The sequence below is a fragment of the Anopheles ziemanni genome, chromosome 3, assembly GCF_943734765.1.
Source record: "Anopheles ziemanni chromosome 3, idAnoZiCoDA_A2_x.2, whole genome shotgun sequence".
NCBI lineage: Eukaryota > Metazoa > Arthropoda > Insecta > Diptera > Culicidae > Anopheles > Anopheles ziemanni.
Window position 1 is genome coordinate 24,863,958 of NC_080706.1, and position 60,948 is coordinate 24,924,905.

Below are 60,948 nucleotides of genomic sequence, written 5' to 3' on the forward strand. Positions count from 1 at the left end.
AATAACTTCAAAAGGAGCCAATTAACAGATTGCCACTGGTTCGTTGGATGCAGCTCGCCGAATGATGTCAAGTGTTTCCCGGTCAGTGGACTCGTTACGTAAAAGATTCGAGAATGGAACCTGACGTGCCTTGTTTCATGCTGCCACAAGCTCATCCTTCTGGTGCTTGAATGATGCAATGCGAAATTCAATCCCTTAACCACTGATCTGTTCGCGAGACATGGCGGAACCAGGTTGTGTATGGGAGTCAGTTTCATCACGCGGTGTGACGATACAACGACTAGCTCGATAGAATCTTTACTTGTGTGGACCTTGAAAATGTCCATGTAAGTAGCTTTACTTTTGAGCGCGCCATTAGAAGATTTTTAAAACCCAAACGATCGCTCAAGGATGCCAACAAAGGCACTCCAAATACCATTTTTGGTTAAATTGTGTTTTGTATTTTTTATGGCCCACAAAAACCACTCATGTGTGATCGGATGAGACAGAAGCGGAAAAGATTCCACCAGCACCAGGTGCGTGTGGCCACCGGCGACTTTTGGTCGTGTGGCTTCACTTTTATTAACCTGCTTTCCGATCGATTCCGAGAGTGAATCGATCCGACGCTGAAATTCCCTTCCCACTTCAACCGCCCGGACTTTCCGTTCGTGAATCATCGCAAATCAATTAGAACCGAGAACAGACATCGAGCTACTCAGCTCACGGGACCTCCTCCTCCTCGGTGAATGTAGCTGACCTTGGCGGAAGTTTTGTTCTGTTCGGTGAAGGTGGCGAATGCATCGCGTAGAACTCACTGGAGCGCGTCTCGAGGAGGTCTTCCTTTTTCGTTTCGCTTTTGGTGGACTTGTGATGGAACGTTCGCTGTACGCTATGCCACGCTTTCGAAAGGCAGCAAAAAAAAAACACCTGACCGGGCCACCGAAAGTCGAGAAATACACCCTTGGGAGCCCCGTTGCTGGTGGCTCCAAACCTTACGAAGGGTTTGACCTTCACTCTCGCAAGCACTAATTTCCTCGCGGTAATTTTCCATGCTTGTCTCGGATGTCTGGTTTTGTTCCCCACCCCGGTGGCAAGGCAGAGCGAAGTTAATGCTTCCTAACCCTCTATTGAAAGTGAAAACCACGGGCAGCATTAAAACGGTTCCCATGATGAGCAATAAAAACTCGAGGAGCAATCGAAATGAACGAAATTCGGAAAACTTTAAATAAGGTACCCTAAAACGCTGCTATTAAAACTAAAAACATTGCCCTGCAAACCATTTGGGGGGGGGGGGGGGCACGAGAGTAATTTTCCCTTTTGAGAAAGGGGTAATAACAAAATAACATCGATGACCAACTAGGAAAACAAAACGAAAACGAATAAATGTTTGGCAAAAATAACATTTTTGAGGAAAACTTGAGAAAAAATACAAAGTAACAGAGAACATAAAACAAAATAATAATATGAAAATACACAATATTTTGAATGAAAGTAACCCTGCATTAATGTATCGCTTAAAAGGTGAATCAAACACTGAGATTAAAGACAGATAAACTGCGGAGTGGATGAGAAAAGAAGTGCTGTGGAAACGATTTATTATAGAGCCATTAGCCGCTATACGCACCCTAAGGGCATTCGATCCGTTCCGTCCGGGGGTCTCAATTTTAAGCTCAGCGGATGCGACGCGAGCTAAATATGTATTGGCACTCGCAATGGGCCAGCTTTCCTTTCCACCAGAGCACCGGGGGAATGCATCCAGCTGGACACGGTTGACACCGGGGATGAGGCCTCGTGCGGGCAGCAATTAATCCGCCCATCGCCACGGGCCGATCGCACACTCTCCACAGTCGATAGAAGGGATGGGAAGAAATGTCTTTCTCTTTTTCTCGCCGCTTTCCACGTGGTGGTGAGACAAATCCTGGTGGCGCCTGGCCACCATTGACCGCGGCATCACCTACAGCACTGTTTAGTCTTCATTAAAAGCAAATCATTGAATCGAATGATCCGCATCCCTGCGCCAACGACACCCGGCGGCGATCGTGTCACGCAACCCTTCGAGTGCGTAGCGTGACGTTCAATGTCCCTGCAGTGCGCTGGAGATCAACTCATCAACCCTTAATAGAGGCGGCACCTCGTCGTCGCTAATGGTGGTGAAGCTAGCTCGCTACTATAAACCCTCCCGGAGGGATTATCTGGCTTCCATTGCACCGACCGGGAGCAAGCGCGATCGATTAAATGTCGATTTGCGCAGTTCGAAAAACCACGATGCAATGCACGTGTCGTTGCGATGTATTTTTTTCGGTTTCATTTCCTCGTTTTATTAGTTGCTCGATCGTGGTTGCGCGCATCAGTTGACGCTTCCTTGACGGAGCCGACGCGTAGTGATCGCATGCAAGAAAAGGGATGTTTTCGACCCCGGGCATGGTACAATGTTTACATCGGCTTTCCGATTCATGTTGTGCAACATATCAATGCAGTAGCATAACATGTTAAAACCAGTTTTTGGGCTTCGTGAAAATTTGTTTCAGCATTACTTAGTCCAGATGTATAACAACATTGAATTAAATAATCTTTTAGGCAAACATTAATACGAGGAACATGAATCGTCGTCTGTTACAAAATAGCATACGCACAATGCACTTTTTGCGTCCTCCACTAACGATACCATGACGGCGAGCAATCCCGTGGAGAAGATCGGCTTTGTTTCACAACCACCGCTTGGACATTCCCTACGGGATTCGAATATTTCCACCCAAATGACACTCGACACTCTCTTCTTCCCGGCCCTTCCTACCCTGGCTCTCGGGCGAATAAATCGGTGACGAAGGTGATAGTGATAAATTCCGTCACATTTTCCGCCACCTCCCCCCCCCCCCCCCTTCGCCCGTTAATAGCATAACAACCATACATATATCCTCCGATTGGCGCGAGCCACATTCTCTCCCGAAGGCCCCCGACGTCGTGGCTTGGCGACGGATTTTAAAGCAAGCAACATCGAAGCGAGCTGGGGCCGGGAAAAATGCGTACACAACGCGCGATACGATGTGAAGCAATAAAGTGCTATAAATTATTATCCTCCCGCATGCTACATCTTCCGCTGCCCGTCCTTAATCCCCCCCCCCCCCCCCCCCCTCTCTGGTTATCGTCCCTTCCTTACGGCACTCTCTCGATGGTGAAGAGCTTTAACATAATTTTCTCAATCGTCCCAACGGGACGACGCTGGCGATTGAAGCACACCCGGTGACACACTTTCGGGCTTGCGATCCGCACTTTTCTACCCTTCGCTTCGCGCAGCCACCCGGCCCTGGGTAATCCCTGGCGTCCCTCCGTAGAGTATCTGCCTGTGCGTGCCTAGGAAATGCAGCCGCGCACATTCGCTTACGCGACCGACTGTGCCCACTCGCGAGACGCCGTGTGATCTTGGGCCAAAAAACATGATGAAACTAATAGCCGGCAACAATTACGGCATCGCGACAATTCGCCACACCGACACAGATACACGAAGAGACGAGCCAGCTCTCGTCCTATTAAGAGGAGAAAGAAAAATCAACAAACAAACAATCGAGTAACATGATCACCCAAACAAAAAGTCCTCCACCGGAGGAAGAGGCGGCCTCCGCAAACCACGAGTGTGGACGAGTTTCCCATCGCAAAACGCTAAAAATAGACAACAAAGCGTACGCTTACCTTGCTCTTGACTCAGAGCAGGGCGCATCTCAGGGCCGCTCGTTCAGAGGATCGATCGTGGCCAATTTTAGCGTGTCAATGGCATAATTCAATCAATTTTCTTCGCCTCATAATTTACCGGTGTAGCGAAACTCGCCGCTCTCGGGAGATCGCGCTCTAACTGTGTTTGTGAAATTATTTTCAATCAGTTACCTTCGATGGAGCTTTACGCGTTTCTATTACACAAAACAAAAAAGAATGAAGAAGCAATATCGCCATCAAACGATATAATAACGCCCAGACACATTTGGCCATCTGTCGGATAGGAGGGAAAAAAAACCCACAAACGTTTCTTCCTTATCTCCAACCATTCGTTGTAACAGTTTAAGATAATATCTTTGTTTATTTCTTCGAGCCCGAGTCCGAACGAGCGAGAAACAGGTCTCGCCGGGGATCGAGATTCCGGCAGATGATATTAAATAATCACCTGCCGCCATGCCGTAGAGCGCGTGTCGTTTCGAACACTGAATCATCTTGCCATACTTCACACTAACCGGTTGCATAGGCTTGCGTACAGCTTGTTCTACAGCGGGCGTTTGTCATCATTGGCTTTGGCTTAAAATGACAAATTGAATTCAAATAAGCTTCAAGGGGGCGAAGGTGCGGAAAGGGCAGGAAAGTGATGTGCCACTGGCCTCAAAACAGCCGAGCCAAACTGTCCTCAAATGGGAAGCATTTAAACACTCGCAAGCATTGGTAAAGCATTGATTTCTCTAAGGAACGCTAGAGAAATTACGAAAGATTTCATACGATGATAGGCGACGAACCTTGCGTTATCTTCAATGTTTTGCAATATACTAAATAGTTGTATCTTTCTTTTAATTGCAGGTAAGCATTTTTCTTCGGATTATTTCGTATAACGACATTAAAATGAAAATAAAACAAATTGGTGAGTATTAAAAACAGGCACCGTTCATCGGTAAACTCTTACTTATCTTCGTGCTGCTGTCCATCTGGGGAAGTAAAAGCATCCCTACATCTAAAACAACCCTCGGGCACCGAAAAACGAAAACCCCCGTGAACCAAACACCCCGAGGGCATTTGCGGTTAGGGAAAGTAAAAGTTCACCGAACATCGAAATCTTCCTGCGCACATGCCACCGTTCCACGCATTCTTGCTCGACTGCGGGAGACGCGAGGCAGACGCGTACACGGCAGGGAACGACCGAGATTAGGTAAATTAATTACCTGCCTTAATTAATTGGTGCGTTTACAATTTATGGCATGTCGTTTGAAGCTCCCGGACAGGCGCAGGAAGTGCGGTGCTCGTGCGATAGGCTCGTAAACATTTTCATCTGCAACCGTACGGGAACGGGACGAGTTGTCTTGTGCGTTGTCGTGCGGTAAACCGTTCGCCCCGATGGCGACGCACGATAGCGCAAAGAAGAGTAGATAATTTGTAATGGACTTTCCGGTTCTGCTTTATGATATAAGGTTCGACTTTTCTATCGGTCGTCGGTTTGCTTCCATTTTTTTATGAACAAACGATCACTTGATGCTATGATAGGGCCGATCTAGCATTGCTTTCTTATGTACTTTCATGCCTTTCGAATGTTAATATCAATAAAAAAATTCCCTACGGAAGGATAAGCTGCGATTTACATTCACACAGCCTGCATCTGTCAAGCAAGGAGGGGTAAGAAAAAAGTTCAGCGATCGGATGTACAGATAGATCGTAACAAAATGATGGAAAAAAGTGTGAAGCTCTTGATGCCTGGCCGGGAGTTTTTTTTCTCCATTGCCGCCAAAGGCGTCAAAACGACAATGACGCCGGGTTAAGCATTTGCGCCTTTCTTCGCACACCGCGAGGTGCCGACGAAGGAAAGCGCAAGACGAAACATCATTCATCACTTCCATTTCAAACGCGGCCCGCAATTCCGTATTCCGTTCGCTTGTGCCCAAAGGTTGGTTTTCATTTCTCTTCCATCGGTTTGATGACCGTGGGCTGCATCGGAAAACCGGATGCGGGGATATTGAACAACAAAAAGGGGGGAAGAGGGTAGGAAAAAAACTCCACTCCACCAGCGGAAACTCACACACCAGATCGCTGGAGGTCATCATCGTATCCACCCCTCCCGTTCCCGTCGTGATTGATGAATCTATGCGCAGTGCAAGATTGCTTCATTTCCCATCATCCCGAATGCATTTGCATCTGCAACATGGAGATCTTTTTTTCCTGCCCGTCTAACGTCGTAATAAAAGTTGCCGGTGAGCTGAAGAAAATAAACCACACCAAGCAACGAACCCCCATCCCAGATAAGCGTGCACACTGAAGTGAATGCAATTATCGCTGCGAAGGACGGCTTTCTGTCATGCTGGTGCATTGTCATCATGGCCATTGGATGGAAAGTTCGTTCAACCGATTGATCCCCTGCACCGTGGCGTACGCTAGAGCGCTACGGTACGACACAGACCCGCCTGTCAACGAACGAACGGGGATGCTACACCGATGCTGAGAGGTGTTTTCAATTGACGAACTCATCTCCTCTACAGCACCAAAACAGTTGAAGGTGATCGGAACACAATCCGACACGATCACTGGATAGACAGATTTAGTACCGTGTAAATCACAACTGATTCCGACGATGATTCGAAGGCCGCTTGAGAGCTTTAAGTAAAGTTCGTTTCCAGCTTTGTTCAGGTTAAATATAAAAAATCTTCAAATTTTGTTTGAAAAGTGGGTGTGGCAACTGCAGATAAAAAAATTCAGAAAGTATAAGATTTTCATTCCTAAAAATGTAATAAAACATTTAAAAAATATAACAAGTGTTCCAAAAATCCTTGTGATGTGTACTATTTAGCTATGAAGGTTTCCTTTCAAGATGTTTTCGTTGTTTTTGTTCCGTTTTAAACCGCCCGATTGGTAGCAACAAATGGGGCTTTAATTTCCTCACCCAAAGAACAGTTTAGTGGATGATTATTTTTTACAACGTTACACATTTTTGCAAGCCCCGTTGTAGGCAACTGTAAACAAAAAACTATGACACCGTCAAAAGCGCTTCATGAAGGCCCGTATGGGTTGCTCACGATTTGCACGGTACATGGTGAAAAATGTTTGCACATTTTACGCTCATCTAATTATAACCTACAGTAACACCGGCACTTGCAACGAGCATGAGCGACAGTGTATTGGGGTGCGGAGCCTGCCAAGTGGAGTGTTTCAATGAGGGATTGCGCGAAAACGGTCGGCGGGTAACGAAATGGTGTATTTCTGGTTTTTTTGGCGCATAATATTTCAAACCATTACAGCACACATTACCGAAAACATTCTTCGATTTGAAGCGCCGCCAACATCAATCGGCAAGTGGAATTTTTAGACAGTTTTGCACCCCAAAAGCGATTCCAAAATAGCGAACCGTTACATCACACGGAGTGTGTGCGTTCAAGATTCCAATACTTGCCCCGGAGTGTCCCCGGAGAGAAAGCCTACATGTAAGCCGGCGGTCTAACATAACGGGTTCGCGGTAATAGGTCAGAAATTACCTTCCATCGTTTACCGAGCGGTGCCGGGAGTGCTAACGAGAAAATGCCGAAAACATAAGACAATCCAGAAAACAACGAAAGACATACTCTTTTTAGCTTTCCGCGATGTCCCGCAGGTGGTGAGATGTCGGGTTCGTTTGAAGAAAAGAGCGTTACCAACAAAGAACTTCAACGCACCGCGCGCAAAGCGACGAACCCCACGTCGAACGTTCGACAAATTATCCATCTCCCGAAACGGGGCGCTACCGGTAGGGAGCGAGGGCTTGCAGCTGCAAAAACGGTTGATACAGAAAGTAGTTTAAAAAATTAATGACCAGTCAGTTATGCCAGCGTCATTCTTGTCGGTCAATTGGACGGATCGTCACAACCTCGCTTTGGAACGTTAGCGATGAGAAAGAAAATACTTTCCACGGGACTCCAAAACGTAAAGTTCACCACGTTTGACCACGTCTAGAAGAAGGCCTACCGCACCACACCGGAGTTACGCAAAATGCGTTCAATAAGTTGGATTCCAAATCGCTGGTCGCTGGTCATTGCAGCTTCAGCCATCGTCGGCTGCTCGAGCTAGGGAACGATTATGTTCCCTTACGCGTAACCATGAACCAATAACTTGTAACAGTCATTAGCGCCAGGCTAGTAAACAGCAAACTATGGGTCTTGAGAAAACAACAACTTTAATCAGGTTCGTGATTTATGGACCGTGGAAGGTACGTAAATGTTCGATTAACATGAGAGTGGTCAAAAGCGATCATGTGGGGACAATTGTGCTACGAAAGGATTTTTGAAAGGAGGAAATGAACCGATACCTACTTGAATTGAAGACTTTTGAATTTTGTTTTATTCGTTACAACGTTCTTTAACTTCAAAACATTAACATGTTTTGTTGAAAAATTTAAAAATGATTCGGGAAACCAATTAAACACGTTTTGCCATACTGTTTTTAAACGATGATTAATTTTTCAAACATAAATGAAAACTGAAAGCGATGAAAATCATGATTGCATGAAGCATTGCAAAAACGACATTGTGCCCTGTGTAGCACAACCATCCATAAACATCGGCTTCACTCACGTACATTAATTTAACCACATTCATCTTCATTATACACTCCTTCACTTGGGATTTGCAAATGAATTTATGGTTTAAAATACATAAAGCACATCATATTCCCATCAACACCAAGAGTTGGCTAACATGAGACCAACGAATGCAAAAGAATGCTTAACCGATCCGTTCCATAAATAATACGCTCTTCGTCTCTTTTTCTAACAAAAATTCCTTCGTCTTGTGACAAACGATCGATTGATCGATTTTATTGCTTCTGACCCAGAAAGAACGCGCAGGTTGACGTGCCTGACACGCACCCGAGCCGTTCGATCGTTGTCCGATCCAACGGATCCGGTTGTACGTCCTGTATATCTAACTGCACCAAACGTGGCTCGCTGAAGACACCGCAATTGCAATTGCCCATTCAGAACACGTGCCCCCATTCGGGGCGGACATTTGCATACGCAACAACACCGGACGGACGTTCACCGCCGTAAAACCAAACCAACATTCCATACGGTTGCGCTTTCGATTTTCATTCGGTGTAAAATAGAAATAATAAAAACTACAACGCACTTGAACGGCGAATCAGATCCCGAAAAAGGGTGATCCTAAAACCAACGCAAACGCGGGCCCATCGCTGCGAACAGTGAAAGTAATTATTCTGGTCTCATCGGAGAAAACGGTGGCGATGGGAAAGGCAGTTTGGGAGTGAAACCATTCAGCTGCGACAAAGGAAAAAGGCAATAACTAGGTGACGGTGCCGGTGACTTTCGCCCAATTTCCAGATGCACATGTCCGATCCGAGAGCAGCTTGTCGGAACGGAGCCGTTCTACTTACGAGTTCGTCAAAGGGTGTCTTCATTTGCCGGAAGCTTTTTAGAAGGGAGCCATTGGACGGTGGACAGTTTTTATTTGAGCTACCATTACCAACAGAAAGTTTGGTGGATTATTTTTTAAACCGTAAGAAAAGTAATAAAAACAAGCGGCAGGTATTGTCATGCATGTAGGGATGTATCTTTCATAACAATATCCAAGAGAAATAACGTTTGTTTTGTGGAGGAAACACTCCCGAGAAAGTAATAGACTTCATCCATCTAATATTTCAAATAAACGAACGAAGGACCTCACCTTTGCCATCCGCAACCGACCGATCATAAATAGTGGACCACCCCCCAAGGCGGGTGTTGGGCGTAGTAAGGTTATCAATAAATCAAGTTCATTACTTCGGCGCCCAGTCGTAACCCTGCCGGTTATAAATATTCATTGGGGTTGTTCCCATGCTTTACATCCTTGGTTGCCCGACCAAGACCGGGAGGAAAGTAAAATTGCACCAAACGTGTATGTCAAAGTCCCGAGTGTCCCGCCGTTTTCTGCGACCTCCACAGGGAAGGAAACGCCTCATCCTGCGCTGCACCTCGGTTGTCTCTCCCGTTGTGGACGCAAGCACTTAATTACGTCATATTTACGAGCGGGTCCAGCTGTCACGAGGATCTAATGGAATGATTTATCGCAATTACGGTATTAGGTTCGGCTGTAGTGGATATTACTTTTACCAGCTAAGGCTGGGGAAGGGCTTGGAGGGAACTGCAAACGGTTGAGGGAAGGTGGCAGAAAAGCTAAAAATAACTTCCACACTTGTAAGACAACATGGAGCTTTTTATGATTGTATCATTTGCATCGTTATTGCAATGGAAGTTGCTAGCTAAATAATAATTTGCCAATAGCGGAGCCTTTACCTTTCATCGAACGATTATTTTTCTCCAATTCTATCGAGATGCTTGAGTTATAAGGCACTTGTGAATAATTAAAATGAGAATCCAATCAATTATTTAATATTTTTTTAATATCTCCTCTGCTACCCTTGCTTTTTTCTACCACAGTTACCAAAAATTGGGGCATAAAACCACTGCGATAAGATTAGATTTTAATCTCCCCGCTTTTGCACTAATTAGACCAGCTACCCGTAAAACATTCCGCGTTTCCAAATCACTTGTTAATTTTATTCACCATCGCATCAAAGCGGACCGGGCGGAAGAGCTAACGAACCACACGTTTTTCCCACGCCCGCAAAATCGCGTGGCGCAAAGCGGGTTGCATCTATTATTTGCAAATTTGCAATACACCATTTAGGTTGTTTTTCTTTTCACCTTTCGCTCTTCCTCCGAGCGGCGCGGCGTTGTTGGCTTGCTTCTCGTCTTTTTCAAACAAAAACGCTAGCTGCCAAACGTTTCGATTAGCCTCGCCAGCACGTTCCCACCTTGCCCGGAGCGGATCCGATCACCAACATACCATCACGATGTGTTGGGAGGATGGACACTGGAGAAAAGAAGGCCCGGAAAACAAACAAACAACTCCGACGCCGCAGCAGCTCGGACTGGTGTGTCGATGGGTGGCGCACAACACATTCCAGCTGACCGGACCGTGCGCCAATGTTTAACATTAATTTCACCGTTCGATGCTTAATTGGTCAGCATTGCGCGCTCTCCGGCTCGCTTACACCACCGCGAGCGTCGTTTGCGCTCAAGAAAGTGGGAATCGAACGGCATAAGAGTTCCCAAAAGCGGTGATGGTGTATCAACACCGAGGCGCAGGGTAAGATGGTGAAAGAATCATCACCTGCCTCTATTCGCGATCGATCGGAGGTTTTCTTCCCACCAGATGATATGCTAATGGCTCCTTGCCACACCATTCAACACTCATTGACGGAGGAAAACGCTCAATGGGAGAAAACCAAAGCAAAGCTTTCGGCTCCGTTTCTGTGGCTCATTCTGTTTTCGTGTGAATCGTATTAGTCAATTTCACACCGCTTTTCGAGAGAAGCTCGTGCCAAGAGTTCTTCTGCTCCGGGGAGGAAAGAAAACAAGTCAAAGAAAGCAAATTTGTGCAATTCCTCACGTCAATCAATTGCCATCGATTTCCTTCAGAGCGCGTGAGAATGGATTTCAATCGATTTGAGAATCTCCAATTTACGCCTAACCGCAGCCAAAAAGAAAATGTAAATCATGTTTGTAATCCATTCAATTACCCTCCCGTTATCAAACAACGAACAACATAAGCTTTCGTTTAAAATTCGCCTACTATTCGCAGTTGCGTAAAGAAAACATCCAATTTTCTTCGCGGAAACATTCTTGCACCAAATTCCATATCGACCAAGCGATAGCAAGCGCGCAAGGGAAAACAGATTGTGCAAGGTGCTGCGCGTAATAGACAGAATGATCGGGTACATTTCCCGCATCACATCACCTCAACGCGCGGCCGCGGTGGTCAGTAGGAAATGTCAAAAAAATTAATTTCACACGTCGGGTATTGGAAAAGGTTGCATTTTTATTTTTCCGCTCCACCATCCCGTTGGTTGGCGCTTGTGCCCGCGTAAACGTTGATTACCGTGGTCGGAAATGTCGAGCTCGAGTGATTCAACACACCGGGCTTTGCTGCTCACGATGTTAGATCGAGGAAGGAATTCCATGGGCAAATGCAGCGACGGCGCAACGGGTGGGGAGGGAAAGAAAGTACACCTTTTCCATCAAGTTCGTTTGTACTTGTTTTGTGCTGCTTAAGGTAAATTGAAAAACGAAAAATCAATCAGATACTAACGGTGTGTATTTACATTTATTATACTTTTTGAACTTTAAATATAAAATTATAAACTTTGTCTACCTGTTAAAGGAACATCTTTTTCATATAACATCGAAATAAATGTAGTTTGTAAAATAGTATACAAAAACAAATATATTAAATTACATAAAAAGCTATTGCATTGCACATTCTAAACTAATCGTACTGAAGGTAAGAAAACATAAGCAGAAAGTATCTGTTATTTTCTCCACAACAAACCCCAACAGGATTGAGAACACGCTCAAACAAGAGGAAAATATCACGACTCGGAGAGTAAAGGCCATTTCAGAGTCTCACTTTGTTTAAACATCCATTCGAAAGACGAAATAGATTTCACACCGCGTCTAATTGAATCCGACTCATGATTGAACTGATTTGCGCTCGTTTCGGGTTCGCCGATCCATCCCCGGGGGCAGCGAATACCTTAGGATATCTGGAAGTAGCTCGGGACGGTCCCGTGTACAAAAGAAACACCAAAGCAAAATGACGTGACATTGAGCTAACCTTTTGGAGTTCACACCCTAGAGGCCGGCAGAGGGTGAACCCTTCATTTGCGGCGCCACCAAAACGCATTTACGCAGAACAGAAGTTCAACCGGTTTAAAGTGCGCCCCGGTTATGGTGTTGGTGACTCCCGGGGACTTTTCGCTTCCGGCGTCTCGATACAAGTCTCCTGCAGCCTGCTATTAGCATTCTCAGACACTGGACTGAACCTCCAACTTCTACACCAGTGGAGGAGGGAATGTAAAGCAAAGTGGCCCTCCCTTTACCCATGCCGTTAAACTTCGTCATCGCCGTCGTCGTTATCGCCATGCTCCGGTGCACGTTCGCTACCGACCCGAATGCGGGGTGCACTTGTTAGCGATGCATTTAATTGGCGATTATCGTGATCGAGTGCAAGGCGCGCGCAGAATTAGGAAGCCAACGCGTTGCAACTGCCGTTACCACAAACAACAACACTTAAGCGCAAGAGCCGTTTGTGGTATTGGTGCTTGGTGGTCCTGGTAGTGGTTTTGCGATTTGTCCACCGTTTCACCGTTACCCGACGGCGGCTTAAGCCAGCAACGAACGGATTAATCGATTAGCGCCTGGGGCCAATAATGGCGCTTGCGCTAACTAACACTCGGCTCGGTGATTTGTGGCTAAGTGCAGCTTGGTTTGGTTTTCGCACCACCCCCATAAGGAGGGGGAGGAAAATCCAGTACGGCAAGCGGTTCATTGTTTATGAAAAACGTCAATTCAATCGTCAACTTGATGCGATAACAACAAAAGTGATTAACTATTAATTTAAATTGCTGCCTTTGCCTTTAATGATTTACTTGCAGCATTTTATTAGACTTAAGGAAGAATAACACGATCATAAAAAAGAAAAAAACGAAGATAAAAGAAGCAAAACAAGAAGAAACCACAAGAAGATGTGTTCTACTTCCTAACACAAAATCATCCCACGGTCAAGGTTTTGTAAACATCAACACCCCCGCGCGTACGCACTTGAGAAAATGAATGTACCCACAAAACTTTCTCACCTCCATTTACCCTCACCTTGAGCACAATTTTCCTTCCCACTGACGTAAAAGAGCAATTTTCCAGTGGTCGCACTTGTGCTCTTTCACTTTTGGCCGGAAATTGCACACCTCCACCCCACGGTTCCCACCGCCGGGAGGGCAAGCGGAATCGAGGAAAGCGAAAATGTTTCCGTAAAGGTCAACGAGAACGTCATCAGATTTTAAAGGTTGTTGCGGAGTGTAATGTAGTCTATAGGCATTACGAGTGGAAGGGAGGTTAACGGAAGGGTATGAATATTGTTTCCTTAAAAACCAGAATGAGAAGAAAAATATAAACAAAACAATAGAAACGAGATCTCTTACAATTGGGTAAATCGATTTCAATACAGACCTTTACAGACGGATCGAAAAGAACAGGGAAATTTTTCGCATTCGCATCAAAGCAGCCCATGAATTGACGTCTATTTAATGAAACGCACATGCTCACGACATTCGACCACCAACGTTCATACCTCTCGTGCGAGTTAGAAATGGAAAGTGCTAATTTCTTTTAGGAAAAATCGCACACTCATCGCTGCTCGAGGGAGTGGCCTCGCACGTCTTGTGGTCGAGGAAGTCGCCAGGAACAGACACCCTGAACAGCACGACGACAAGTGTGACGCACGGTACACACGCTCCCCCGGGCCATTACCTCATCAGCATACGACTCAGCCACACACACACACACACACACACGTACACACACGCTACAGTACGCACTGGTCCTCTATCATTATCGGTGAGTCAGGCGCAGTCCCCCGCAGCCAAATTCCTCCTATGGTGTCCTTTTTGTCAACGAGCGACGTCAACCTGTTGCATCGGAGAGGGCGTACACTTTGGCCAAGAAGTAGAGGAGCGTGCAGAAGGCAAGACGCCTGGCCTGTTGGCGAATCTTAAAAGGCATGATTGGATTTATTGGTTTTAATCATAGGTTTGCCGGAAGAAGGTGGCACCGAACCGGACCGTGGACCGGTCGGTTTTCGGATCGTTCCCGTCGTCGCTGGGAGGACAGGTGAAAGTTGGCGTGGCTTAAGGAGGTGTGTGCTTGTGGGAGATAACCGCCGCTGCGAACCGCTCTACGGTTTTTGGTTTATGCTTAATTAAGATTTTCGATTTCGAATTACTCGGTTCCGAAGGACCGGTTATAGCGATTGGAACAAGTTGGTCCTAAACAGGTTGGCTTCGATGGCAATAGAGTGTATCATTCTTGATCTGACGTCTTGGACAAGATTGTCGGTTGTCTCCAAGGGTCGTCATGGGGATCTTTGCATTAAGAAGATAACAGAATAATTGTGTCACAAAGCAATAACAAATTCTCCGGAATCCGCGATTCCTGACAGGAAATGAGAAACTTGAGTTATTCCAGCTTATATACGACAAATATATAACACCCTTTGCTGCGCTAAAGATCATGTTCGAGGCGTGTGAGAACCTACGCTGAAGCTTAATTTAAAAACATTCGTTATCTCCACGGTATCTCCTACCAGATTCCAGCGCTGTTTGTTGAGTCTCCGCATTTCGGTATCTAGATAATGGCACTTGGTCGCAAGCGTACCCTGGCTGGACACAACAAGTACCAACACCAACCGTTCCGGAAGGCAAACGCTAGCTGGCTAATGGCGCACAATTACCCTTCAGAAAGCGCTGCCCAGTTCAACGCTTATCGCCAACGGGATCCCCGCGTACCGGAGTCGCAAACAGGCCAATATTTGTTTTATCAACTTTCCCAACAAGCGGTGGTATCTACGGTGCGGACTTATCATGTCCCGCGACGTCACGTCACGTCGGTCCACCTTGACTTTGGCCCGCCGGGGTCAGGTGCAAAGGCGCACGAGAAAGCTGGTACATTGGCGGGACCCTGTCGACCCTTTTGGAGGGGCCGTTTTTCTCTAACTTTCCCCAACCCAAAACCGAGCGGGGGCACATGCGGTGAAAAGCGACACGTTCGGGAGTTCGGGAAAACTAAACACCAACCGGGAATTAAAAGGTGCAGTGTGCCCCTAACGGTAGCCCTCCGACGAGCGACTCTACGGTGTGTGATTTACGATGTGTTTGAACGATTGTGTTTATATAGGCAACCGGGTCACAGTCCGGATGGATGGACAACACGCTGGACCCTGCACTTTACGCTGCAGCAACCATCGTCAGCGTGTTTCCTCCTAAGCTCCTACGAACCTAACCAGTGCCTAAACCTGTCCACTCGGGAGTACTCCAAGTTGAACGGGTGACATACGACTTCATCACTTCACCGTAATGATCGGCACAATGCTGTGTGTACGTGTTCGGAATGTTTCCTCCAAGTCGTCGCAGCGAAGGTCAGTGGCGATGGCTCCACCACGAGGATGAATGTAGGTCCAACAACTTCTCTTCCGAATGTGTCTGAAGTCGAAGTCGCCTATAGAAAGGTGTGCCACCGTCACGTGTTTGGTGCAACCAGGTGAACTCATTGATCCACCGGCTCAGAGAGAGAGAAGCAGTGAAGGTCCTTCACGTTCGCTCAAAGGACGCCGAGCTGGTTGCCGGGTGCGTCGTGCTGACGTACTGATGAGTGTAACAACCTCCACCTAAGACCTTGCCGTTCGAGTGCCGGAACGTTACTGTCACGTTAGTGACATGATTAATGTGACTACCGCTCATGCGATGTATTAGATTTTTCTTCCAAGATTCCGAAGGATCTCCCGCCACTCGTCGCTTTGATCGGTAAACGGCGATAGGACCCACAACCTAATGGTTTCCTTTTTCAGCCAAGGTATTCAGAACCCCGTCGGCAGTCGGGACCGACTTCGCCCTGTCGATCTGATTTCCGATGCAAAGTGTTCCGTTTTGAATACACTCGCTTTCCGAGACGGTGCAACAAAACGGGCCGATATGTAATCATCGGTTCGATAGCGCCCTTAAGCTACACAAGGGATAGCTTTGTATGCAAAATCACACACTTTAAACGCCTTTGACGGCTACCGAACCGATCATTACACGAGCAAGCGAACACAATGTGTGCTCAGCAGCAGCAACAGCAGCATGTTGTCGATTAGGTTACCGCAAACGGCACGACAATGTACCTAGCAGTGGGCTCCAGTAGCCTCCGACTCCAATTAGAGAGCGCCAGCCAATGTCCATTTACCGTGGTTGGCGTGTGTGTTTTTTTGTCGAAACGCGTCACATTATAAACGATCGAGATGCTAATGGGATTTGAAACGCCAACATGATTTTTGAGGTGGTGAAAAATTAGTTACGTTTTTGGCATGCTCATTAAATGCCGTTGTCAAAGTTGAACCGAGGTTAAATAGGTCAAGAGTATAGTCTGATTGTTTTAAATAAGATTTATAGATGTAGATAGAATAGTTATGTAGAATAAAATAATGGGTTGCTCTAAAACTTCTTTTTGCAGAATCTAGACCAGCAATAAAACAAGATGCAATTTTTGTTTTTTAATTGCATTGTTCATAGTATGTTGTTTCGCGTCTAAATCAATGTTATCGTTTATCATTTCATTCTTAGAAATGGACTGCGATTCTCAAATGTGATCCACAGTACAGCCAACACGAAACAAATCTACTATTGATCTAAGTTTAGATTTTAAGTCGTTTAAACGAAGAAAGGAAACTGACCTTTTCTTCTTGACGCTTAGTTTGATCTCTGAAACCCAACCAGAGAAAAAGAAAATGCTAAACAAAACCAGAGTACGGAGAAATATGTGTATGTTTTTATCGCAAAATTGTTTAAACAGATTTAAATGATAATGAAATAGCACAAACTTCAGGTCAAACGTATATCGAATCTGATTGCAATTGCATATGAGGCATATTTTATTATTTTGTTTAGTTTTTTTGCACAAAAATTGATACAGGCCACCTTATCTTACGAAACTGCACGTTGCCGAAAATCCCGTCCCTAAAAGGAACATCCCCTCGGCCAAACATAATCAATCGCATTCCTCCGATTACGAAGAGTTCCCGCGTGCGTTTTCTTATTTAATCTTCGGTCAATTTATTTAACTCATTTAGGAGGTTACATCACACCTGCCAAACTCACAAGCATACACACACACACACACTGAAATGAACAAGGAGAGCCATTCAGCCACCGGCCCCAGAAGGGCACTTGGGTACCGGACAAGTGGCCAATCTCGTGATGTTTTATTTTTTCCCGTCACTCTTTCCCTTCGCTTGACGACACGGGGTGACGAGGAAAAACAAGAGACGCGGTGATGTGACCGTTTCCGAATCCGTCGGACAATCGCTGACTCATCGCGTACAATGCGGTTATCGATAGGCCAAGTGGCGGAAAGAAAGGCACCTTTCGTTCGATCTCTCGCTCCCTTTTCTTCCTAACCTACTACTAAAAAGTGGCGAAAAAAAGTCCCCAATCTAACCCAATCTCCACCCTTACCTTGAGACCCTTGCGGAAGTGTTTAACCACGGTCGTACGCCCGGCGGATCGCTTTCTTTAGAGTGCTGAAGGTAACTTCTCCTGTGGCCAAAAACAAAATCACGTTACGTTCCGGGGAACGCTGGGTCAACGGTACGCCGTGCGGGACGGTGTGCAAACCGACCAGATGACATCTCGGAGCTTGAGCGGTACTTTGCCATTTCTAATGACGAACCGCCCAAAAGGATTTAAAATCCAAGAAGCCCATGGAAAAAAGAAACAACGCACTTAAAGAATTGAGCAAAACGCGCGAAGAGATTTTAATGTCATTTTTCACATCCTTCCTCTTTTTTTCTCATCGTTGCGAACCGTACCGGCGGGCGTTACAACATGTGTCAGTGTGTTCGTTTGCATCACTCAAATTACTGTCGATTGATTCGCCGGACGGGGCGAAAGTGGTCGGTTCGGTTCGATTTTCGGTTGAAAATGAAATTTAACTAAATGGCCACAAAATTTGAAAAATGTTAGACATAAACGACACAACTGCGCCAAGAAAAGAAAAGAGCGAGGATGGTTATGACGAGGGGGGGCGGTGGGTGGTCAAAAGGTGGCAGCAACCCGATTTCGCCCTCGGGGTGCGCGCTGCACGAACGAAAGAAGGAAGAGAAAATGGCGGCTAAGAAAAGAAAAGCCGAGATTTACCTTCGGTGAAACATCGCACTCCCAAAGTGCGCGCCCCCCAGTGAGCATATACATAATTAATGGGCCATTTGACCGAAGGCTAAGATTCGCACGGACCTTTCCCTTTCGTTGGCCGCTCCCGCTCCCTGTTCCTCCTCCTTCTTCTCCTCCTCCCGGAGTTTGTTTTCTCCCGCGGGCTCGGGACATCACCTCCGCGCTTTGCATTCCTTGAGACGGAAATGGCGGATTTACTTGCCGTTAAAAAGTTTGCCTGTGTGTCTGTGTATGTTTCACTCTTTTTTGTGGGTATTTTTTCTTTCAATATTTTATCTCAACTTTTTTGGCAAACGGCCGGAGACGGTACAAATTGGGCGGTACAAAAAGCCACACAAGCCCAGATGTCTTAGAGAAAGGTGAAGATAGTTTGAAGTAGAAAAAAACACACACAGACACACAAAAGGGAAGAGAAAAGCAATACACCTGGATTATGCAAACACGTCGTGCAAGCGCGCGCACAAATTGTTATCGTTAAGTGTCCACACGCCGGACGCGTCTCTTCGTCAAAAGGAAAAGGTGCAACACGCCTAATGCGGATTTAGCCACTTCATTGGATTACCTTCGTTTTTTTTTTGTTTCATTGCTTTGCTAAAAAGAAATTTTCGTAATGACGCTCAAAGTCGGCGGTATTTTTTTTATCTTTCCAAATTGATTAAATGATTTTTAATCTCTCCGTCCAGGGTATCCCGACGTGCCCGATCAACCTGAGCACGCTGCGGACGCGGTTGCCCGACCTCGGCAACTGGAGTCTGCCCCACATATGCAAGGAAGCGGTCACCAGCAGCAACGGTACGACGCCGGAGGGTGCCTCCGGTAACTACAGCAGCAACATTACCGCCACGGCCGACGCCTTCTACCAGCCGCCGACGCCGGGGTCGCTGCACGCCACCGCCGCACCGGGTGCCGCCGCCGGGACGGCCGTCACCGTACAGCCGACGGCCCAGCAGCACTACCACCAGACCAATCTGCACAAGTTCTACAAGGCGCACAAGAAGATGCCGGCCTTCCGTGGCCGCCGAGGGTGGTGCGGGTGTCTGCAGGTAAGCAACGCTAAGTACTTTTCCCTCCCGAAGCAGGTAGCCCAGTAAAAAAAGTAGCCAGACTTTCCTCCGATGCCCTGTTAACATGTCCCCTCGTAGCCTGAATCGGACCACCTGATTGCCATTCTAATGTCAATCATGTAAATCGCACACGATTAGACGCAACGGCCGATCGTATTTCTTGTTTACACAGACCACATCGTTATCGGCGAATCGATCTCATAAACATGCGGTTGTTCGAGGTATCGGTTTCGATGATCGGTTTCGTTGCGTAACCCAACCGAAGGAATTGTTTTAGCAAAATAAATTGATAATTTATTTCACAACAAACCACGCAACCGGGTTCGTCGCTTGCGGCCCTGCGGAGGGGTAAGTCTTTTGATTCGTTCCAAAGGAAATATGGCTGTCAGTCGAGCAGGGCTGACCACCGTAAGTGTTGCTTCCGCTTGCGTCCGCTGCAAGTAACCGAATCTGATTCGATTAAGCTGCGTGGTTCCCGATTGTCCCTACGCCACGATAAGGGCTTCGACGCGAGTTAATTCGTCGCCCAGCGTAGATTGAATTAAACGCTTTCAATTTGCCGCCGGACACGGGCCGATTTATTCATATTTTATTTCCCGCTCTCACAGCGCGATACACGTGCGCGCACGCGGAATTTATTCCAGAAACCTGAGCCAGTAACACCCGGTCCGAATCGGATCCGATCGCTCCGAATCGGTTCCGTAATCGTGCCTGCGCCAACGCGTCGCCGCACGAGACTCTGCGTGGCTCTGCGATCCGTGGTCCGATTCTGTGGGCAATCATTTATCAGCATAAGCCGAGCATGTGCGCCCCGGCTTCGAGACGATGTACAAGGCGCCAACACACACTTGCCGCGAACGAACGAACGACCACGCTCGGTGAAAAGAGGTTTCGACCCCTGGTGGAACCTTTGGCCACAGGCCAGCAGGAGGACTTCCGCGTGTGCACGAAGCCACTAGCGATGGACCGCCATCCTGGTGCGGGAACTTAACATTAACGAAATCAAATTTTCGACACGGTTGCGTATGGGACGGGTTCGTTCGTGAGCGTGCGGGGAAGAAAGTAGTCACCGTACCGAAGCCATAGAACGAGCCACTTGACCGGTTCCTCTATAAACCTTTCTCACACTCGCACACACATCCCAATCTCGCCCCACGGTTTCACTCTCGATCCATTACTCTAGGCTTCAGAAGGCGATCGATAGAAATAATTTATCATGATATCATGTTCGCGATATGTGTCGCGGTGACTTATCATCAGGCGAGCCAACCCGTGTCGAAGCCGTGGCCGGTGCATGCTTCCTGCCCCGGGGCGGTGGGCACCGTCGTTTGAAGCCGTAAGCCGTCATCTACCTTCCCATACGGCGGTCGGCGTTTCACTCTATACATCGTGCAACGATGCAATATTGCGATATGAAATTAGTAAACAAAAACAGTAAACGAGGAAGTAGAGCTCCCCGAGCAATATAGCACTCAATGTTGCGGTGATTTATCGATGGAGATTTTAACCGCTTTAGTTTAGTTTGAGATCGGTATCGTGCGAGGGAACACATTTTAAACTGAGTTCAAAACAAGAGGGAGAGGGCTTTCTTTGCGACCTGGCACGATATGTAGTTAACCGACGTGAGGATGATAAAATAAATAGATTGTTTATTCGTAATTGATCGCCACGATTGTCGAAGATTGACTCCGCTCCGGAGCGCCAGCATGTATAACAAAGTGAAAAGTAGGATAATATTTTCGCTTTCCATTAAGTCCTTTTGCGAAATCGATCGATCAGACTGATCATTCAATCAGTTTAATATTAAAAGGAGCGTCAATAATAAACGCTTATTTTTCCTTCAAATGATTCGCAAATGAATTATACAAGATGTAATCTAAGGCAAAAATAATCAATATACCAAAAAGGTTCAATATTAATTAGCAGTCCAACATTTCTTCACATTTATTCCCATTGCGAACAATTGTCCCAGACCAACATAACTTTACATGCGAAGGGCAAATGTTGACAAATACGAAGGTCCTGCGTAAATCCTTTTCGAACAAGGAAATTCTTTTTTCTCATTTTGGAACCCCATTGACAATCAAGCTACAAGTTCAATGGTGTCGTCGTCGGGGTAATTTGTAAGGTGATAACCTTTCCGAACATCGACACAATACCGGGGTGGCCCGCTCATCTATCCCTTTGCGTCGCAAGGGTCGCCAAAAAGTGTGCCAAGATCAGCGTCATTTACCAACTGTACGTAAATTATGGACAATCCCGTCAACGAGGACCGTTGCTCATAAATTCCATAATTGGCGAATGCGATCCCATACTGTGCTCCGGGGCGGGAATGGAACGCTGACCACAGCGAAGAAGAAAGAGCAGCCTTGGTGGGCGATCACTTTTCCGCGCAAGGAAGCTTCAATTGGGCATTGCCCATAAAAGGGGATATAAAACCACCGAAGTGCTCTTCCCGACGACGTGCGACATTCGTTGGGGGCATTTTTATCTTACAAATCATCAGACATCTTTCACGGTTGATAATTATGTTCACCCATTACCACGCGGAATCCTTGGCTTTAGAGAGGGTTTATTTTCCGTGCGAAGAATGGTGAAGGTTGGCGAAGTAATAAGGAAGTCGTCGCCCCTGGCACAGCCATATGGTACCACCAACGGTGTTAATGTGCATCACCGTATTCGGTGGCGGGTTCCTCTTTTCCTTAACGTAAGGAACTCAAGGTTTCACCGACTTTTAATCTTGCGCTTTATTTGTTCGCATTCTCATAAATTGTACAACTAACCCAAGCCGCATCGTTCTTAAGCTTCCGACTTGCGAATAGTCTGAGAAGTTCCAAGACGATCTCAATCGAATAAGAAAACCCTCCGATCTACCGATGGATTGTGTAATGAACTACATCCCGATGCGTTGTCACAGGAGTACCGATTATGTACGCGTTTAATTTGCATGCCGCGTGTTAATGGTAATGTGCACTCGGTTGCACTCGGTTGCATTTAGCCGTCGATAGCATTCGAAGTATTGAGCTGAACCGAGTGCACGTTCCATGCAACTTCCAGTGACATAATTGGTCGTGCGTACGCATTTCTCGATCCTCCAGAGCCAAAGCGAACCGAGTGACAACTGTTGGTTCACGAAGCTGCGATAACAGATCGACTGGCCATCGTTTTACGGATGTTATGTACGACTTGGGGTGATTTTATGCGATTCATATGCAAGAAGGAATATTACTACTCGCGGTTGATCAACAGGAAACGTTGTTTCAGCACTAACAACATCTCTGCCTATGTCAGCATGTGCCTGACGTTGTTCTAAAATGTTTCAGTGTGCCATGGAAAGGGTGGATTCAAAAACAAAATTTAAACGTATTTTCGAAGTTATATGGAAAGAAACACGTTTTTAGCATTTATTCATGCTTCTTTCACAACGTTGAATGAGTTGAGTAGTTTTATTTTTAATTTTATCAGTCGCAATTTCGAAAAGTCCCTGCAACTATTCCCTTGGACAAATGTCTGCCCAAATTTCAACATACTATTTGTTGCGAAAAGGGCAATTATGTTAAAACAGCTGTCCTTGGTTAACGGCAGCCAAAATTAAACACCGCCCCCCTTAATGAAAACGAAAAGACAACAGTGTGTCCAACCTTTTTACTATCTGTCGCCGAGCCCCGAAGATATTGATCACCTTCTGGGGTTGAATACTGGTCACCGGACAAACTTTTCTTTCACTTTTGTTAAGCCAATGACGCCACCACAAGAAAAAAAACACGGCCTAACAAACAATGGAACGTCAGAATCGATGTCAGGGCAGTCGAAGAAAACAAAAGTTGTCTTGTGCGAAGATAAACCATCGAACAACATGCTGATGGGGTGGGTTTCGTGGGAAACCCTAACCTGACATAACGATCCGATGCAAGAAGTGAGAAGAACCCAAGGTTCAACGCTGTTTCGCGCTTATCAGACACCGTTTGTACAGGGTTTCTCACGCCCTCTCCGGCGCGACCTCGCGGGTCGAGTTTTATTTTCTCTTCAGTTCGATCACAATTTTGCCCCACATAATTTACTTTAACTTTGACTTTAAACGATCGGATTGAAAGACGGCAAAAGGGCTCGATTCGATTCCGAGAGCCTCGAACGAGCGAAATTGCTGCGCCAAGATCGATTTCCTGCACTTGAACCAGAAAAGGTCGGGCTCGAGGGAAATGAAAAATCACGTCAATAATCAATCATCATACTCTTCGGGTTGTGTGCCAGCAATCATGGCGCATCCCCGCGCTTCCCCAGGGAGGGCAAAGAACCGTTAATCATGCACCGAACCACATTTCCAAGCGGAAAGTCGATTGCCGACCTTTCGCGCCACAGAGCAACATAATTATTGACGGGAGGAAAAACAGATGGGTCCTTTAAAAAAATGCATTGGGTGTTGGGGAAATGGTAAAAGAACACGCCCAACCACACAACCTTCTTTATCTTTACCTACCCTCCATTTCCTTTTTTGTTATCTGACCGAGTGTTATGTGCCTTCTTTCTCCATTCTTTCGATTCGGCCCAATTTCTCACTCCTTTTTTCCACTCCCTGGCCTGGGCGATGCGGTAATGGGGGGTAGTTGAACCAAATTGATGAAAATTGAATCATACTAATCTTCCGCGGCCGGATTTAATAAGATCTAGTTCAAAGACACGCACACAGCCGGTGCGATCGTGATCGATTTTTATGTGCGTTTCCTAGTGTTTCTTTTTCTTCGCAACTTCGACTCCGAGTTATTCAAATCGGCATGATAAAGTAGATCAACCGCGTATTGCAAACAAGAGGAATCAATCGTATTGCACGCCTGGTTGTTTAACGATCGTAACATTTGATTCGCACAAATTGATTTGATCGAAAGGAAGCAAAGCATAAACGGAAGAAATTGTAACGAATTATCAGTACATTTTCACTTCCAACGCACTAATGTGAACCATGAACAAATTGCTACGGAATAAGGTGTTTTGAAAAACAGTGATGCAACCTATGTAAGGTGATAAACTGGGTTTATTACAACACCACAATATTTAATTGTTAATATATACATATAAAAAGTTCCAATTAAATTTTTCCCCTCAAAACTATCGTACAAAAATACATAGTTCAAACCAACATTAACATCCAATAAGGAAAGAACTTAAAGTCGAACTCATCAATACTAAAATTTACATCCACAATAGTAAGTGAATAATGTTATTGGAAAATTTGATACTACTTCTCAGCTCCACGATAAACCCTAAAACTGCAAAAAGATTGTTTTAGCTAATTAATTCAAATACTTAAAATGGCTTTAAAAGCATTCGAGGCCCTAAAACAGCAACGAAATGGCATTCAAGACCCCTTAAAATAGTATATTAAAACAAAAAAGGTTCTAAAATACGCTCCACAAGTGTTTTCTGTTCACTTTTCATGAGAATTCCAACTATTTCGTTTCTGTTGGAAAAGAATCTCCGGAATAAAGATAACTTAAAAAGAAGTCTGTATATGGGCTTAGCTTGAACAAGAACAACAAAAAGTTTGAAGATGATCAACACCAGTAAATCTAAGCGTGCTTCTTACTTTAGAATGGTCTAAGTAGCCATGTGCTGCCCGACACGAGCGGCAGGATGGCATTTCTTTTCGAAATTCTTGGTTTTGTTAAAGAATTACTTATGTTTTTGTTTTTCAAAACTGTTAGTGCTCAACGAAGTGTAGAACTCCAAACACGTTTTAAATGAAACCCTCTTTTCATTTTAAATGAAACCCTCTTTACCCTCCCGTAGGACGATGAACCGCCCGAAATCTGCGTGGTCGAGGGAGTGTTCTCCCTGCAGACACTCACGCCCACCCAACCGATGCCGGCCATCGACGAGCTGGACAGCAAGTTCGCCGAGCTGGTCGAGGAGCTGGATCTCACCGCGCCGAACAAGGCCGCCATGATGAGCCTGCCGCCGCAGAAGAAGTGGCAGATCTACTGTTCGCGCAAAAGTCCCCTGGACGCGGGCCCGAACGGTGCGACGCTGCAGACGGTTCCACCCTCGCCGGAGCACTACATCGAGCGGCTGAAGGACATGGCGGTGCAGCTGAAGGCGTGCGCACCGGACGAGTCACCGACGCACGAGTACGGTCCGAAGATCGAGTCCCAAACGGCGCTATTCGATGCACTCAAAACGGCCCTACGGACGTCGGCGCACAGCTTCGTCATCCGGTTCATCGAGCTGCAGGGTCTACCGGCCCTGCTAGATCTTCTCCAGGCACTGGACATCCGGGTGGCCAACAGTCCGCTGCACACCAGCCTCATCGGGTGCATCAAGGCACTCATGAATAACTCCACCGGCCGCTCGCACGTTCTCGCCCATCCGACCGGGATCGATACGATCGCACGATCGCTGGCGGCCGACAACACCAAGACCAAGATTGCCGCCCTGGAGATCCTCGGCGCCGTCTGCCTGGTGCCGGGTGGGCACAAAAAGGTTCTGACGGCGATGCTGCACTTCCAGGAGTACGCGGCCGAACGGGCCCGCTTCCAGGGCATCGTGAACGATCTCGACCGCTCGACCGGTGCGTACCGGGACGATGTCAACCTGAAGACGGCCATCATGTCGTTCATCAACGCCGTGCTGAACTACGGCCCGGGCCAGGAGAACCTCGAGTTCCGGCTGCACCTGCGCTATGAGTTCCTGATGCTCGGCATTCAGCCGGTGATCGACAAGCTGCGCAAGCACGAGAACGAGACGCTCAACCGCCATCTGGACTTCTTCGAGATGGTGCGCAACGAGGACGAGAAGGAGCTGGCGCGCAAGTTCGACCACGAGCACGTGGACACCAAGAGTGCGTCGGCCATGTTTGATCTGTTGCGCCGCAAGCTCAGTCACTCGCCAGCCTACCCACATCTGCTCTCCTTGCTGCAGCACATGCTGCTGCTGCCACCTCCGACGACCGGTCCGAACGCACAACACTGGCTGCTATTCGATCGGGTCGTGCAACAGCTGGTACTCCAGCACGAGGAACGCCCCGCCAGCGACATCATCGACCCGGATGGCCAGGGAGCGGACAAGCGATCCGAGACGGGTTCGTGCGGTACCTCATCCTCGCTGAAACTACAGGATCCCGACGTTGCGCCACTCTCGATCGACGTGCGGAAGATCGTGAAGCTGCTCGTGAAGGAGGAAGAACTGGTGGCAGCTCGGTCCCGCGCCGAAGACCTCGAGCGGGAGAATGCCGAAATCGTCGCCCGACTGGCCAAGCGCGAGCAGGATCTCGACCAGCGTACGCAGGAAAAGGAAGATCTGGAGACATCGCTCGCTCGGATGCGCGAGCGGCTCGAGAAGGAGAGTGCCAACCACTCGCAGGCCGTCCAGCGGGCGCTGAACGCGGAGATGCGCGCCGAGGACCTGCAGCATCGGTTCGTCAGCGAGCAGCAGGAGCGCATCCGGCTCGAACGGCTCGTCACCGAGGGTAGCATTCCCGACGACCAGAAGGTGGCGGGACTGCAGGGTGCCAACTGTAACGGGCAGGTCTCAGCCGGTGCTCCACCCCCACCTCCGGCCCCGTGCAAGCTTCCACCTCCGCCTCCACCACCGATGATGATGATGCCGGCCGCGCCACCTCCACCGCCTGCTCCGGGCGGTCTTCCCAGCCTGGCGCCGGTAGGCAGCGGACCTCAACCGCCGGTCGCGCCGAAGGAAGCGCCGAAGAAGAACGTCCCACAGCCGGCCAACCCCCTGAAGAGCTTTAACTGGTCCAAGCTGCCCGACAGCAAGCTGCAGGGTACGGTCTGGAGCGAGCTGGACGATACAAAGTGGTACAACAGCATCGAGCTCGAGTCAATCGACAAGCTGTTTTCGGCCTACCAGAAGAATGGCGTTGCGGTAAGTTCCGAGTCAACGAGACGAGCGTCCCGGACATGTGCTAACTTATTTCTTTTGCAGAACGATGGATCCATTGAAGATCTACGCCTGATCGGAAAGAACAAGACCAAAATTCTTTCCGTCATTGATGGTCGGCGAGCGCAGAACTGCACCATCCTGCTAAGCAAGCTCAAAATGTCAGACGAAGAGATATCCAAGTAAGTTCCAGTGATACTAATGGAGTGAGTTCAGGACCAATAACTAACCGGTCTTCCTTTGCAGGGCTATCCTATCGATGGACTCCAACGAGCAACTTCCGATCGACATGGTGGAACAGCTGCTCAAGTTTACCCCGTCGACTGAGGAGCGTGCCCTGCTGGACGAGCACTCCGAGGACATCGACTCGTTGGCCCGTGCCGACCGGTTCCTGTATGAAATTTCCAAGTAAGATCGTTAGGGATAAGGCTTTGGAGCTAGGACTAAGTTGTCCCTTTCTTTATCACTTTTGCGTCCCATAGAATACCTCACTACGAGCAGCGCCTGAAGAGCTTGCACTACAAGAAGCGATTCCAGGTGACGGTGAATGACATCTCACCGCGAATTGCCAGTGTCATGGAGGCGTCCCGCGAGGTAGCACGATCGCGCAAGCTCCGCAAGCTGCTAGAGCTCGTGCTGGCACTCGGCAACTACATGAACCGTGGGGCCCGAGGCAATGCGTCCGGGTTCCGGCTGGCGTCGCTCAACCGGCTCGCGGACACCAAGTCCAGTGCGGCCAAGGGAACCACCCTGCTGCACTATCTGGTGCAGATCGTCGAGAAGAAGTTCAAGGACGTGCTGACGCTCGAGGAGGACTTGCCGCACGTAAAGGAAGCTTCCAAGGTAGCGCTCGGTGAGATGGACAAGGACATTCAGATGCTTCGCGGTGGGCTGACCGACGTCAGCAGGGAGATTGAGTTCCACCGGAGTAGTGGTGCGTCACTGCCCGGTGATCGGTTCCTTCCGGTTATGCGCGAGTTCCACGCCCAGGCGTCGGTACGTTTTGCCGAGCTGGAGGATCAGTTCCAGGATATGAAGACGAGGTAATTTGCTGGAGATGTTTGGGAGTAGTGGCTATAAAGGGTCCTAATTACCGCATCATTCATCCGTCGATAGGTTCGATCGTGCCGTGCGGCTTTTCGGCGAGGATGGCTCGATCGTGCAGCCGGAGGAGTTCTTCGGCATCTTCGACGGGTTCCTTACCGCACTGATGGAGGCGAAGATGGACAACGAAAACTTCCGGCGGCGCCAGGAGGAGGAAGAAAAGCGCGCCAAGCAGGAGGCCGAGGTAAGGGTCACGAATTGCACACTTCCTTTTCGGCAAGTGCACACCTGAATCACCGGTTTCATCGTCCCCTTTTCCTCTCGCAGCTCAAAAAGCGTACCATCGAACGGAAATCCAAAGAGGGTCTGCTCAACTCGGTCGCCGGAAAGCTGGGCCTCAAGTCGAAGCACTCGAATGGCACGAACGGACCGGTGATGACCGCCGATGCCAACAACAAGGGTGAGTTCGACGACCTCATCTCCGCGCTCCGAACGGGTGACGTGTTCGGCGAGGACATGGCCAAATTCAAGCGGTCCCGCAAGACACGCCTCGGACCGAACGGGACCAACAATACGTCGCCACCGCGCAGCCGGAATAGCATCGGACGGGAGGATAGCCGCGAGCGGACCGTCGTGGCCAATCGGCGACAGTAGGAATTCGAGTACTAAATTTCGGAGTACTCTTCCAAGCTGGGCGGACGAACGAGCCGGCGGATGGCCAGTAGATAAATCAAATGTTTTTTTGTCTCTTGTTACGCTCTTTCGAGTCGAATCGTCGTCTTGTATGTATCCGGTTCTTCCGCATTCTTCTGGAGACACCAATCATGATGGGGGAAGGAAGAAACGAGTAAACCTTGTCTAAGCGTTAGGAGCCGTACTCACGCTTTCCTCGTTCGATATGGTAGGCCAAATTAGTGTACGTGTATGATATGCGAGGGATATAAATCATACCAAGTCAAGTCAAGTCTTTCGAGGTACTCTGACCAGCAGCTTCCTCAAAGTTTAGTACTAGTTTAGCGACCTCTAAGTTACCGGTAACATTATTTCCACCTATTCTTTTTTCTTATAAGTTTATTTAAACGACGACCCAGACCGCTCAAACCTGTTAGTCTCTATCTGTTTATCGTCCCTTACTCAAACCCCTTGTGTCCCTGTGAATCTAACCCTTAAGGAACAATTCTCAGCTGAAGCAGTTTGTTTATTTGTGTATAATTTCGTTGTGTATAGTGCTTTAGTTGTAAGAGCCCAGTCTTCGATCCCGTAGTCATCCTAACAGTCGTCTCATCATCGTGTGACCAGCCTGACCGAGGTCTTCCTTACTATCTACTCTCGCTATCGCATTTCTAGTTAGCTGCAATCTCATCCCTTCTCATCCCCGCCTCCAGTCCATAGTCAGTGCGTGTGTAAGTGTGTGTGTGTATATGGGTGATTAGGTGGTAGGTTTCCCAATCCCTTCCGTCTTGGAATGTGCACCCACCATCAATTTATTTATTTCACCTTCGAACTCATCCTGTTTGCATTCCCGATTCCTTATGTTTTCGAGCAAACACAAAACATACCTGGAAGATGCACAACTTATCGTTAAAAGGATGTGAAAATTGCAAAAAGGAAAAATAAAATAAAATCAAATAAAAAATCATAAACGAAGAGAAGAAAGGGAAGCGTAGAAATGCTAGTATGAAAAAAAGGAAGCGATTACGAAAGGAGATCATACATGCAGTAAACCAAATGCACATAACTTTTCGAAACATTTTGGCTCATGGTTAGAGAACGTGTTTTTTTTTTGCTCATTTCGTATGCGAAATATGTGGAAAAGGGCACATTTTGAACGTTACCCAAAAGCAAAACAGAAAATAAAGGAGACGATTTGAAAGTATCAAAAATTGTAAATTTTAATCCTACGTCCCACGTCTCGCAAAGGCACTCCACCGGCACATAGTTCCACAAGAGGAGAGAAAAATAAATCATATCGCACATTTTCACCCCACTTTTCCATCGACAAGCGTTTTCACAATAAAATAATACGTTTGTACCAGCAAAAAAACAAAAAGATACCTTCACCGGAGGAACGTTCGAAATGTTTTTGGTGTAAATCACGCCCGCCAAGCAGGATTTTCGAACAGCTAGTGACCATTGGCCGAAGATCGCCTGGTGGTGATCGGTTTTATGGAACGTTTTATAAAAAAAAAAGTATAACGAAAACACAAACACACACACATAGATAATAAAATTGCACCAATGGTGATGTGCGGAAGCAAACAGTAAATGCGGTAACGTAAAAATATTAGCATATTGTCGTAAAAGAATAATTTAGTATCGTGGATAAGAACGGTAGCACGCGAGAAATGGTAGTTTAGAACGCCCGATACCCACGGTGTGGCTGGAAAGTGGCGGTGTTTGTTAGTACGGGAAGGAAATAATAACTCATTTCTGTTGGTTATCAGTTAGGGTTCCATTTTTAATCAGCCGTGGCGTGGATGTATGAAACCCACCAAAGCCAGTCGGAGTGTAAATATATCTATATAGACTTGTTTGAGCAGACACGAGAAGGTGAAGTGCGTAGGATGGGTTCACAGCATCCTTCTTTTCTCGGCGCGACTTTGGAGGACACAAAAATTTGAGCGACGTAACGTCACCACCTTTTCGCCACCATACCGCCCCGACGCACACGTCTCCAGCGAAACGCTATCGGGCACGTTTACTAAGTCAGAAACTATAGCTCTTTCGATGGCATGATTACGATTCTCTTCGGTTTACGTTTTGGACATGTTTTGAACATTTTTTAATTCATTCTTGACTAGAGCGAGGGAATGAATAAGCTCTAGATCAACTAATCGAAAATGGACGGAGGACAGTCACATGTAGTAGGATGCTCGGAGCCAGTTCCCGATTCCCGCAGTCCACATGTATGTTCCCTTAAGTGAGTGTTTTACGCTTGATAACAGTGAATTACTGGATTTATCAAAGACCAAAAGTTTGTCGGAATTCGCGGGACTGAAGGGAAGGGCGCGAAGCACGTTAGCGAACCTAGCGATCGGTAGTTGATTTTTTCATAGCGATGATCGGTACACGGTGGAACGATCGATGTGTGCGTAAAATGTTTTCTCGGAATCGAAAATTGAATATGAAATATATATATGAAAAAGGAAATAAATGTGACCGTGTTCTTGAGGGTTTCATTTACCGAAAGAAAAGGGGATCGTTCGTTCGGAAACATTTCTTTCCACATGTTTGAGGGAGATTCCTGCGAGGCTGGAGGCTATTTCGTCAACAATCCACAACGACCACGTGGTGTGTGCTTTTTATTTCCTACCTCTAAACCGTGCCCCTTTTCCATTCATCACCGGCGTTTCGTGTTTCGTTTTAGCTTCACACCGGTTCCCTCGATTGTGGCGGCCCTTGCTTCGGTCGTACTTCCCGGTCGCGCTCCCGTGCTTAACTTACTGATTTCCACTTTTGTCGCTCGCTGAATGGCAGCTATTTGGCTTTTTATCGCCGGGTTCCGATACTGTCGCTGGTGCTCCGATTGGGTTTCGTCCGACGGGACATCATCAAAAATGTCCTTCACATTAAGCATCCGTTTGGTGAAGAACATTTGCGGCGTAATGCGTTCCTGCTGCTTCGGACCGAACAGGCTCACCAGACCCCACGGTTCTGCTGCCCGGCCTGCAGAACCAGCTGGCGTCGACGTTTCCTTCCCATTCGCTTCCAACAACCAGACGGCATTGCGTACCTGCATGCGAAATAGTTCCGTCTCCTCGAGATTTACGTTTTTGCTCACGTTTAGCACGGTCTCGAGTGGATTTACGATGTACATCGGGCTGTGGTCGGGTTTTAGTATGGATCCACCGATGTTTAGACTTATTGCACGCTGACTGAAATCGAACGCCGAGTAAAACTCGAAAAACTGCACGAGTAATTGCTCCAGCGTGGACGTGTTCGTACTCTGGAACGATCCGTAGATAGAGGGATTTTTGAGAAACGCCAGCGCCCATCCCGCCTCCCCGCTGTCGCCGAACCTCGTCAACGACAGCGTGTCTTGCTGCTGGGAAGCGGCACTGAGTTGAATGAGCTTGTTGATCGATGGCAGGATGGGAGTTTTGAGCTGCTGTAGAAAGTACATGACCAGCATGGTGAGGGAAAAATTTGTAATCCAATAGCCGGGAGCTTGATTCGTCAGTCCGACCGACTGAGCCCAACGGCGCACGCAGAACGTTAGCGGCCGGACACGCTCATCCAGCTGCCCGAACAGATAGAGCAGCTCGGACATGTACACGCCTGCGGTATTGTTCATCGTGAGATCGATCTCCAGGTCCAGATGCTCGTGGTGATACTTCACGATGGGGACGCGAGCTTTCAGTATCCTCCGTACGCTATTGACCCCCGGAAGGAACAGTTGCAGAACGTCCCCAATGGATTCTAGCTGTCGCTGCACCTGAGTCCTCTCGTTTGGGTTGGTTGCTTTCGTGTGGTACACGAGCCGGGAGTTCCGATCCGGTGGTTCACCCGATCGCGAGTCCAGATCGAGTATCACATCCAAATCACACCCCATCCGACCGTACCCGTTCACGGAGGATCCAAAAGGGTGGGCCAGTGCCTGAGGGAACATTCCCTGAAGCGAAGATTCTAGCTGACGTACCGCTAAAAACCGAAGCCTTTTACCAAGGTCGTTTAGCATCGTTACCCGATGCAACACCTTCACCTGATCGTCGATTGTTTCCGCCGCCGATAGGAGTTCATTCAGATCGGCTTCCTCGATCGATCGCGTCCCGTCGATCGGCGAGAGTGGTCGCTTTGGTTCTTCCTGGACGACTAGCTTCGGTTTTGGGCCGGTACGGAACCACATGAATATGGACCGCGCTCTTACACCGGGTCGTTCTGTGCTGAATACACCGGATTGCATGGCCGCATCGGCCTCCGAGGTGCTGCTGTACTCGAGGAGGATGTAATGACAATCTCCGTCCGAATCGCCCTCCACGCGATAATGGTGCGCGGTTTCAATGTTTCCAAACTGTGAGCAGTAGTGGTACAACTCGTTGTACGATCGTTCGCTGCTCACTTGCACCAGTATGCTTCGCCTTGCCTCTGTACGCCTTGCTGACAGCATCGTATCGAACGTTCGAACATTTGCTACAAGGGAAAACACAAATTGCGGGTGAACTGCGCGAAGATCTTGGTGGTTAGCCATATTTCATTACCACTGCAGTACCGAACTGGCCAGCTTGGTCGAGGGAAGGCTGTTCGCCCGGGTGGCTGAAGTATCCGTCGGAGGAACCCAACCACGGGCGTCCGCCTCGGGCGAACTGTCGTCCGGTAAATGTGAAACATTTTGGCAGTGAATGGATTCGAATCTTACGAAACGAATACTGGATCCACCGGCGCGATGGAAGGCAATCTACACAGAATATTTCACGATTCAATAAACACGATCCTGTTACATGATGTTTATTTCTTGCCAATTCTGTCAAAACTTGTGCAACGAACGTTGTCCGGATGGTAGAGGTTAGGTACGGCAAGAGGTGCACGCAAGAGCAAGATGCCAATACAATACAAACCCGGTGGAAATTCTACAATCTAACATGCATACAAATGTTTACTACAATAAATTACAAAATCACAAGAAAAAGTTGTGAAATGAGATTATTTTCTAACAATTTTAAGTACTTTAAGCAGTGAAAAATAAGCAAAGCAATGAGAAAACGAGTTTTCTTCGTTGTTTACAGTGCCAACAAACGATAGTTTGTGTATACATTTTCACTGGGCAGTATTTACAACCTTTGGCAGTCATACCAGTTGTCAACTTCCATGCCGCATTGTTTATTTCCAATTACATCGAGCTGCGTGTTCTTGCGAAAATCAGATGAAATCAACCTTCTAGTTCCCTGAGTAGTTGATAAAAAACGTCCCAGAATGAGAGAAACTAAGAAACAAAAGGCACCTTCGGGTAAGAAACTCGCCAATGGGACCCAACCAACGGTTAGCAACCCGAAGCAGGAAACGGCCGGTGGCAATGCTGGTGTTTCGAGCAAGATATGGGACGACGAACGTTTCGCCCATCTCATCAACGATCCCCGCTACCGTGGCATGCCAAAATCGAAGAAAAAGGTACAAATCGATAGCCGCTTCAAGGCGATGTTTGAAGATGGTCGGTTCACCGAACGAGCCACGGTGGATCGTTACGGCCGGAAGCTGCGCCAGACTCATAGCGACGAAATGAAGAAATTCTACGAACTGGAGGAAAGCGACGACGAGGATGAGGAGAAGGCACAACGCGAACGGGAACTGGAAGAGCGCGCAATGGAGGGCCGGATGAAGGAGGAGGAAAATGAAAAGGACACAAGTGGGTCAGACTCCGAATCCACCGACGACTTGGAGCTGAATGAGGAGGAGAAAAACTTGGATATACCGACCAAAATAAAAAAGCGGCTGAAGAACCTGGAAATAGATTACGCCCGAGGAGAAGGCGTTCTCTTGACGGAGAGTTCTTCGGATGATGATTCGGACGAGGGTTTTGAAGGGGCGGACGATGACGATGAAGTGTTCATCGAGCACGTGTGGGGCGAATTGGATGCGGACGCGGAACGTACCGAAGACTCGACGAAACGGTTGGCCGTTTGTAACATGGACTGGGATCGGATTCGGGCGGTGGATATTATGGTTCTGTTAAACTCTTTCCTTACGCCGGGATCGACCATCAAGAGTGTTGCGGTAAGACATTTTCATTCATTCACAAATCATTTCAAAGAAATAATAATATTTGCAATGATTTTCTTTTTCAGATCTACCCCTCCGAGTTTGGCAAAGAACGTATGCAAGAAGAGGAAACACGGGGCCCACAAGAACTCACCTCGCGCGTTATGGAGGACTCCGAAGAGGAAGCGGATGGTGACGAAGAGTCCCAAAAAGAACGGTTGCGTGAGTATCAGCTAAATCGGCTGAAATACTACTACGCCGTCGTGGAATGCGATACGGTCGAAACGGCGGACAAAATCTACAAAGAGTGCGACGGTGTGGAGTACGAAAGTACGGCCAACAAAATCGATCTCCGTTTCATCCCGGACGACATGGAGTTCAACGATGAGCCGAAAGATCTCTGTTCCGAGCTGCCGGACATGAGCAAATACGTGCCGCGTATCTTCACCACATCCGCCCTGACGCAGGCAAAGGTCGAGCTGACGTGGGACGAAAACGATCCGGATCGGAAGGAGTTCAACGAAAAGATCCGGGACGGCAAATGGGCTCAGATGCCCGAATCGGAGCTGAAAAAGTATGTCGTTTGTTCGAGCAGCGACGAAGAGGCGGATGAAGAGGAGGGAAAGAAAAACGGAAAGACAAAGAAGCGGCCACTTGTGCTCCTCCGAGCCCCCGAAGCAAGCAGCGGTTCGGATGAAGGGGCGAGTAGTGAATCCGATGGCGAACCGAAAGGACGTCGCAAGGAAGAGATGATAGCGAAATATAAAGCCCTACTGAATGAGGTCAAGGAACAGTCGCGGAGTGACGATAAGGTTGAGATGGAGTTCACTTGGAAGGTGAATGACGATGGGAAAGATAAGGGAGAAGCGGCCGATAGCGAGCAGGAGGACGACGACAGTGACGGGGAGGGCCAGCAGCATCAGCGTGGTCGGACCAAATCGCTCCCGGATGATGTGAATCCTTTCGAAAAGATTTTACAAAAGAAAAAGGAAAAAGCCAAACGCCGAAAGGAACTCAAAAAGCGACGCAAACGTGGCCAACTGGATGGTTCTGACGACGGGGATGCTAATGAAGACGACAGTTCAGACGACGATACACCGTACGGGGTCGATCTGAACGATCCCTTCTTTGCCAGTGCGTTCGATGAAAACGAATTCGACCTTGGCAAGAAAAAGAAGAACAAAAAGAAGGACCGTGAGGCGATACAACAGTCCAAGGAGCAGGAGGAACGGGAAGCCGCAGAGGAAGCGCGCCGTAAGGCCGAGCTGGAGCTGCTGTTGGACGACGGTGAGGACAATCGGGCACACTTTAATCTGCGCGCCATCCAGGAGAGCGAGATCGATCTTAAGTCGGTCTCGAAAGCGAAACGTCGTCGTATACTGAAAAAGAGCAAGCAGGAGATCGAGGAGAAGCGCAACGCCAAGCAGGCGGTGACGGACGATTTCGAGGTCAACGTGGAGGATGACCGTTTTGGGGCCATCTTCTCGAAGGCGGAGTACAACATCGATCCCACGAACCCGGCGTTCAAGAAAACGAAAGGTATGGATCGTTTGATCGAACACAAACTGAAGAAACGCCGGCTGGCGGAAAACGATATGCCAGCGGAAGATGGTGTGATGGTTGCATCACAGCAGGCTCCGGGGAAACAGATGAAAAAGGATGTGGCGACTACGATGCTGGTGAAAAGTATCAAACGAAAAATTGGCAAGGCCACATAGGGTGTATAATGTGTGTTAATAAAAGCAAATGTCATCAAAAACATGTTAATGAAATTGTAGAAATGTGTTATTACCTTCACCTTTTGTATGAGAAATCCTAAATCATACCTTTTTTTCTGCCTTCCTAACTTGTTGAAGATCCCGGGAAAATTGATCACTAGAACCATAGAAACTAAACCAACAAAACACTACAATTTTCTACTAAATTTACTACATTAAATGCACAAAACACTACTATAAAGATTTAAAATGTTCGTGGTACAATTCATTTAGTGCAAAAATTATAATTTAATTCATTTCGTTATTTCACTTCACTTCATTTTTATTCCACTGTCACTTACACTTAAGCAAGACGGTTCCTTCGCTTTTCGGACACGGTTCCACGGAATCGACCATTCCCCGGTAAAGTCCGGCCACATCGGGCGACAAGCGGCAAACACTGCCACCACCACGTTGCTTCTGGTGCTCCTGCCGGTTGATATCCCCGACACAAATCCACCGGCTCTCGGCACTTTCATCGACGGCCCACTTGGAATGATCCTTTAACGTAGCAAACCGTTCCTTCCCGTCGATCGACACTTCCTGCACATTCATCACAGCGTGCGGCCGGCCGGAACATTCACTAGGCAAATTGCCCGCTCCATGCTGCCAGCTTTCCACCAACAGTCCCACATCCAACGTTGGTGCAATCCAATCGGCGTACAGTTCCTTCGCAAAGAGGCGACTTTTGGCGAACGTGACAAACTCCACTCCACCCGCGGAACGGATTGTTTGTTGGCTGTAGAATGGAGGCGATTTTTCTCCCGGTAACATCTTTGCCGCGCGCGTCAACATCGGGAAGCGATCGGTTAGATGCGATGGGATGCGGGCGGAATAAACATTCACCTCGTTGAACAGCAGCTGGTGGCCAACGGTTTCCATCTGCGAGCCGTCGAGCGAAATGCAGAGAAAACTCTGCCCGTACAGCATGCCGGTATGGGGGTAGCTATATCCGGTGCCGATCTGTGGTGGAAACTTGGGAACGGAATGGATCAACCAGTAGCCGGTCTTTCCATCCGTACTGACAACACCTTTGGTATGGCCCCGTTCGCCGTCGACTGGTCCATTGGCAGGTTCGTCGTTGTAGATAATTGTCAAGGTGGTGGGTTCATTCGACAACGGTTGTACGATCGTACTCCCTGGTGCACTTTCCGACTGGTTGACGGTGAAATGGCCACTATTCCATCGTAAAATGTCTTCTCCGTGCTCATCCTTCGATGAGACATAGACATACCGCAATCCATTGGTGGGCGAATCGTGTTCGGAAGGTTCTTTCGGTAGCTTGTAGAGATAGTACCTGAGGGAAGCGAAAACAAAGGACACTAGACTGATTTCTAGGCGGAAGAGAAACAACCAACACTTTTTATACATACCAATCCACTGGCTCACCGTTTTCGATTCGGCATCCTAAACTTTTATCGTTTCCAATCAATTCAACACCAGAAGCTAACGAAAGCAGGAATACACATAGAAAATGCATCTTGCAATGATGCATCTTTACCGACGCCATTCGGCTGAATCCCCGGAACAGCAGGGATCGTAGCGAACGCGGCAGCCGAATGACGTTCGATTATCGAGTGTGATGGTTGATGTTTTGGTTAAGCAATTTGAATACTTTTGACCGTTACTCTAACGATCGGCGTACAAAAAATGGATTCTATTGTTCTGTATTTCATATAATCGATTGTGAGGGGAGAGAAAAGAACATTAAGCGAAACGAGACCCCATGCCTTTGTGGGGTGATGTTTTCGGTTGTCTCATGAAATAAAGCATACCCCAAGCCAATGATACACAAGGTTTAAACATTTCTAATAAATTATTCACTTTATTGTACAATAGGCTTATTTATGCGATCGTTCGTTCATTAGACGTTAAATTAGTTATGGTTTTATTTCCTTTCTATCGCCACAGCACCATTAATGATGATTGTTTCGCGTAAGCGTTCATCATATTCGTTCCCATATGAAGTTGAGACCCGAAGGAAAAAACAGAAACCTTACAGGAAAGTACGACACCACAGGTGGATGAAGAACGGTTCCACGAACCGTCCAATACAACGAACGTATGGGTCAACTGGGAGCTATAAGGCGGCAGGAAAGACATTCGATGCGGATTCTGGACTAACGTAAATAAATGGGTCGCGTAGCGCGTATTTCAATTACGATCTATCTCTCTAGGCGGTTGTTTGTTTTTTGTTTGTTTGTTTGTACACATATTGTAAGACCTTCGAAATGTTCGTACTCTATTCATTTAGTACCACTCCTTCTGGTTCCCATCCTTTTTCTCCCCTTCGTTAACTCACTCGGCAGGATGCAGTGATCGTTTGCCTAACCACAGACCACACATCATCAGCCGATAACCGTTGTTTTCCGAGCACCCTTCAACGTGGCCGCTTGACGATTTAAACCGTTTTGTCCTTCGTTGCACCGGTTCCGGATTCGCTACGCACTACCGGTGGAGCAGGTACCTCGCTGGCCAATCCACCACCACCACCAACAACACCATCCATTCCACTTCCTCCTGCTGCTCCATTAATACTGGCATTTTTCTTACGCTCCTCGACCACCTTCTGCAGGGCATCCGCATTGATGATGGCCGTACCGTCGTCTAGCTGCTGCGAGGAGGGAAAGAGAAGGGAATGCAACGGATGAAAAGATCGTAATCTTGCATGTAGTGTACTAGTATGAAGCAGAAGATAGAGACACACAGAAATAGAGAGACAGAAAAGAAGGGGAGGCGAGGGGGCACAGCCAGTAGCATTTGTAGTTTCGGGTATTAGCCCTACGCTTATCGAACAATTAAGTCAAGCCGGATGATGAAGATGTGATCCAAAGGATCACCCTCTCTCTCTCAAGCAAAAAAGTGAGGATTCCTCTGAACAACAAAAGGCAGAACGCTCCGGGGTCGGTTCTTCACTTCGGAGGTGCCGTAGTTGACGAGGACGAAGGGGAGGACTTCGATGCTGATGGTGGTGGTAGTGGTGGTGGTGGCGTTGTCGATGGTATTGGTGGCAAAGCATCCGCACTGACCTGTCCGGTGGAAATCGCGGGCGGTGGCGGTGGCGCGAGGGCGCTCAGATCAGTTGCCTTGTCGGTCAGCTCGAGCAGCTTTTCCTTCTCCTTCTCTTTCTGCTCCTTTTGCTTCTCTTTGGCTTCCAGGCTCTTGGTGAGCGCCTTCTCGATCTTGTCCTCCGCCTCGAGCACCTCCTCCTTGTCGAGCAGATCGATCAGCTCGTCCACCTGTTTCGCGTTCAGCTTCACGTTCTCCTTGCCGATGGTTTCGATGACCTTTTGGCGGGGGGTGGGAAATAAGTAATTAGATCAGACCAATTGCCGAAGATGTTGTAGAACCGTTTGCTTACCTTCAACACATCCTCCACCTTAATTTGTCCATCCTGATCGTCGTCGATTTTGCCGAGAATTTTGGAAATCTGGTCTAACCGCGAGTCGTCCGTAACGTTCTTAATCTATATTGGCAGAAAAGGAAGAAAATATGTAAAAGTAATGTTTCTGGTAGATAGTGTATTCTACCTGGGTGGGTAGACGTACCTTCTTGATGGCGGACATCAGCTCATCTATCCGCACCAGTTCCTCTTCGGCCGCGGGCGGTACCTGCAGCCCATCGCTCTGTTCTGCCGCGTGCTTACGCTCCTTGAGTTGCTTCTCTTTGCGCTCCAGGTCCGTCAGTACCGTGTCCATTTTGTTGATCATCGAGTTGACCTTCTTGAACAGAAGCTTGGCGGCTCGCGATTCCTTCACCTGCACCTCTTCCTTGTTCTTGGCGGATGTGACAACCTGTGGGGAATGGAACCAAAGGGACACGTTTCGTTTCATCTCACATTCCGGATCCGACTATCCAGACGGCAAGGGAAAGTATACGAACCTCCTGCAGCTCCTGTACGTCCTCCTGATAGTCGGCAATTTCTTCCTTCAGGTCTCGCATTTCCTCCTTCTCTACCAGCAGCGACTTTTTGTTTTTGCCCAGCGTTTCCAGGGCATCGCCGAGCACCTCCAGGTCCACACTGGAGATCTCCTCGGCCGTTTGTGGCGGCTTTGGTAGCGGATCGAGAATGATCTTGGTTGCAGGTGCAGGCGCAAAGATAACCTCCGGTTGCTGCACAGCGCTTCCGGGGGCGGTCGTTTTTGGATCCGTACCGTCCGCCATCAGGATCGGTGCACCGTCGACCAGTTCCTGCTGTTCGCGCTGCTCCTTCTGCTTTTCTTTCTCCTCTTCGCGCTCCTCCAGGATGCGCCGTTGTTCCTCCTTGATAACCTCGATCTTCGTCTTGTTATCGATCTTACCCTCGCGCTCGCCGATCGCCGCCTTCGTGACGGTACCGACCGAGTCGGGCAGCGAGGAAATGGTCGCCTTCAGCTTGTCGCCGGTCGTAATGTGCTCCGGAAGCATCATAGCGCGGGAAAGTAACAGCAGCGACGGTGGAACCTTCTCGTTCAGACTGAGGTTTATCCATTCTTGCAGCTGCGACTTCAGCCGCTCTTCCGACGCACCATAGGCACGCATACCACGTGCCCGGCAGGCCGCTTGTAGCTCGGAGAGGTTCAACGACTCGATACCCTCCTTCTGGATGGTACGATCGTCCGCGGCGAGACTGCGCAGCTTCATGCGTAGCTGAAAGCGCAGCAAATTGGAAGTGCCAATGGGGGAAACCTCCACCACCCGGCATAGGGCCTGCAGCTGTGGGCGTGACAGTGAGTCGAGCGTAATTTCATCCTCAAACAGCTTGGAGAATTTCAGGATCTCCTCGTTGGACGCGGTAAAGTTGTCCGTCGTGCGGACGCGCGTAAAGAACTCGGTAAAATCCTTGGCCGCCTGCGACCGATGCTCCTTGTGTTGCACCGCCATATCGTCCAGCGTCTTCTGGAGGAATTTGGCCATTTCCAGCTTCACCTTGAACGTCTGCTTGAACTTGTCCTCCACGTCGGTGGATGTCTGGAACGTAGAGGGCAGCATGCCCGGGAACAGCTTGATCGCGAGTGGTAACAGCAGCTCCATGAACGGCACGATGATGAACACCGAAAACGGCACCAGCCGGAACAGATCCGAGGTCGTCCGAATAAGGAGCCGATGCTCGCGACGCGTCAACGTTTTACCGTTCAGCACACGCCACAGCAGCTTCCGGCTGATGTTGATGTCGATGAACAGCAAACGGAACCCGTGGTAGTAGTGCAACACTTCTGCCCATATCCGTTGCTTGAGTGTTTTCTTCACCACCGGCGCCGTCGCTACCACTGCCGCCCCTTGGGCCGCAGTCTGTGGCGTGGTGGCGTTGCTCGACGCTGTGCCTCCGGTAACATTTTCGCTACCGCTGGCCGCAGCCACGGTGGTACTGTCGGTGAACCCTTTCGTGACCGGTGCGCCATTAACCGTGCCAGCGGCGCTGCTCACCTTCCCGTTTGCCACCTGCTGTTCTTTCTCCTTCTCCTTTTGCGTCTGCTTTAACGTCTGTACGGTAACCTCGATCTTCGAGGATGGTTGCTCACGAAGCCAGCTCGTGGTGGAAATGCATCGGATCGTCTGTGGCGTTCCGTAGCCGAGGGCATCCAGCAGAACCAACCCACCACCGGGCTGCCGTACACCACCGGCGGCCGGTGTCCATGAGCTGGAGTTGCTTCCGAAGTTGGCGTTCCCCAGGCACACATAATCATACTGTGCGCTCAGGACACCGATCGGTCGCTTCGATCGATAGCTGGCGAATCGTACCCGGACATTGGCTAAAACGAAAAGAATGAGGAAAATTTAGATTCAAATAAAGTTAGGTAAAAGACTAGTTTGAGGTACGATTTATATGCGATGTTATTCCTAATCAACGATTCAACTAGAAAATTTAATTAATTTATATTTTACCATTACACCCCAACTCGCATCCTTTCTTTTCCACGAATTCATTTCAGTTCTTTAATATGCTTTTCACTGATGTACGAGCTGATCGCCCTAAATAACCCGATCGTGATCACTCATTTTTTCGATTGCAATGAAATAAACTTTACAAAACGTATGAAAACGAATAAAATGTACTCTAGTCACGCTCTTACCAAGATGTACCGGGATCGAGAAATGGCCAAGTACGAGCAGTGCCATCATTGTTTACTTTTCTTTCTCGCCACAAATAAAAATCGCGGAACAAAGCGATCTCGCGTGTTCACGGTTGCTACGATCCAGATAGGTCAGGTTTATTCCGATGCAACAGAAACTGGATGGGAGCAAAATCTAAACATCCGCAAAGTAGGCGAAAGTCCCCCTCGTCAACCACCGATGCGCCTATTGATGATTCTCTGTTTTTATTTTGCTCTAACGTGAATTGCCCTCTATCGCACAATGACGATCGAAAGAAAAAGGCAAGGTGCAAACAGAAGGGCCCCTGGATGATGGAGAAAATTGAAATGATTTCTGCACAGTCTTGCAGTCAGATGGGGCAGTCCGTTGGCGGGTGGGAAGCGGGAACTTATCGCCAACAAAAAACAACGCGCAACCACGCGAAGACACTCCGCGACACACACCGTCGCCACGATGCTGTTCGGTCGATACTGTGGGCATTGTGCGGTGCACTTGGCGTTGTTTCCCCCCGTAGACGACGACGACGACGACGACGAGTAGACAGTTGGACGACTTCCGTCCGTTTGTGGCTCGGATGTGTGCGTCTCATCTGTGTCGGACATGTCGATGTAAGTTCTAGCCGTACAGTACATCAGCTTTATTTATATTCCGCTTCAGCGTGTCTCGAAGACCAGGTTTCTCTTGCTCCGCCGGATGGATAGCAAAGGTTTTACCCCGAAGGGATCACGAAACCTGCGATACAATGAATCGACACTCAGGACTAATATGAAAACTTTCAACCTACTGGATGCTTCGGTCTCTGCAGTTGCATAAGATCGCTTTCTCCCTTTCTAGAAGGTATTACAAATTTGTTTACAATCGTTCCATATTCGTTATGAAACTCACCTCAAACCACATTTTCAGCTGTTTGCAATGTGCACAGGTTGAGCTGAGAAGCTGTTGGACTTGGTGTAAAATCTCTCGGTGTTGCTATGACAACAGCGTCGTAGCAATCGCCTTAATTTGGTCATTTATTTTCAAGTTGAACTTTCAAGCACCCTACACATTCCTCCAAAACCTTATGTTCCTAAACTACCTTTCGATTTAGGTGCTTAAATTAACCTTCACAATCCCGACAAACCTTATCAAAGGCTACGTCGCAGCAAATACACTGCCCGATATCTTAGCTGCGATAGCATCGAATCGGTTGCACGACCGGTGGCCATGCAATGCATTTTGATAACGTATTTCCACCCCAACACAGGGTGATGAGTATGAGCGAAGGAAAACAAGTCTACCGCTGGGTTGTTCCCAAATTATATCCCATCTGTGAAGAGTAAAACAAACAGAAAACAGTCACCCATTTCGTCAATGAACATCTCATGCGGGATGCTGAGATTGGTTTGTTTCTCCATTCAGTTCGCAGTTCGCGAATTGCGTCAAGTTACCGACTTGGCATTTTGTTTTTCGATTTGCTGCTCGCTTTCTTTTTGAGACAGACACATTGTCGGCTACCTTTCATTTCGTTTTTTTTGTACTAGTCCGCTTCTCAGCTGTCATTCAAAGCCGCACACCCTTATTTAAAGTGATGTGAAACTTTTCTTTCACGTACAATTCTCTCCTCTTGGAATCATTTTCCTTTTGGTAGGTGAATTGCGCTAAGACGACCGCTTTCTGGGTCAAGAGTTCAACGTTCTTCCTTCCCACGTTTTCGGCCGGTTCCCGGTTTGTGCGGTTGCGATGGGTTGGTAATTTGAGCTCGGGCATTACCCTAAGCGATCGTAATCGTATCCCTAATCAGCGCCGATGATTTAGAACGGAAAGTGAATCTTTTAAAAAATTGATTGAGCCTGTGTTTTGAGAAATAAAAGGAAAATTAAAAAGGGGAAAGCGTGCATCGTGATTCACCACCACCCGTTTGGTCGCGCTCCAATTCTTCTCGAGTGAAAGAAAAGACATATAATCAAACCTTCCCCCAAGCGAAGGTCAGGGATGATGATAACTAAGCATGCCGCGCTGCTCCCCGCTGAGTCGAAACGGCATCAAATCTCGTGCAGTAGGTGAGGTTTTTTCCTTTTTTTTGTTGTAGTTGTTTCGTTCGCGGCCTACTGCTCTACCCCTTCGCATGCCGTTGGGTTGGAAACCGCGGAAAGGCACGCGCTAAAACCGTGCTTAGCAACCTTCTCGCACACTAAATCACCTCCCAACAGCTGATCGTCACAGCGACCTGTCCGGCGTGTGTTGGTGTCCGTGCAAGCATGGCGGATGCTGTGGGATGTGGTTTCGCGGACGGGGAAGCAGACCGGTGCAGCAACGGGCAGTCGGGTTTGTATTCTCCGCACTTGGCTTCGGCTTCGTCGTTGCGAGTTTTCCTTTTTCTCGCCTAGCACCGCAACGCGCAGCTGATTGTGCCCAAGATGTTGAGGATAAAAAACCCACACTTAGCTATCCTCGCGCTAATACCGGGAAGGGGGGAGGAGACCGCAAATAAAAGGTTGTTGCATTTTCGTTGCAAAAAAGAAAGAAAATTATCTTCAGCAACGATCAAGACGGGGACGCTTATCTTAATGGATGTGGGTATGGGTGCTCGAACGAAATTACTCGCGCTTGGCAAATTCGTGTAAGTGGATTTTAATGATTGATGCAAGTGTCTATTTAATTTTGCAAACTGGTTGTTTGGCTCCAAGTCAAAACATGTATTTTTTTAACAGCCTTTATCGATTACCCTTTCATTTTATAGCAAAAAGCCAAGCAAGAAACTAGAATTATGGATAACAAAATGATTCCGGACGAAAATGGTAAGATGATCATTCATATTTACCAAAGAAGAGTTCAGGATTTTTTTTCTAGACATATGCGGATTGGCATACTTTACGACATCAAATTCCATAACTGTACCGTACAGATTATGTGTTCCTGAGAATAAATGCCAACTTCAACATTTCTACAAAACGGCTGACGATGCCGAAGGGCGCAAGGGCAAGGGCGCACTGGGTGTGGTGGTTGCGGTTATCATGCAAACCAGTTAAAACAAAGAGCAAACACCACGCGTAAGCGACGGTCACGGTCAAAGAGACGCGGCTCTTTCAAACCACTATCTTGACTTGTTCCAATAAGGAAAAAACTCGCTGATTTTTCAAGTGATTTTTCTACCCTGCAGCCCATGTGCGGCTCGGTGGTGGTTTGGCGAGTTTCGACGCTTCGAGTTTGACGATCATACGATCGTGGTTTCACTGTACCGGCGGGTGCCACACGGAAAGTGCCGTTGCGGCACAATTTGCACGCAATGTTTCGCGAAGCAAACCGGTTTGGAGTTTTTGTTTTCCTCTTGTAAGAGATTAATTTTCTCTTATGTTATTTTTACCTGGCCGATCCACCGAATGCGATCCATTAGAGCCCGGAGTCCTGACTAATCAACCTAAAAATCGCTCAGCAAAATTACATCATCCTCTTTCGACAGGGGCGAGTTTAAAACCGAAGAATCGCGTCCAAAGCGAAGAAGAGAAGAATCGTTCGATGACTAGTGTACGAATGTGTTTGTGTTTAGCAGCACACGCATGATGAAATATTCACGTTCTGCTTACTAATGCCTCACGATCGTGCTTCCGCCGCCCAACACGTGCGGTTTTGTCGTGCGTCTTCTTCCTCTGGTTATGTTTTCTAGCCGATTTTTCCTCATCATACGATTTGTGCCAGCGTGTACCGAGGACAAAGTTCAACCGCTATGGTGGTTCAACTAGAAGAACCGGTCGGTACTAGCTAGAAATCGAATGCAAGATCAGCATATGAACTTGACCGAGTCTCTGAGCTGCAAGTGGCAGCGGCATCATACGTGGAGGTGAGATTTATTTTGGTCGCGTCATGTGCGGCACAAAAAAAAGGGCCACATCCTCGGCGCCCAAAGTGGTGCGCATTTGTGCGAAATTGTCCCATCTCGCTGAAGTGTGTGCTTTTGCATTACGTAAACACGCAGGGATACGACGATTGTGGGCCGCCAAATGTCGGTCGTCCTGTTATCTCGAGCACTAGCAACACGACAGGGCTTGAGGACCACATGTTTGCGTTTGATAGGGATCTCCATTACACTAACTGAGCTGGCTAAAACGAAAGAGGGAAAAACGACTCCGATTCATGCACCTATCGCACTTGATACTTACGGTGAATGTTCCGGTAGTAGCGGTTCATGCCAATCAGCTGACTATGGTTTCTAAGCAGCAGACTCATCGTTAAGTATGATTGCACGATTTTCAAAACACTTCACCAAATGGTAACCAATGCACTACACTGGGATCACTGCATATGGAACAGGTAACTATAAAATGTACACCGCAAAAGGCGCTTCGGCCGATGGATGATTACAATCAGCAAATAGACTTCTCTGTTGCTGTTGCTGTTGCGGCAAATACAACGTCAGCCGCAATGTAACCTGGGATAGCGAGCTATTACAATGCGAAATTGAACACTGAAGATTTTGCTTCCAAACTAAAACCACTCGGTATTCAAAGGTGCTGACCTTTCTCTTTCAGAAAGGATGCTTCCTTTTCACTGCAATCTGGACGGTGTTTCGAACTAATGACGATAAAATATTGTTCACGGCTGTACGGAGGAAAATTTCCATCTCCCCAAATCCGGCCGAACTTTTCGCGTAGACTGAAGATAGTCGAACGATGATGGGGCTTTTGCGACGGACAGCATACACCAGGTCGTACTATTTTAGACGATAGCAACTTTCACTCAACACAAACTGTCAAATGCGACCTGAACCTCAAGCAAGACCTAGTAAACTTAAATTAACATTGGAACATTGAATGTTTAATTCCTAGCCATAGTAAATTTGGTTACAAGTGCTAGTTTTATGTTCAAGAAGTGGTTTACAGGAAGCATTAAGTAAAATATATGTTCGTCTAAAATGGACTTAACATAGCCTGTATTTCGTTAGGGCATGACATATCACCCGGTAAAAATGATAATTGTTAACAAAGTACGGAGTGAGGTTTAGAAGTTTACTTACATTTTTCATTGTAAAAATAGGAGACATAGATTATTGTGGAAATTATTATCGAGCCTTTCGTTCAACATAAAAGAGCATGTTTAGATATGTAATTTTAAATTTTCAATATAAGTTCGTGCGATTCGATTCCAATAACTACAGTCTATTTTCACTGGACCAAACGTTATCCTGACATTCCTGCACAAACATCAAATGTTTGTTTTGTTTACGTCCTTCCCGGCTCGGCAATCGATTCATTGTGTATAGTGTTTTCCAACAATTAACTATTGTATTTAATACTTTAATATACGTATACAAGCTCAAACAATGGATAATCCACTATTCGGAACCGCTCACATGCTTGATGAAGTGGACAGTAAGTTAAAATCATTCGAAATCAGCGTCCCCAATGTTCCTCCCCGATGTAGATACACATTCCTTTACGATTGTTTTCACGTAGAAAAACTCATGGTACTTCTTCACGACGGGCGAACACTGATCGGATACCTGCGAAGTGTGGATCAGTTTGCCAACCTGGTGCTGCACCGTACGATCGAGCGGATACACGTTGGCAACGAGTATGGCGATATCCAGCGTGGTGTTTTCATCATCCGTGGGGAGAATGTTGTGCTGCTAGGGGAAATCGTAAGTGTAACACATAAAGAGTTATGAAGAAAACTTTGGCTATGTCCCGTTCCTCCCTTTGTCCGCCAGGATCGCGAGAAGGAAAGCAGCCTCCCGTTGAGAGAAATCTCGGTCGATGATATCCTGGATGCACAGCGTCGGGAGCAGGAGGCCCGGCAGGAAAAGCATCGACTGGTTGCCAAGGCGCTGAAAGAGCGAGGACTTAACATGAATTCCGAGATGGCCCAGGACGAGTTTTAGTGATGTTTTACGAAGAAGAAATACATGTCAAACTTTTTTTCTAATTTTTTAAGTACCAACAATGATGTTGATCGTTTCGTTTCCCATTCGGATATCGAAAACTAGAGAAACTGCATTGCAATGCTGCAATTTGATTGTCTGAGATGTGTCATTTTTTATTGAGATATATAAAATTATAATCCTGTTATCCACTGTCCGATGGCATACTGTTGGACACAACTTGTGACGAAAACAAAAGTGTTCACTTAGCTGCGAAGTTTGTCATTTCGTGACTCATATTAAAATGTATCAAAAATTACTGATTTGATACGTACTAAACCTGCAAAAGTTGATCTTAAATTTTACTTTTTCGCCCTAGACTGGTATTATCTTGATAATAAGTAAGTATGCGACAGCTGCAAAATGCTGTCATGTCCAATATATTTTCGTTTTCATGCTATACTATTCCCACGTACGACGCAAAAGAATCAATGGGAAATATGTATAAATTTTGATTGACTGTTCCTCTTGTGGGGAAGGATTTTGTTTCCTTTCTCCGTATGTTGGGAAAAAAACGTTCGGATGAACAATACCTAGATGAACTGCGAAACTAGAGAGCCGTCTCGTCTAGCTCGGAATCACAGCCCGGAAAAACGGCCACCGTCTTCCGAGCCCCTTTGTCCGCGGTGGCTTCGGTAACATCATCTTTCGGTGGATCGTTACCGTTCATGCAGTACAGCAAACTTTCACTCATCTTCGACTCACTGAGCTGTTCGAGTCGCTCCGATGACGATTCGAAATCATCCGACTGGCTGGCAAACGACAGGTCAGCGGGACTTTCTGGCATCACACTGCGACTGAGCAGGTAATCTCTGAAGTGTGCAAAGAAAGGGAAAGAAAAATCCGAGTTATATAAGTCCAGGGAAGGCACCTTGAATCTTGAGACTCTTACCGAAAGGTGCTCGTCAACGAGCTGGACTCATGATCCCCATGCTTCGTGGAACCACCACCCATACCAACACCATTGCCACAACCATCAGCCATGTTACCTGTCGAATGGAGCGGTATCACTGGCGGCAGTCCCACCTCGTCCGCGATCCGGGGCAGGCCGGTGTCGTTGAGGAGCATCTTAAGGTTTGGATCGACGTGCGACGATAACGACGATGACGAAGATGCGGTCGAGATGGTTCCGGACGATGATCCGGCGATCGGCTCCAGATCCACCTCTTCGTCCTCCTCCCGGAGGCTGGAAAAGCTAGCGCAAGTCGTTGAAAGTTGCTGCTGATCGTTTCCATTCATCCCTCCTAGCAGTACGACCGGCTTGCGGGAACGTGGCGTCATGATCGATTCCTTAGAGATTGAGAAAGCATTAAGAACGGAAAATGGATAATGTAATTGAATTTTAAAAAATTAAGGCACAGGTAAATATATTACATTAACCTACAACCTCCGCGGGGGTCCGCGACAGCCGAGCGGTAGCGCCGGTTAGAAAATCGTCCCATGAGCGCCGGGGCTCACCACCTCGACGGCGTGGGTTCGAATCCCAACCGAGACCGGACCCTCCCCTGTACGAGAGGACTGACTATCCACGTACAACAGGGAATAAAGTCTCGTAAGCCCTTAAACGGGCAGGCATGACCAAGAGGTCGTTACGCCAAGAAGAAAGGAAAAACCTACAACCTACCGTATGTAACGCATTATAGAATGCTTTTGAAAATAAGTTTTCTCCGTAAAACATTTTCAAATTTAAAAAACGTTTCACAATATTTTTTTAAAATTTTTTAACATATGTTGTTCTAACACGAGCAGCGCATAAAAAGCAGCCAAAATTCTATTTTTCCTATACAGCGGTTACAAATTTAAAAAAAATATTTACACTTAAGGAAATATTGTTAATACGCCGAAAATTTAGCAGCTTAGAATATCCTGAACGTCATAGATATGTTTTTTAGGGAGAAGTATGTTTTCGTTCCTTTTGCACAAAATTTGGTATAACATATTGGTATATTACTGATTAAACATTTCAAATGCTATACAGTGTGAAGATTATTAACAAGAGTTTGCATAAATGTTTTAGCGCTCATTAACTCACGCACCAGAGGAAAACCATATTCATAGTTGCAGTTCATGCCAAAAGGTATAATTAAATTTACACTCAGAGCAGAAGCGATAAAAGCGGGGAGAAAAAGCGCACAGATAAAAGATAAAAGCAGATGGAAGAGTCCTGGGAAACGATGCGACGAAAAATGAAATGAATGGCACTGAACACCTACCTGCATGGATTTTGGCATCCTTTGTGTACTTTTCGTGATAGGGGACATGGAATTCCGCCCCCCTAGGGCGTTTGCAGGCCCGGGTGTGCTGGACAGATAGGTGGACGCCCAGCTGCCCCCCAATCCACCCACCGTTGTCGGTTCTAGCTGATCTATTTTACCATTCCATCCGCGCTGCCGATCAGCCGGACTTTCGGCGTACAGTTGCACCGTACTGGTTACGGTGGAGGGTAATGAAGGGGAACGCGATGAGGTCGGATAATCGATAAGGGTGCCAATTGATGGCTTCGCTGGGACGAGTTGCTTCGTAGCGGGCGAATTCAACAATAGTTCACTTGATCGACTGTTCTTCTTGCTCGCCTTGCTGTCGTTCCCGAACGGAAACCGTAGATTGCCCATCGACACTCCTTTGATGAGTTTGTTCTTGAAAAAGTTTATATTCATCCGAGCCTTCGTCGGGCCGGATGCGGGTTGTGTTTTCGGTTTCGCCCCATCGACCGTACGTTCCGCGTGTAGACGGTGATTTGTCGCTTGCTCCCGTCGGTGGTGTTTTTGGTACACGATCGCACTGAGATTCGGTTCCGAGCGATACCGAGAGCGTGTGTCACCCAGCGAAGATCCGGTACCGGGTGAGATCGTGTACCGGTCTTCCTCAATGTCGCTTAAACGCAATGTCCGCTCGCAGTCCTCTTCTTCTTCGTCCGCCTCGAAATCGTCCCTAGCTCCACCGGCCAGCAGTAGCTCATCGTTTGAAAAATAATCTTCACCATCATCATCGTCTTCGTCGTTGAATGCTCTCCCTGCACAACCATGACGAATACGGTGCAGTCGATGATCCTCTCGGACGTTATCCTCTTCCTCGCCAATGTCGTCATCTTCCTGCTCGACGAAATCTTCATCATCTTCCGGCGGTGGTGGCTCACCGTCTTCCAGCATCTCGCAGGCAACGATATCACCGCCAAAACGCACCATCGGAGCGGATTTCGGTCGACTCGGTTCGTCGGCTTTCTCCACGCGCGATCGTTTCCTTTCCGATGCTCCCGATTCCGAATCCTTCGTGGGACATCCTTTTGTGCTTGATCGTTCATCTGGCTCACCGGAAGATCGACGTTTTTGATCCCGTTCCGGTTGGTGATCGCTTGTGGTACTGCTGGAAGTGCTAGTGCTACTTCCAGAGCTATACGTTCGGGCCGGTACTACACCACCAGTTGCTTTCTGCTGCGACTGTGGCGTTCCACCGTTGCCCACCGAAGAAAGGGACAATGTTGACGATGAGGATGATGACACCGAGGAGCAGCGTTTCAAGCACGCTGGGCTGCCACTGGACGGAGAAGGAGAGGACGAGATAGGACTCTGGAAAAGAACGCGCTGCTTCGGACCACTGTAGTTGGCTCCGTTAGGCGTCTGTTAGGGGTCAGTCAAAGGGTTAGGCGTTAGCGATGAATTAATGATGGATGGTTTATGTATGAAAGTGGGTTAGTTTATGACGATAGACACACACACACACGCACACTCATGGTACATAGCGGGCAATCGGTGCAGTTAAAAATATATATTAACGAAGACATTCAACATTATCCTCTAGGAGAAAACATGATGACCACTCACCTGAAACGTTACCGGTGTTTGACTGCCACTTCCAGCGCCTCGCTTGGGAGTTCGGGACATCAGTGACTTGTGGAAAATGTGGCGCTTAATCGAATCCCCGATCGACCGTGGATACTTCATCCCGCCGGCACTTCCGGTACCAACCGACCCGGCCGAACCTCCGGCTGCATTTTTCTCCCTCAACATCAGCACCTGCAGTGGCGTACCGTACCCATTCTGGCGGTTGAACTTGCTCACCAGCTTCTTCTTTTTCGACGATTCCGGCAAACTCTGGATGTGCGCGTACAGCTGCGCCAGCGCCGTATCGGTGGAGTTCATGATGTGGGCCTCGGCCGTTTTCTCCCGATCGACGAACGTGTACACGGTGTTCGCTACCGAATCGGACGTGGTCGACTCGTTAAGGATGTGCTCGGGGGACATTGTTTTGCGGCGCTTCTGTTCCACAAAGTACGCCCGTATGTCGGTCGCCAGCTTGGCCGGGATGTGAAACAGGCGCAGGCCGGTTTTAATCATGAACCCAACGATGCCGGACATTTGCTGGGCCGTAGTGTGCAGAGCCTCGGGGCCAAGTTTCCGTGGGCAAATAAGATGAGGCGTGAAGAGGGTGGCCAGATTTTCGGCGGACATCTTGTTCGTGGCCTCGTACTGAATTGTGCGATTTAGTAGCTCGATAATGCAACGAAGCAGCGTGTTGTTTTCCTCGGGAAGCAACAACAACAGTAACTGTAGGGCGTTCAGCAGACGATCTTCTCGTCGGACCAACTGGGCGTCCTTGGAGTGGAACAAATCGGCCACCTGACAGTAGGCGGGGTAGTAGAGCTCCGTTAGGAGCGGTTCGGAGAGATCGGCTAGGAAACTTTTCAGCACACTTGCACAATCGTGTGCCGTGTAGTCGCCCTGGTCTAATGAAAATGGGGTGCTTTGAACAAGCAAGTTCTTTAGCTCATTTTGTCGCGAAACGGAACCGGTTTTACGGAAGATTCCTTCCTGAGAAATATCTGAAAAGAGCCCGTTATGGAAATCTTCATTCTATACTGGAGGAACTTTGCATCACTTACTTTCTTCCATCTCGAGGAACGCTATCAACTGTTTCAGGTCTTCTATGTTCTCCTTCGTCAGAGTCGTTTTCGCCGCTTCCGGCGATACCGCCTTCACCGACGTACATCCTTTGGCTTTCTTGTGGAATCCTTTCCATTTTTTAATCTTCTGCTTATCTAGTCCGGTTGGATCGTTTCTAATGGAGGAATTAAATCAAAACCATCATAAATCGCCACCGTCCATACCATTTCACTCAACATCTCACTTACTCGGTGTCGGTATTGAGGTCCAGTTCGAACGACAGGTGCATCCGGACCAGCGTAACAAACTGCTCCGGATGTTCATTCTGTAGGCGATTCGCAGTCTCTTGATCCAACCGCACCTTTATTGACTCTTCCACATCCGTCATATTCTACACCGCGAGGAAAAGCTTCCTCCGTTCGTGCGGTTTCAATAATCACCCCAAATGGTTGTTTTCTCGCTTCCCTGGCCGATGCAATTTGGGTTACGCTTCACTTTCTATCGGTGCGTAGAACACAAACATGGCACAGACAATCCCGCTGAGAATTAAATCCAACGTTTGCACATTCCTAACTAACGCCCATTGCACCGAGGAGACGTTGGGCCCGGAAGCTTAAGGAATACAAAGGATATCTACACTTCGGTGTTTATGAACGTATCCTAGATTCAGAAAATTGCGGTTTATTTTGTACCTGTAAACTGTCAAAATTTTAATTTTGAAAGCAGGCGGTTTGAAATGTCATTTTCTCTTCGATCGCTGTGGCAATCAACTGGGTATACTTGAACGGTGGTATGGATGACATAGGAAACTCATGATTAATTATTACTAAAATAGATTTGAGTTGTAAACTTAAAATAAGAATTATTTGAGCTCTTAGTTAGGGTTATTTGTTTTAAATCCCTTTGTTTTTAAAATAAGTCTTTTTTTTTCATCTGCATTGATTATTTGTCAACATTTGCCTAGCTGTCACATTCACCAAAACAAGAATCGCAGATCTTTGCAGAAGTTTTCTTTTTCTGCGAATCATCTGTACACTGCTCGCATCATGTTTTTGCTTTAAACAGTGCTTTAATGAACTAATTACCATTACCAGTGTAAAGTATTTAGATAAGGATACAACGTGGTTGTTAAGTGTACAGCAGTTTTTATGCATATCAACCCAGTGAGACAGACAACAGAGCAGTACGTGTTGAGGTGTTCTCCATCGGTGACCAGAGTACCAAATTTCTCCACTGATTAAATACGAAAACATGCGATAAAGCCCACCTTTAAGTCGTGCGTTGTTGTTGAGGCAGTATTCTCAGCATGACCAGCTACGATACACTCGGCGGTAGCGGAGGGGGAGTTCTCCCCGGCATCGGTGGTCTCTGGCATTGGTTCAAACATATGAAACTGTATCGTGTGATCCTGCTGGTGACGTTGTGTTTCCTGGTGGGGCCCTTCATTTTCTACCATCTACTGCAGGACGATGAATCCAACGCACCGCACAACGACATCCACCGGACACGGTCGCAGCTCGATACGTTTGAGGAAGTAAGCCCACTGAAAGCGGCCGATCTGAAGCTGCGAATCGATGAAATGTTGCGCATCAAAGGTACCGTTTCGCTGGAGTTACGCGACCTAGAATCACGGCGCCAGAAGCTCCAGTCAGACATCGGGCTGTACAATCAGAAGATCGATGAGCTGAAGCAAGAGCTCGCGCGCCAGCAGACGGAACTGGATCGATTGAAGATATCGGTTGAGCAGGCGCAGGTTGCCCAGCGGGAAGCGGTGCTCCGGAACACACCAGAGCTGGCACTACCCCGGGCCCTCTTTTCCGATTCGCTGCCTGTGGAACGACGCCCGATTGCGGTGGAACAAAGTCGGGCCTGCAAGATGAGCACCTGTTTTGATCACTCCCGGTGTAGTCTCACGTCTGGCTTTCCGGTGTACCTGTACGATCCCGACACGACCGTCGTTGTTAGCGAAGGGTACGATATCGATGGTTTCCTGAAAACCACCATCAAGCAAACGCTCGGTTATAACGCACATCTAACGACAGACCCGAAAAAGGCATGCGTATTTCTCGTGCTCATTGGGGAAGCCCTTCCCGAGCACGAAGTATTGAAGAACAATCGTTACAATACACCACAGGATAGGGCCGTGCCGGGTGGACCGATCCAGCAGTCCAGCCTAAACGCCACCCGACTAAGGATGCTCCCATTCTGGGGTGGTGATGGGCGGAATCACGTGCTGTTAAATTTTGCCCGTCGAGAAATTGGCACCAGCGCTGGGAATATGCTCCGTGGGACAACGGTGGACACCGGCAGGGCAATGGTCGTGCAATCGAGCTTCGAAGAGAGCCAGTTCCGACCCGGGTTCGATTTGATCTCGCCACCCATCCTCGGACCCCCGGGTGGGGACGTTTGGCAGGAATGTGTCCCGATGCTTCCCGCACGGCGCAAGTACTTGCTAAGCTTCCAGGGGGAACTGAACGGTCAGAATGGGTCGATGGGGGGAGAGATGGGACCGCGACTTCCCGGGACCGACGATACCGAGGCGGACACGGTGGACGAGTTTATCATCGAGCATCTGAAAGATATGTCCTCGGGAAGGACACAAGATCATTTTTTGCTACAGTTCGAGTGCGTCCCGGCGACGGAGCAGCGTAATCCGTCGAATGTTCGCGATTGGTCGCTCTGCGGAACGGACAATTCACGCAAATCGGTGTTGAAGGACTCCACCTTTGCACTGCTGCTGGCCCCGGGGGGCGGAAGCGTCAGTTCCACGCTGCTGCAAGCTCGTCTCTACGAAGCTCTACGTGCTGGAGCGATTCCTCTGATCTTGGGCGGCGATCAGGTGCAGCTACCGTACGCGGACACGATCGACTGGAGGCGTGTTGTGATCGCTCTTCCGAAGGCACGCATCACCGAACTTCATTTTCTGCTGCGAGCCATTCCCGATGCGGACCTACTGACGATGCGACGCCAGGGACGGTTGGTTTGGGAGCGCTACCTCAGCTCGGTGCAATCCACCGTCGACACGATCGTGGCGAGTCTGCGCGATCGCCTCGGAATGCCCCCGAAACCGGTGCCATCGGTGGTAGCGCACAGCGTATTCAACTCCTCGTTCATACCGCTCAAATCAGACCCTGTTATCGATACGGAACCGGAGGAATCGCTCGGACCGATCGAGCCACCGTACCCGAGCCCGGCCTTTCGGCGGAATTACACCGCCGCGTTGATGCAGTCGAGGGAAATGTGGAACGATTGGGCCGACCCGTTCGCACTCTATCCGCAGCTACCGTTCGATCCGGTGCTCCCGTCGGACGCGAAGTTTATCGGCTCCCATATGGGCTTCCGGCCGATCGGCAAGGGAGCGGGTGGAGCGGGTAAGGAGTTTGGCGAATCGCTCGGTGGCAACTATCCCCGGGAGCAGTTCACGATCGTTATTCTCACGTACGAACGGGAGCAGGTGCTGATGGATTCGCTCAGTCGACTGTACGGCCTGCCCTATCTGCACAAGGTGATTGTCGTGTGGAACTCGCCGAAGCCTCCGCTCGAGGACTTGCGGTGGCCAGATATCGGTGTGCCGGTGCACGTCGTTCGGGCGCCCCGGAACTCGCTCAACAATCGCTTCCTGCCGTTCGACGCGATCGAAACGGAGGCGGTCCTGTCGGTCGATGACGATGCACATCTGCGCCACGATGAGATCCTGTTCGGATTTCGTGTTTGGCGCGAGCACCGAGATCGTGTCGTCGGTTTCCCGGGTCGTTTCCACGCGTGGGACGTGAATACGCTGGACTCGTGGAACTACAATTCGAACTACAGCTGCGAGCTGAGCATGGTGCTGACCGGGGCCGCCTTTATTCACAAGTACTACACCTACCTGTACACGTACACGCTACCGCAGGCGATCCGGGACAAGGTGGACGAGTACATGAATTGCGAGGACATTGCGATGAACTTCCTGGTGTCGCACGTAACGCGCAAACCCCCAGTCAAGGTGACCTCCCGGTGGACGTTCCGATGTCCCGGTTGTCCGGTATCGCTCAGCGAGGACGATACGCACTTTCAGGAGCGACACAAGTGCATAAACTTCTTCACCAAGGTAAGAGAGGGTACTTGCAATTTATTAGATCATCTTAAACCTCGCTCGAGTAGGAAATTACGAGTAGAAATCGTAGTACGCACGCTCTCGGTTGGTTTCCAGTATGGTAGGCGAGCAACTGCCCGACGTTGATGGTTTACAATCGTTTAAAAGCTCTTCGTTTGACTTGCTTTTTCGTTTTTTCTGCTCAGTTGAGCTCATGGAATCGACTGACGAAGATTCTGTGCTACTCTCGTCGCTTTTTTGATCCCTGTTCGAATTGATTATTAGATTGGATTTAGTTTCCGCAGGTTTTTCATCCGAATCGGTGATTCTTAACGCTGTCGGTATGATCGTTTCATATGGTGGAATATGTTCTCCCGCTTGTATCGCTTTGGGAATGATGACGAACATTACATCGTTATCTTCGTATGGAAACCGTTTGCCTCCTGATGCGATTCTCTTGAGCCCCCTTTTCACGGTCTGTGTTAGCTTTTGCAACTTCTTCATATTTTGAAGCTCCATGCTGACTTTTGTAAATGATTTTGACAGATAAATGATTTATTGTTTTCGATTGCGTTTTCTCTCAATTAAGTTGTTCTCTAAACGGTTTTTAAGCACACTTGGATGGTTGTTTTATGTATTCTTCTGAACTGATTTTCAAATTAACTGATGTGTTCATGGGATAGAATGAGAAAGCTTGCATTTTTCGAGAAATTCGCCACTTTGTTTTTTTTTTAGTTTTTTGTCTATTCGTTAAAATTGCTATCTAATAATTTTCGTTTGCGATTGCGGATCCTTTAATAACAGTTTTTGTTTCCGTCAAAGTGGAGAATTTAATTTTTTATGTAACTTTGTTCTTTGCAGGTTTTCGGCTACACTCCACTACTCAACACTCAGTACCGGGCAGACTCGATCCTGTTCAAAACGCGAATACCACATGACAAACAGAAATGCTTCAAGTTTATCTAAACGCGTACTGCCGCGTCCAGCAAATCCTCACATTCAATGATTTACTCCGTCCGTCGTCGTACCGATTAAGACCGGAACGTGGCGCATTTGTTCCAGAGAACCACTACGCAATAATTACTTGACCACCCGCAATACTACCCGCTTCGTTGGGTTACTTTTACAAGACATGATTCGTAAAGAATCGCAACAATATTATTGCACTCACTACGAATAGGACAACAGTGTCGGTCTGATACCGTTAACCGTGCACCAATTAGGTTATTTTTATCACTTGACTGTAAAAGATGCCATGTGTAGTAATTTAGGACCAGCTATGGAAACTGTAATCGACATACAAGCGCGACACGTAACCATTTGCCGTTCGATTCATGCATACGTCATGTTACGTTCGCTCCGTTGCGTAGATTGAATGAAGCGGGGTGTCGTTTTCTATTGCAGCGAAAGTCGATGTTCGACCGGCACTGAAACCACAGACACATTGTTGTAAAAGCATTACTTTGTAGCATATAGGCTAGGCGAATGAAAATTAACCAATAATCACGACGTCGTGTAGATCATAATCTTAGCAATTCGATTGTTTTATCGATGTTCCTCTGCCCGATGGCAAGGAAAATGAATCCAAAACGGAAAAAGCAATGTTTAACGATGTAAGATGTTTCGTAAAAGAGCGGCGTAGTGAAAAACAACATTAGTCAACATAAGGCCAAGATCAAGGAGTTCGTTCGCAGACGACTTAGCCACGGTAGGGCGTTTTGGGTTAACTATGTTCCACCAAACCGGCACAACGAGTTTGTTTTGCTACCGGTGCACTTCGAGGCCATTCACCATAGTTCGTCGTTCCAGTGACTGACTACACTCTAATAGTCCTACACACCTTTTGACGTGCAACATAGCCAAGTTTAGTTTAGTTTAATTAAGTTTTAACTCTACATGTATCGTGTAGCCTTAGTGCGTGGTGCAGCTTTAAAGAATCAAGACAATTCTATTCCTGTACTCAATTTATTGTACTCGTGCGCGAAGAGTAATATTAAACGATACCAAGTGATTAAACCATAAAAAACAATTGTTTCATTTTTTTCTACCTGCATGTAGCGAAGAAACGGAAAATGACATATTGGTTGGTTGGAAACTAAAGCTTGCGGAATATTACAGGGATTTTCAGATGATATAATTAACAGCAGTAGCATTATTTCTTACTGCAGCATATGATATTCCAATTGAATCAGTTGATTTTATAACGCGATCATGTTTATTATGACTTTGTCAGTTGCAATTAGAATCATAGTAGGGGTTATCATGAAATCGTCGTTTCGTTTTAGCGGTCGCTAAAGGCGCTCATTCGTCGCTAAGGGTGCTCATTTGTTCATAATAATGAACTTTTAGCGACTGAAATGAACAAATGAGCACCTTTAGCGACCGCTAAAACGAAACGACGATTTCATGATAACCCCTAGTAGTTGATATTATAATCCTGGTACAGCAGCTTGGCCGAAGTATGCAACTAGCCGTTGCTGCATAATAATTCATTCATTCGGGTTCATCCGGGTTCATCCGGTTCATCCGGTTCATCCGAGTTCATCTGGTTCATCCGGGTTCATCCGGTTCATCCGAGTTCATCTGGTTCATCTGGTTCATCCGGGTTCATCTGGTTCATCCGGGTTCATCCGGTTCATCCGAGTTCATCCGGGTTCATCCGAGTTCATCTGGTTCATCCGGTTCATCCGGGTTCATCCGGGTTCATCCGAGTTCATCCGTGTTCATCCGAGTTCATCTGGTTCATCCGGTTCATCCAGATTCATCCGGGTTTATCCAGATTCATCCGGTTCATCTGGGTTCATCCAGTTAATCCGGGTTCATCTGCTTCATCTGGGTTCATCCGGTTCATCCGAATTCATGCGGTTCATCCGGGTTCATTCGAATTTAACCGGTTCATCCGGGTTCATCCGGTTTATCCGGATTCAACTGGATTCAACTGGATAGGAATTGGATTCGGTTCATCCGGATTCATCCGGATCGAATCGATAGAAGCACTAAGGATTCATTGGTGATGAACCGGTTGAATCCGGTTGAATGCGGGGTGCTTCTATCGATTATGGAACCAATGAATGTTTCCGAG

The 60,948-nt window shown here is 47.7% G+C and overlaps 8 protein-coding genes across 8 annotated transcripts; 4 read left to right on the forward strand and 4 right to left on the reverse strand.

Moving 5' to 3' along the window:
• The first annotated feature begins 19,481 nt into the window (after nucleotides 1–19,481).
• LOC131286258 (disheveled-associated activator of morphogenesis 1) lies at nucleotides 19,482–29,147 on the forward strand. The gene is made up of 7 exons (XM_058315190.1): nucleotides 19,482–19,541; nucleotides 25,347–27,434; nucleotides 27,495–27,631; nucleotides 27,696–27,857; nucleotides 27,932–28,492; nucleotides 28,566–28,737; nucleotides 28,821–29,147. The coding sequence occupies exons 1-7, from the start codon at nucleotides 19,497–19,499 to the stop codon at nucleotides 29,145–29,147; spliced, it is 3,492 nt and encodes a 1,163-aa protein (XP_058171173.1). The 5' UTR covers nucleotides 19,482–19,496.
• Nucleotides 29,148–31,766: 2,619 nt separating this feature from the next.
• On the reverse strand, nucleotides 31,767–33,951 carry LOC131286742 (poly(A) RNA polymerase, mitochondrial). The gene is made up of 2 exons (XM_058315737.1): nucleotides 33,692–33,951; nucleotides 31,767–33,623 (listed from the first exon to the last, which is right to left on the reverse strand). The coding sequence occupies exons 1-2, from the start codon at nucleotides 33,819–33,821 to the stop codon at nucleotides 31,834–31,836; spliced, it is 1,920 nt and encodes a 639-aa protein (XP_058171720.1). The 5' UTR covers nucleotides 33,822–33,951; the 3' UTR covers nucleotides 31,767–31,833.
• A 452-nt stretch (nucleotides 33,952–34,403) lies between these two features.
• LOC131284393 (ESF1 homolog) lies at nucleotides 34,404–36,934 on the forward strand. The gene is made up of 2 exons (XM_058313248.1): nucleotides 34,404–35,201; nucleotides 35,273–36,934. The coding sequence occupies exons 1-2, from the start codon at nucleotides 34,404–34,406 to the stop codon at nucleotides 36,902–36,904; spliced, it is 2,430 nt and encodes an 809-aa protein (XP_058169231.1). The 3' UTR covers nucleotides 36,905–36,934.
• Nucleotides 36,935–37,230: 296 nt separating this feature from the next.
• On the reverse strand, nucleotides 37,231–38,423 carry LOC131284394 (deoxyribonuclease-2-alpha). The gene is made up of 2 exons (XM_058313249.1): nucleotides 38,317–38,423; nucleotides 37,231–38,240 (listed from the first exon to the last, which is right to left on the reverse strand). Exons 1-2 carry the CDS (start codon nucleotides 38,421–38,423, stop codon nucleotides 37,238–37,240), a joined length of 1,110 nt encoding a protein of 369 aa, XP_058169232.1. The 3' UTR covers nucleotides 37,231–37,237.
• Nucleotides 38,424–39,298: 875 nt separating this feature from the next.
• Nucleotides 39,299–47,634, reverse strand: LOC131289894 (mitochondrial proton/calcium exchanger protein). Its single transcript, XM_058319234.1, has 6 exons — nucleotides 47,155–47,634; nucleotides 40,826–42,675; nucleotides 40,492–40,737; nucleotides 40,305–40,409; nucleotides 39,973–40,230; nucleotides 39,299–39,557 (listed from the first exon to the last, which is right to left on the reverse strand). Exons 1-6 carry the CDS (start codon nucleotides 47,219–47,221, stop codon nucleotides 39,345–39,347), a joined length of 2,739 nt encoding a protein of 912 aa, XP_058175217.1. The 5' UTR covers nucleotides 47,222–47,634; the 3' UTR covers nucleotides 39,299–39,344.
• Nucleotides 47,635–48,226: 592 nt separating this feature from the next.
• LOC131287907 (U6 snRNA-associated Sm-like protein LSm1) lies at nucleotides 48,227–48,923 on the forward strand. The gene is made up of 3 exons (XM_058316999.1): nucleotides 48,227–48,363; nucleotides 48,448–48,632; nucleotides 48,702–48,923. The coding sequence occupies exons 1-3, from the start codon at nucleotides 48,315–48,317 to the stop codon at nucleotides 48,870–48,872; spliced, it is 405 nt and encodes a 134-aa protein (XP_058172982.1). The 5' UTR covers nucleotides 48,227–48,314; the 3' UTR covers nucleotides 48,873–48,923.
• A 538-nt stretch (nucleotides 48,924–49,461) lies between these two features.
• On the reverse strand, nucleotides 49,462–54,179 carry LOC131284395 (nuclear pore complex protein DDB_G0274915). The gene is made up of 8 exons (XM_058313250.1): nucleotides 54,040–54,179; nucleotides 53,791–53,966; nucleotides 52,733–53,730; nucleotides 51,892–52,528; nucleotides 51,469–51,813; nucleotides 51,125–51,414; nucleotides 49,804–50,201; nucleotides 49,462–49,723 (listed from the first exon to the last, which is right to left on the reverse strand). The coding sequence occupies exons 1-8, from the start codon at nucleotides 54,177–54,179 to the stop codon at nucleotides 49,462–49,464; spliced, it is 3,246 nt and encodes a 1,081-aa protein (XP_058169233.1).
• Nucleotides 54,180–55,097: 918 nt separating this feature from the next.
• Nucleotides 55,098–59,161, forward strand: LOC131287114 (exostosin-3). The gene is made up of 2 exons (XM_058316133.1): nucleotides 55,098–57,881; nucleotides 58,728–59,161. The coding sequence occupies exons 1-2, from the start codon at nucleotides 55,098–55,100 to the stop codon at nucleotides 58,830–58,832; spliced, it is 2,889 nt and encodes a 962-aa protein (XP_058172116.1). The 3' UTR covers nucleotides 58,833–59,161.
• The last annotated feature ends 1,787 nt before the right edge of the window (nucleotides 59,162–60,948 follow it).

Bases quoted from the DNA above. Each gene is read 5' to 3' on its own strand.
- LOC131284395 (XM_058313250.1), bottom strand. From the start codon at position 54,179: ATGACGGATGTGGAAGAGTCAATAAAGGTGCGGTTGGATCAAGAGACT. The intron at 52,529-52,732 runs GTGAGTGGTCAT...GACCCCTAACAG, and splicing joins AAACACCGGTAACGTTTCAG to ACGCCTAACGGAGCCAACTA. The intron at 50,202-51,124 runs GTAGGTGTTCAG...TCAATCTCTAAG, and splicing joins GGATGCCAAAATCCATGCAG to GAATCGATCATGACGCCACG.
- LOC131284393 (XM_058313248.1), top strand. From the start codon at position 34,404: ATGAGAGAAACTAAGAAACAAAAGGCACCTTCGGGTAAGAAACTCGCC. The intron at 35,202-35,272 runs GTAAGACATTTT...TTTCTTTTTCAG, and splicing joins CGACCATCAAGAGTGTTGCG to ATCTACCCCTCCGAGTTTGG.
- LOC131289894 (XM_058319234.1), bottom strand. From the start codon at position 47,221: ATGAGTCTGCTGCTTAGAAACCATAGTCAGCTGATTGGCATGAACCGC. The intron at 40,738-40,825 runs GTTCGTATACTT...CATTCCCCACAG, and splicing joins ACGTACAGGAGCTGCAGGAG to GTTGTCACATCCGCCAAGAA. The intron at 39,558-39,972 runs GTCAGTGCGGAT...CCCTCCTCGCAG, and splicing joins CCGCGATTTCCACCGGACAG to CAGCTAGACGACGGTACGGC.
- LOC131286258 (XM_058315190.1), top strand. From the start codon at position 19,497: ATGCCGGCCTTCCGTGGCCGCCGAGGGTGGTGCGGGTGTCTGCAG. The intron at 27,632-27,695 runs GTAAGTTCCAGT...CTTCCTTTGCAG, and splicing joins TCAGACGAAGAGATATCCAA to GGCTATCCTATCGATGGACT. The intron at 27,858-27,931 runs GTAAGATCGTTA...TGCGTCCCATAG, and splicing joins TTCCTGTATGAAATTTCCAA to AATACCTCACTACGAGCAGC.
- LOC131286742 (XM_058315737.1), bottom strand. From the start codon at position 33,821: ATGTTTCACATTTACCGGACGACAGTTCGCCCGAGGCGGACGCCCGTG. The intron at 33,624-33,691 runs GTAATGAAATAT...TTTCCCTTGTAG, and splicing joins GCCAGTTCGGTACTGCAGTG to CAAATGTTCGAACGTTCGAT.
- LOC131284394 (XM_058313249.1), bottom strand. From the start codon at position 38,423: ATGCATTTTCTATGTGTATTCCTGCTTTCGTTAGCTTCTGGTGTTGAA. The intron at 38,241-38,316 runs GTATGTATAAAA...CGCTTCCCTCAG, and splicing joins AACGGTGAGCCAGTGGATTG to GTACTATCTCTACAAGCTAC.
- LOC131287907 (XM_058316999.1), top strand. From the start codon at position 48,315: ATGGATAATCCACTATTCGGAACCGCTCACATGCTTGATGAAGTGGAC. The intron at 48,364-48,447 runs GTAAGTTAAAAT...GTTTTCACGTAG, and splicing joins CATGCTTGATGAAGTGGACA to AAAAACTCATGGTACTTCTT. The intron at 48,633-48,701 runs GTAAGTGTAACA...TTTGTCCGCCAG, and splicing joins TTGTGCTGCTAGGGGAAATC to GATCGCGAGAAGGAAAGCAG.
- LOC131287114 (XM_058316133.1), top strand. From the start codon at position 55,098: ATGACCAGCTACGATACACTCGGCGGTAGCGGAGGGGGAGTTCTCCCC. The intron at 57,882-58,727 runs GTAAGAGAGGGT...TGTTCTTTGCAG, and splicing joins GCATAAACTTCTTCACCAAG to GTTTTCGGCTACACTCCACT.